This window comes from Gobio gobio (genome assembly GCF_949357685.1).
Source record: "Gobio gobio genome assembly, chromosome: 10".
In the NCBI taxonomy this organism is placed as follows: domain Eukaryota; kingdom Metazoa; phylum Chordata; class Actinopteri; order Cypriniformes; family Gobionidae; genus Gobio; species Gobio gobio.
Window position 1 is genome coordinate 41,145,780 of NC_137116.1, and position 72,089 is coordinate 41,217,868.

General features: G+C 39.5%; 2 protein-coding genes across 2 annotated transcripts; one reads left to right on the forward strand and one right to left on the reverse strand.

The window, feature by feature from the left end:
* Positions 1–9,153: 9,153 nt before the first annotated feature.
* LOC307132232 (matrix metalloproteinase-9-like) lies at positions 9,154–13,943 on the reverse strand. Its single transcript, XM_079826404.1, has 13 exons — positions 13,599–13,943; positions 13,227–13,465; positions 12,971–13,119; positions 12,753–12,881; positions 11,999–12,172; positions 11,663–11,836; positions 11,343–11,516; positions 11,109–11,264; positions 10,782–10,989; positions 10,543–10,676; positions 10,302–10,452; positions 10,072–10,175; positions 9,154–9,976 (listed from the first exon to the last, which is right to left on the reverse strand). Exons 1-13 carry the CDS (start codon positions 13,731–13,733, stop codon positions 9,876–9,878), a joined length of 2,028 nt encoding a protein of 675 aa, XP_079682530.1. The 5' UTR covers positions 13,734–13,943; the 3' UTR covers positions 9,154–9,875.
* Positions 13,944–33,239: 19,296 nt separating this feature from the next.
* On the forward strand, positions 33,240–39,686 carry LOC307132170 (arrestin domain-containing protein 3; the record flags this gene model as incomplete). The annotated part of the gene is made up of 6 exons (XM_079826337.1): positions 33,240–33,519; positions 36,790–36,850; positions 37,084–37,231; positions 38,467–38,563; positions 38,688–38,944; positions 39,555–39,686. The coding sequence occupies exons 1-6, from the start codon at positions 33,261–33,263 to the stop codon at positions 39,684–39,686; spliced, it is 954 nt and encodes a 317-aa protein (XP_079682463.1). The 5' UTR covers positions 33,240–33,260.
* Positions 39,687–72,089: the final 32,403 nt, after the last annotated feature.

A 72,089-nucleotide genomic window follows, 5' to 3' on the forward strand; every position in this document is an offset into this window, starting at 1 on the left:
ATGGCCATGTTCCCGCAGAGAGAACATGAGTCATCCACGAGCGCTGCCTGAGCGTGCTGAAAGCCCAAACACGTCACGCAGCGCTCGTGCCCGTCGAAAGGCAGAAGAGATCTACCACACCCAGAAGTGCACGGGCGAAACATCCTGAAATGGACGTGCCACGTGCAAGCTCTTTTATGAGAGGAAACTTTGCAGTCGATGCCGAAGCGCCCAGGGAAACACACACCAGCTGTCAAACGGACCACTGCGCAGATCAGCAGGCTGGAAGTCTGCGATCACTGGAACACGCCGTCACACCAACACCGACTGGAAAGCTGCTCTTCTCGAAGAAGCTGACAGAGTCTCAGAAGGCTGTAGGAGTGAAGAGGTAGGGTACTCTTGGCTCCGAAAGCAGAAACATAATGCGATATTGCCACGTACTTCCTTATATACTCACGCGGTGAGGCGGAGTTACGTATGCAAATTCAGCATGCCCCATGGCATTGGCACGCCATTGGGCATTTTCTCTAAGCTCGAAGATGATAGGCTTCTAAGCGAAACCCCCATTCGTTAGTCACTAACGTTACGTCGTAGTGACTGAACGAAAGGGAACCGAAGTGCAGAGCCTTCTGGAAAAAGGGGCCATTGAGGTGGTACCCCCAGCCCAGTGCGAGTCGGGCTTTTACAGCAGCTATTTCCTCGTTCCCAAAAAGGATGGAGGTCTCAGACCCATCCTAGATCTCAGACATCTGAACAAGGCCCTTGTCAAACGGCCTTTCAGAATGTTAACACTGAAACAAATCATCACGCAGATCCGCCCGATGTATTGGTTCTTCTCAGTGGATCTGAAAGATGCATACTTTCATATCCAAGTTATCCCGTGTCACAGGCCATTCTTGAGATTCGCCTTCGACGGGAAAATCTACCAGTGCACAGTTTCGGTCTGTCTCTGGCCCCCCGCACTTTTACGAAGTGCATGGACGCAGATATTTCCCCTTTAAGACAAACGGCAATGAGCATTTTGAACTGCCTCGTTCGAGCCGTTGCAGACAAATATCACAAATATCACATAAAAACTACTTATAGCCTACTGTGGTTAAAGCATGGTAAGTTAAGTGTTGTTTTTACTGTGCTTCAACTATAGTGTATTATAATAATGTTAATAATGTTCAGAGACAACATCTGCTTATCTCGCCACAACTCATTTGCTTAACAACAGCTCCTCTGTTAACCTCATGATTACTTTATTTGCACTATTAAATGTAAAGTAGCTGTTTCAGTAGAATAATTTACTCTGAAACCAACTGCATACAATGTAAACCAAACTTAAAGGTGAACTATGTAGGATTTTTGCAGTAAAACATCCAGAAATCACTAGGCCAGTGTTATATATTTTGTTCAGTTGAGTACTTAGAATATCCCAAATGTTTTCAACTATTTGTTAATCGTGAGAAAATTGCTATTTTAACCAAGGAGCCGGGACGTGTGAGCTATGCGTTTGAGGGAGTCGCCTGTCGATTGCGTCATATCTGCGTCACCCTCGGTCTCCGGTTTTATTCAGTGAAACACTTTACTCTCACTGCATTGTGAACAAGTGTCATAGCAGCCGCTGAGCGAACTTCATAACTTCCTTTTCAACACACTCAGATATATCTAATACGATAAACAGAGCTGCGTTACCTCACACTCAGCACTGGAGAAGAGGAAGTGCCGCCGGCAACTGTGTCATAATAAAAGTCCCGCCGGCGACTATAACATAATAACAGTCCCGCTCTTCAATCGCTCCAGCGGCCTTGCTCAGCTCCACAACACTCGCTCCTGCTCTGCTTCACTACAGTAATGTTAATAATCGCATCCATGAACATGATTTCTGCCCGAGTCCTATCCTGACTGTTTCCCACCGGCTGTGAGGTGAATACCACATGTCCCGAGATTCTGCGCTCAAACGTGGCGTCATCAAACTACGCCTTTGTTTTGAACAGGCGACCTCTAGTGGACGGAAAAGTTACATAGTGTAGCTTTAACTGTATTAATATAGGATGTCAGTTGTTCAGAAACTATCTCCTGCGCAACCTTTGAGATTACTGGCAGTATGCTTATGACTGTATAATTACTAACTGCATATTCTCCGGATTTAAAAATAGGAGTAACAGTGGCATGCAGTAGGAAAAACGCTTCAAATGACAAATGAATTAAATGAATAATAATGAGTTAAAATATCTTTGAGTTTTTACAAACAGAGTATCAAATTGATGAGTATCTCTACACTTAGAATTTTTTTAATGAGCTATAACTTTGTTGACTTGTATTTCATTAGTCATGGTGACCTATTCATTCAATCAGAAAAGTATTTATTTCCCTTCTTGCAAAATCTCCCCCTAATTCATTAACAGATTTAGTAAAAAATTAAAGCTGCAAGCAGTGATGGAAAGACCCTTGCACCTGCACTGTCACCTGGTGGCTTTAGGAAAAAAGAGCACGGTGGGCAACGTGCGTTTAAGTAGGAAAATATAAGAGAGGACGTCTCTTATAGTCAAAGTCATCTATACAGGCCACGGTTTCTGCCGTCAGCTGGTGGCGTTACAACCATGTCTGAATTGTGGCGTGTAGACGTCTTCATGCCAGGACTGCGCTTCATTGCTTATCAAACACGTGAAGTTTGTGAGTACTACCAGCCCTCAAAGTCTTTATGACTTATGGTTTGGTCTGCCAGATCAGTTTTAGATGGAGAATGCCACATCATGGGAAATTTAACAAATAGGGTTTCAGTACTACGTGCTTGAACCCCTAAAAAAAAGGGCCTTTGAACAAAAAACTATAGGGCACTTGACGACTAAGCTGCTGGTTACAAAATCTTTATCAAGCCTTTTAACATGTACATCAGAGAGGAAAAATGTAATTTATCATGAAAATGTGGTTTTGTGGTGACCCACAAGTTAAATAGAGAGACATTCACCTAGAGACTGTACCTTTAAGGGAGCGGGGTTTCGAGTTAAGCACTTCCGGGTTAACGTTGTGTGACTGTTGTTTTACATTACGCTGTAAAGTATTACATGTTTGAAGTGGATAGTAAAGTCGACTCGACGCATCTCTGTCTCCAGTCTCCTCACTTATACACTCCACATTGGTGACCCCGACGCGAGTTGAAATATGTCACACAACGGCGGTGGTGAAAATGATGCGGCCGCGGCGCCGGCCGCTGTTAGCGGTGCGGCTAATGTCGGCGCGATCTATGCGGCCACCATCAAGTTGCCGGACTTTTGGCAGAACAATCCACGGCCGTGGTTTCAGCACATCGAGGCTCAGTTTCAGTTGAGAGGGATAACACAGGACGTTACAAAATATTTCCATGTAGTAGCGGCTTTGGATGCCTCGACGACAGCCAGGGCTATGGCGCTATTAGAGGCTCCTCCGGCTGACGGCAAGTACAACGCGCTTAAAACATTCCTGCTGAACCTCTTTGAGCTGTCAGAGCTGGAGAAAGCAGACCGCCTGCTTTCCCTGAATGGCCTGGGCGATAGCAAGCCATCTGAGTTAATGGAGAGGATGCTGGCTGTGCTGGGTTCGGCGGATCCATCATTCCTTTTCGCCCACATTTTCCTGCGGCAGCTTCCAGCACCCGTGCGCACCGCACTGGCCAGTTCCCCCCTCCTTTCCTCCAGAGACTACCGGGCGATGGCTGTGGAGGCAGACAGGATTTTCCTCGCCAACCGGCAGCAGTTTGTTCATGCGCTGTTACCTCCCCAACACCAGTCTGCCCCATTTCCACCCCCGGTGGACGACCCGGACACCGCAGCTGCTGTGACGGCCCGCCGACAGCGCGAGGACGGGTGGTGTTTCTACCACTCCAGGTTTGGGGCCAAGGCCAAGCAATGTCGCCAGCCTTGCAGTTTTGGAGCCCAGGGAAAAGCCAGGGCCGGCGCTCATTAGCAGCTATGGGCGTTGGCCGCGACTGCAAGCTGTTATTTATCACTGACGCCTTGTCTGGCCGGCGGCTGCTGGTCGATTCGGGGGCTCAGCGCAGCATCCTGCCAGCGAAGCCTGTGGACACCATGGCTGGCGGCCATGGCCCCCCGATGGATGCCGCTAACGGCACACCCATTCGTACTTATGGCACGAGGTATGTGGAAGTGTGTTTCGGCGGGCGGCGTTTTGGCTGGGATTTCGTCATGGCCGCTGTGTCTACGTCTCTCCTGGGGGCGGATTTCCTCTGCGCTTACAGGCTGTTGGTGGATGTAACGAACTGCCGCCTGATCGACGCCCTTTCTTTTGCTTCATACCCCTGCACGCTTGGAGGGGCGGGGGCGCTTTGTCTGTCAAACACGCTGGCCACTGGAGACCGGTATCAACGCCTACTGGCTGAGTTCCCTGACATCACCACGCCCACGTTCTCATCGGCGGTGGCTAAGCATGGCGTGGAGCACTACATTACCACAGTGGGCCCCCCGGTTTATGCACGGGCCCGGCGCCTTGACTCCGGCAAGCTCGCGATCGCCAGGGAGGAGTTCACCACCATGGAGCACCTCGGCATCGTGCGACGCTCCAACAGCCCGTGGGCTTCTCCTCTGCACATGGTGACCAAAGCTGATGGCGGTTGGCGTCCCTGTGGTGATTTCCGTCGCCTGAACAATGCCACCACCCCCGATCGGTACCCAGTGCCGCATATACAGGATTTCTCTGCCCACCTAGCCGGCGCCACCATCTTTTCGAAGGTGGACCTGGTTCGCGGTTACCACCAGGTGCCTGTCCACCCGCAGGATGTCCCCAAGACAGCAGTCATCACACCCTTTGGCCTTTTTGAGTTTCTACAGATGCCTTTTGGCCTCAAGGGGGCAGCGCAGACGTTTCAGCGCCTCATGGACTCTGTGCTGCGGGACATGCCTTTCCTCTTTGTTTATTTGGACGACATTCTCGTGGCCAGCGCATCCGCCGACGACCACCTGGCGCATCTCCGGCAGTTGTTTGGCCGGCTTAGTGAGCATGGTCTCATCATTAACCCGGCCAAGTGCGAGTTTGGCCAGTCGTCCATCACCTTCCTCGGCCACCACGTCACCCCGCAAGGGGCTGTTCCCCTCCCGGCCAAGGTGGACGCCGTAGCCAGTTTTCCACGCCCACGCACCGTGAAGTCCCTGCAGGAGTTTCTGGGCATGGTGAACTTCTACAACCGTTTCCTCCCCCATGCGGCCCAACTTATGCGACCCTTGTACGACGCCTTGCGGGGTGGAAAACCGGCGGACGTGTTGGATTGGTCCCCGGAGATGAATGGGGCCCTGGAGGCTGCCAAAACCGCGCTGGCCAACGCTGCTCTGCTGGCGCACCCGTCTCCGACCGCCCCAGTTGCTCTTACCACGGACGCCTCTGATTATGCCGTGGGAGCTGTGTGTGAGCAGTGGGTAGGAGGAGCCTGGCAGCCGCTGGCCTTTTTCAGCAGGAAGCTCCGTGACAATGAGAGGAAATACAGCACCTTCGACAGGGAGCTCCTGGGTCTTTTCCTCGCTACCCGTCATTTCCGTTTCCTGTTGGAGGGCCGGCGGTTCACGGCTTTCGTTGACCACAAGCCGCTGACGTTCGCCATGGCTAAGTCTTCGGAGCCATGGTCTGGTCGACAACAGCGCCAGCTCTCTGCCATCTCAGAGTACACCACTGACATTCAGCATGTGGCCGGCAAAGATAATTTAGTCGCCGACTGCCTCTCCCGGGCAGTCACTGGATCCGTCCACTTGGGTCTCGACTACGCAGCCATGGCTGAGGATCAGTCTGCGGACTCAGAGGTACAAGCCTACAGGACGGCCCCCACGGCGCTGCTCATGAAAGATGTGGCGTTTGACACAGCCAACGCTACACTCCTCTGCGATGTCTCCACTGGCCAACCGCGCACCATGGTACCTGCTGGCTGGAGGCGAAAGGTTTTTGACGCCATCCACGGCCTTTCCCACCACGGGGTGAAGGCCTCTACCAAGCTGGTGGGGGCCAAGTTCGTCTGGCCAGGCCTGCGGAGGGACGTTAGGGCCTGGGCTGCTGCCTGTGTGGCGTGCCAGCGCGCAAAGGTGACTCGTCATACTAAGGCACCTTTGGCACCCTTCAAAGTGCCAGAGAGACGTTTTGATCACGTGAATGTGGACCTGGTGGGCCCACTGCCCCCCTACCGTGGTTATACTTACCTCCTCACTATGGTGGACAGGACAACTAGGTGGCCAGAAGTGGTTCCCCTGTCCTCCATTACATCAGCCGAAGTAGCCCGGGCATTCATTATGGTTTGGGTGGCCCGTTTCGGAACACCGTCCGACCTCTCTTCGGACCGGGGTTCACAGTTCACATCAGAGCTTTGGACGGCGGTCGCCGAGGTTCTGGGGGTGAAGCTCCACCGTACCACAGCCTACAACCCACAAAGCAACGAACTTTGCGAGCGGTTTCATCGGGACATGAAGGCTGCGCTCAGGGCTAGCCTTACGGACAACAACTGGGTTGACCGCCTCCCATGGGTTATGCTTGGCCTTCGCTCCGCCCCCAAGGAAGATCTTCAAGCCTCATCAGCCGAGCTGGTGTACGGCCAGCCCCTGCGCGTTCCGGGGGAGTTTCTTCCAGGTGCCACGGCCCCTTGGTCGGTTGCCGCCCATCGTGCTGTGTCCAGGAACATTGCCGACGCTTTTGTTCCCATTCCAACGTCTCACCATGGCCTCCCCCAGTCCTACGTGCCCAAGGATTTACCGTCAGCCAAGTACGTTTTTATCCGCCACGATGGCCATCGTACCCCGCTGCAGCCCCCCTACGATGGGCCCTTCCGTGTCCTGGCCGGAGGGTCTAAGAACTTTGTTGTGGATATGGGGGGCAGGCCTGAGCGGGTGGCTATAGACCGTCTCAAGCCTGCTCATGTGGACATTGGCGAACCGCTTCAGCTGGCCCAGCCCCCACGGAGAGGGCGACCTCCAGCAGCAGCCTCGGCCCCTGCCCTCTCCCCTGGCACGGTCCCTGCCCCGCCCCTTGCCCCTTGCCCTTTTCCTGTTAAGCGCAGCCGGTACGGTCGCCTGGTCCGCCCCCCTATGCGTTGACTCTTAGGGACTGTTATGAGCTGGATTGTTCTATTTTGAGTACCCGTTCGGTATGGGCCTGTTATTATGGGTGAATTCTGGGGGGGCCTGTGTGGTGACCCACAAGTTAAATAGAGAGACATTCACCTAGAGACTGTACCTTTAAGGGAGCGGGGTTTCGAGTTAAGCACTTCCGGGTTAACGTTGTGTGACTGTTGTTTTACATTACGCTGTAAAGTATTACATGTTTGAAGTGGATAGTAAAGTCGACTCGACGCATCTCTGTCTCCAGTCTCCTCACTTATACACTCCACAGTTTTAACTTTTAAACTGTAATACCTCTATACTGACGGCCTGATCTCCATAAAAGGTTGCACACTTGGTTACATACTAGAATAATATGGTGCACATGCTCAGCTAATTTGGTGAAGTTCTGCACAGAGCAGACCATTTTTCAGTCATTTAAATGTCACTTTGCATAGAATAATACAGAGCATTTTCACCATTATAACAGTTTGTGAAATTGTATGAACACAAGAAGACTTTATTTGGGAACTCAGGGCAGTGAAGAGTGAGATTGTGAGGAAAGTGAAAAAAAAAGAAAGAAAGTGAAGTTGCCTCTGGCTTGGCGTGCTCAGTTGGGTACACAAAATTTTCCAACTAAACATCGAAATAAATCTAAATTATAAACTAAATTAACCATTTAAGCTAATTACTGATCAAATTATTGATCTAAAGCCCACACTGTCACTGTATGATAATTGAAATGAACTGATGACATCAGCGCTTTTTCCAGAATGGCTATACAGCTGAATAAAATTATGCTGCATTATTTTCCTGTTTAACACTGTAAAGCTGCTTTGAAACAATCTACATTGTTAAAAGCGCTATATAAATAAAGTTGACTTGACTTGACTTGAAGTGACGTGTGGCCAAGTATGGTGACCCATACTTGGAATTTGTGCTCTGCATTTAACCCATCCAAGTGCACACACACAGTAGTGAACACACACACCGTGAACACACACCCGGAGCAGTGGGCAGCCATATTGCTGCGGCGCCCGGGGAGCAATTGGGGGTTTGGTGCCTTGCTCAAGGGTCACCTCAGTCGTGGTATTGAGGGTGGAGGAGAGCGCTGGTATTCACTCCCCCCACCGACAATTCCTGCCAGACCTGAGACTCGAACCCGCAACCTTTGGGTTGCAAGTCCGACTCTCTAACCATTAGGCCACGACTTCCCCCGGAGAGTGGGGAGTGGGGAGTGGAGAGTGGAATCAGTCTTACGGCCAAGGAAGGAGCTCAGGAGTACCAGGAGAGCCAGCGGCTGGAGTATCAGAAGCTTTCAAGGAAACCAACACGTTGGTAAGAGTCGTTGGGAGTCTGGAGATCACGCAGGAAGATTCGCGGAGAACAGGTAAGTGGGTCATTCCTAACTCGAGGCCAGACACTGACTGAAGGTGAGTGCTGGTGTTTTATGGTGAGTGGTGATGAGGTGATTGGATGCAAGTGCGGGTGATTGTGATCGTTGTGTGAAGGAGGTGAGAGAGTCTGGCTGATCTGTGACAGAGGGCCGCTTTCAGCCATTTCAATGAATTTGCCATAGAAATACATCATTTGAAAACTTATGAACCATTATAGCACCATCAAGTGGCCAGTTGCCGCGTCCTTTTGCACGCGACCACAGAATGAGCTCTTACGTAGGTGTGAAAATATCTTGTTCAGTTCACGAGCTATAGCCAATTTAGTAAAAGTGGCTTTTCGAACGTTTTGGCAGCCATTAGGGACCATGAACCGAAATCTCCACTTTTTTTTAACTATTGGCAATCAGACTCCAGAGAATCTTGCTGCACTGGTTTGGTTCCAGTTGGGCCAAAAACCTATAGGACTAGTTCGCAAAAGTAGGTTTTTGAAAATATACCCGAATATTTTCCCAGGGTGACGAGCAAATCTGCATGCATTTTATCCGTCTTGAGCCAAAGATATAAGACACTTGAGCCTAGGCCTAATGGTTTAGGAGTTATGAGCCTATTCTATTAATCAGCCCTTACGAGCTTGAACCCCTAATAATAATACAAATCCTAACAATAACAATGGGGTTTCATTCTCTTAGAGTAACAGTCCAAAAATTCACACAGGCCAAATAGTACACATCGCACATATTGAATGATCTTGTTTACAAATTTATTGAGTAAACGTAATGCAGCAAACAAATAAAAATACTATAAATAAGTGGAAAGTGGAACATTAAATTAATATTAATAATATTAATACTATCATTTACACCAGGCAAATGATTACATAATACACCAAAAATATGGGCTTAATAACATCTCAACATTAGCACTAAGGCTAAAAAATAAACCTTTGCTTTGAAAAAAATCTTGAGTGGGGTCAACACAGAGAATAGATACTTTGCATTTAGGCTACAATGTTCCTGTGATGACTCCACTCATACATTTACAAACAAAGTTAATTCCTAGAGTTAGACTGGCATTGCCTCATTGACGTTTTATAGAACAAGATTATAGTTTCTCTTAATGTGCGTTTAAGAAACTCATCATGACCAAAGCAGTTGTATAGTAAGCTGAAATAATAAATTATAAGACCATGTTAAAGCTGACAGACAATGAGACAAATATGCCTAACATCCCATTTCATGTGCCTATGATAATTTCAGTGTTAAAACTGTTCTTCTCCTATAACAGTTAAAGTCAAAATCCCCAAAACAGGATTTAAAATTTAATACATTCTGTCTGTGTCTTCCTCACTACATTTTACACAGAAGAGAAATGGTTTCCCTATTAAAAAAGGGCTCTGTCATCAGGTTAGGATGTTGGACGTCTTCACTGTGCCGAGTGACTGCACTTCTTAGCATTTCAGGATGTCGTACTTTACATAACCGACACGGTCAACCTGCCTTCTGGCATTCATTCTCCAGTAGAAACTCTCCCGGCAGAAGTAAAAGAATCCTGCAAAATATAAAAAAATAGAAAGAACAAATTTAATTTGCTTGATCAGATAAATTAGAGTAGTTATTTAGAATTTGAAAAACAATCTAACTTACCCTTGTAGAGGAACACATCATGTGCATCGATGGGCACTCCACCAAAAACTGAGTCAGTGTATCGAGGGTATCCTCTGTCGATCAGCTGAGCCTTCACATCGAGTCTGTGACAATAAATAAGAGACAAACTAGAATTATTATTATTGTCATTAAATTAGAATTTTTCTATAGCTCAATGCTTGACACTTTATGGTCAGTTACAGTTACAGCCTTGAAGCAAAGTTACTTACCTCCAGAAGTTCTCTCCATTAAACAGGAGCACCTTGCCTTTTCCTCTCTGCACAGATCCCTCCACTCTGTCCAAGTCACTTGGTAGGCCGAGCTTTTCGATTTTACGTGGTCCAAGAACATCTTTTCCAGTATAAACCCAGAACTGTTTATCTGTGCACATAAAATACAGCACTGTTATATATCTGAACTTCAACATATGCTGCAATAATGGTGAAATATCTCAATTTGATTAATAAGTACCTGCAAAGAAGTAGATCTTTTTGGTGAGCTGGTCCTCAAAGGCACTGTTAATGATGGCTGGCAGGGCAGGCCACTTCTCTGATACCAAGAAAGGGCCTTTGCGTTCTCCACTGCTTGAGATCTTCCAGTAGTGCCTTAGATGTTAAAAAAAGAACATTTAAAACATGTATTGGAGAATTGATGAAATGCTTTAGTTATGTTTGCAAGTTCATGTCAGTATATAGAATAACAGCTCATACCCATCCTTGAAGAAATGAAGCTCTTTCTGGATTTCACTGATGGCATCAAATTCCTTGATTTGGCAGGCATCCTGTGATGGGTCTACTACATGTGTTGTGGTGGAAACAGTGGTTGTTTTCTCACTTGGTGTGGGTTTAGTTGGCACAATTGGAGAGGAAGTGGTGGTCTTTGGTTTTGGAGGAGTGGGATTAGGGCCAGTTTTAGGTCCTATAAAACCAGAATTGTACAAGACCTTTACGTTTCAAGACCAAATTCTTGAATCTTAAATAAGAACATGCATAGTAAACTTAATCAGTGAATGATGGATCATTTAATTGTATAAATACCATAGAGATACTGAATGCCTTCAACATCATCCTGATTCAAGGAGAAATCCTCTATATATCTGTACATGGGATACATCAGAGCATCTTTGATGTTGGAGTGGTCCAAACCAAGTGCATGTCCAAACTCATGAGCAGCCACCAGAAACAGACTGTATCCTATGAGAGAAAAGTCATGTTAGCTAATGTCTCACTTTCATATTTTTAGAGTGTCTGAAGGAGATGAGTATCACTTACCCCTATCAGGGCAAAATCCCCATTTTTTATCTGTGTCATAGTTGCTGGTAGTTGCACACCAGAGTTTTCCATCACTACGACCTTCACTGGTGCAGGAACTGTATGTCTGTCCCAGGAAGGTGAAAGGAAACTGGCATGGCTCGCCTTCTGAATTTCCACCAATCACAGCTGTATCTGTGAGGGGAAAATATTATATTATAAAAGATGATAGATAGATATGTGCTTTGTTTGTGAAAAAACTAAAAATCTGATTGTGAGCTGCTGAAACTTTGAGAACATATTATTATTGCATATTTGCTAGTCTGAAAGCATGAGCTCACCTCTATTAGGGCAGAATCCATACTGGGTATCAGTGTCAAAGTTAGCTGTAGTGGCACACCAACGGTACCCATCAGTTCGTCCATCTATGGTGCACGAGTCATATTTTACTCCCTGGAACACGAAGGGGAAAACACATGGTGCTTCATTGCTGTTCCCACCAAACGTGAAGAGAACTGTGGGAAAACAGAGACGGAATGTTAGACATGCTCAAAAGAATAAACACTTGTGCTTGCTGAAATACTCTCACATTAATTCCATATATTAAGGGCAAAGGAGTCCGTTTAAATGTCTGTTTTGAAATGAAAGCCCCATGAAATTATTACTGGAACACTTACGCTCACTGGGACAGAAGCCAAATTTCTTGTCCTTGTCGTAGTCTGCAGTGGTTGCGCACCAGGGGAGACCATCTGTGCGGCCCTCGGTGGTGCAGGTGGAGTAGGATATTCCCTCAAACAGGAAGGGGAAGTGACACATTGCACCATCTGCATTGCCATAGCGGGTTTGAATGGCTGAAGGAGACACATAAAAATGTCATTGTCTACTCCAAAAATGTATATATAACTTAAATATATGATGATCCCCTTGTGAGGGACCTGAGCTTTAATTTTGTTGAATATATAAGGACACATTTATACTATATATGAAAAATATTAAGTGTGATAATATAAAGACAATATGTTTCCAAAATTAAGTAACTGGCTTTTTATTGGATAGAACTCAAAGAAAATATTTAAAATATACATAAGAACTCAAACTTTAAATATAAGAACTCATTTATACGATACAGTAGGCTATATTAAAAATATTAAGTGTGATATTATATTCAAATTTAAGTAATTGGCTTTTTATGGTTATTAGATGGAACCTAAAGCAAATATTTAAAATATTATGACACCCCGGTTTTAGGACACACTCTAACTGTTACTATACACTCAAAACTGTAGAGGGAGCTGTTGTCCCACTATGCCTCCTATGAAACTGTATGAAGCTACATGATATTTAAACTATTTATATTAAAGCCACTGCCGTTCATTCATACTGTGAAATTGGGGTGTATTGAAATATGAATCAAGTAAGAATCACTCTCACCAGGTCCAGATCCAAGGGTCCAGTATTCATCATCATCAAAATGGGCATCTCCTTGCACTCCCTCACCTGGAGGATAAGCGTGAGCCAGAAGTCCATCTTTCCCATCAAAAGGGTAAGGATCTCCGTGATCTGAAACAAAAACAGCAGCTCATTCAAACCTTCTCAAAAAGTTCAAGTGTTTAATCAATACTTTTATTCATTACAAAAACTCAACTCACCAGCTTTCCCAAAGGAGATCATGATATCAGCAGTGCCGTCATAGAGGCGTGTGAACGTCAGAGGGGTAACGTCACTCCAGACTTTGAAAGCTCTGGCAAAGGCGTCATCGATCAAAGAGGCTTCCATGTCTGGTGAATAGTTCAAAGTCCTGCCAAATCAAGTCAAAACAATGCAATAGATTTAGAACATGTTCATCACAAACCTATGAGATTTAAAAGTGTTGTAGTCAAAGGTTTGGTGCAGATAATATCTCACCTGTATGTAACATCAGTGTGATCCCACTTCAGGTCTCCTTCAAAAGTCTGATAGTTGCGGATGTCTGGGACCCCACAGCGAGGCTGCTTCATGGCATCAACGGTGGGTTGGTCAAGCGACCCCGTCTCCTCCAGCCCGAGCTGCCGCTGGAGCTTCTTCAGAGCTTTAGAAGTGGACACAACTGCCTGCAGTCCGCTCTTCTGGAGAACATCTATGTAGCCGAAACGCTTCAGGTACTCCTGGAGTCAAATATTTATACAGAAAGGTATTCTTTTAGAATAGTAAAACTGCATTTGTACCATTTTAAAAGTAGAGGACAGATAGTAGATATCCATATCATAAAAACCATGAACTAAAACTTAATATACTCACATCTGCCAGCTGTGTGTCCGTCATGTTCTTTATCACATCTCCAGGAAACGTCACATACACAGATTTGAGTGGCACGCACCAAGCTCTTAAAGAACAGGTTCCAAGAACCAGAAACACCACGACTCCAAGTCTCATGTTTAGAGTGTCAAGTCAAGAATCAAAACTTTGAAAAAAGTAAACTTTGAGAAAAAGAAAACAGACTCAAACCTAGAAAAACAAGTGGAGAGACAAAGTGCATGCAGTCTTGTTGTGTCTTCTCCTCCTGATTTGTGTCTTCTCTTGTGCCCTGAAGGCAGTATTTATGTGCACCTCGGAGATTAGTCACTGAGCACCCACCCACCTCCCGTCGGTCATTTTAGCACTCCCACTTACCAAACACTTGCCCACTGAAAGGAGTGAATTTTTTTTTGTCCATTCAAAAAATAAGGGGCTTTCCAGCAACCTCACAATGAGCTTGAAGACACAAAAGATGACAACAAACACTGTCTTGTCTTTTATCTAGTTACTTAAAATAAATGGCCACTATATATATATATATATATATATATATATATATATATATATATATATATATATATATATATATATATATATATATATATACACAAAATAGGCTTTATGAATATGACTGTATTTATGTAAATGTAAAGTGAATAAATAAATAGTATATATATTTAGCAGTTGCTACAAGACTATAAATATATTCATGGAAAATAAATACATAATAAATATCTTTAACAATTGGCTATACAAGTATAAATGTACTTATGTACAAGAAATATAAATAAATATTTTTTAGCAATTAGCTATAGAAGTATAAATGAATGAATGAATGAATGAATAGTATATGATTTTAGGAATTGGCTATATGAGTATAAATGTATTTATGCAAAATAAATAAATAAATACACATACATATTTTAGCAATTGATATATGTAATTGCACTTATATAGAGTAATTATTAATAAACCATTATAACATAAATGTACTAGATATAAGAAATTAAATATAAAATAGATTATATTTATATGTTGGTTTTCGATGTTTTCGTATTTTTTTGGATGTACCATGGATGGATGTAAAGTCACTCTTTGTAAGTACATATTTGGAAAACCCATAAACTGAAAAGGTGCCAGATTTATGGCACAACATTCATGAAGCTGAATGATCAACCTGATCTCACAGGAAAATGCAACAATGTTACAAGGTGGCAAAACGTACAATTATTAGAAGAAAATAAGCATGAAGGTCCACCCCTGAACGCCCCTTCACTGGGGCGTAAGCAGATCGTACAAAAACTTAAGAATGAGATTCCACGAATTAATACGAATTAGCCACTAATTCACCAAAACGTAGTAATAATTTGCCATGAGACTGTGTTGGAATGACATAGACCTACATACAGGTGTCTTAACGCAGCTCTATAAACTTACAAAACTCAATGTTGCACAAGTGTATTCATGTTAGTCTGTGTTGACATGAGTAGTTTAGGGCCCAGAGGCAAAGGAAATTCTAATAAATTGCTCTCATCAATTGCTCCATCAGCTGTTGATGTTCAGAAAAGTTGCCTAATTATGTTTTCAAAATGAGGATGTGGGTGTTCTAAAGTGATGCAAAAAATACAATCATATGCTAATTTCCTAATTTCAGTGGTGTGTTTTTAGGAACATGTCATGCACACACATCACATAATGTAAAACACTCACAATATATTTGATATAAACAAATGCATTAGTGCATTAATAAACTGTGACAAACTAAAACAGGAAACACTTCTGTCATAACTAAAAGTATCTTGTATAAAGCATGTCTCTATTTTGGACATGAAAATTCATTTCCTCTCTCTCAATACGCTTGATAATGAATCAGCGGCTACAGTGGGGTGGTGACTGCCTGTATAAGGACATAAATAAAATTAGGTTTATTTTATAAATACATTTAGAATACAGAATAACGTAGGGCAAAGTATAATATCGTTTTTTAATTGAACAAACTCAGACTGCATAGAGTGATAGTGGGGCAAATCTGAACATTTAGTACACAGAGATACACAGTAAAGCTTCATTGTGTAAAGACATTCTTGTGTCTGAGACACTTCCGACACAAATGCAACATCCTTTTTAATTATTTCATCAGGAGCGAAAGACGAAACCTGATCACAAGCAGGCATAATCACTTCCAACAACATAATAACGCAGATGCTTAATTGCACATAATTGGATAACAAGGCAAACCAGGAAATAACAGCATTTTAGAATTCAAATGTAAAAGCTTATTTACATCTGCCATCCATCAGTGAATCTGTATTAGTGTTTTCACATTAATGAACCACGTTTGCTTATGAGAATTCACATGTTGTTTACTTAAATTGTTTCAGATTTAGTGGATGCCAAGGGCAAGGAACGCTTGTTTGAGTTGTTTGTGTCATGATATAAACCTTCAGGACAAGTGCATCCCAGTTGAGGTTTAGTCTTGTCACTGCACTTGCATGTTTGTCGCTCAGAATTTTTGTCATAAACAACCATCAAGAGGTTTGGAACTCCAATCCATAATTACTATTTTTCTGTTTTACAGGTTTTTTTTCCGCCTTGGTACTATTTTCACAAGCAAGGTGTACATTTTCAAAACGCATAGTGCTAATATCACAACAGATCATCAAAAGTATACACTTTTTTTCAAACATTTCAGCATATTTTCAGTTGTGTTAGTACAATACACAAAACCACAAAGTATCCTTTTCACTACACAAAATAAGTGTTTCATCTTTATACATGTTTCATTCACAGTCTTTCATAAAGCTCTCAAACTTTTGATTTGCATCTCTTCTCGTTCAGTTTAATACATATGTCTGTTATTTAATCCAACTGATCTTAATGGGTAATCAATGAATCATTTGGTACACCAATAGATTTCTATAGATATTGATTATATAGGCATAGTTTCTACTTTATTTGCAATTTCCGATATGGATATGAAATGAAAACAGAAATGTAAACAGATTACCATGGTAAAGACTGTCAAATTGGAAATTGACATCCTCAATAAACCCGTCTCCGGCGTGATGACTAAAATGACTTCTGATTTGTAATGTTGCCAGAATCATAATCATACACTGTTATTATAATCATACACCTTATAAAGCTCAACTACAGTAGATTCCGTCATATGGTACAGTGAGAACATTTATTGGCAGCAAACTCTGTTGTAGCACAGAACCTCATGGCTGTGTCATAACTTTATCACACCTTTTGATAACACACTGAATACTATTACGAACATTATGGATCCAATTACATAAGTTAGGTAATGTAAGTGTATTTTCTATGAGGCAAATGTAGCCTGTGTTACTGTAGATAATTCAGCAACGAGGGAGATTTGAAACATGTCTTGCATTGTTTGCTGTTGGATGAACTGATTTTTAAAAGTACTAAACTGAAAGATCACACTGTTGTGTTTCAGTGATTAAACCAAATGTTCTCATTACATATTATAATAATCTCGAGTTTGAAACAATGATTATATGGACTGAAAATATGTGCAACTGAATGAAAGCATTAAATCAGGTTTTGAAAGAATGACTAGCTGTGTTACAAGTGTGATCAGTTTGGATTTTTGTACTAAGAGTTTTTGAAAATGTACACCTTAAAATAGTACCAAAGCCAATAAACAAAAAACCCTGATTTTAAAGTATATTGCTATAGAAAGCATGACCATATAGGGCAATATATCAAACATGTTGAGAGCATTTTATCAGAAATAGTTTTGACACTTTTATGGTGTACTGTAATGTCTGTATCCTGTGGGTGGAGTTGTGTTGGGAAATGCATTTGATTTGTTAAAACTATAATAAAGATTACAATATAATGTGGTCACTTTTTTAACATGTGTGTGTGTGTGTGTGCGTGCGTGCGTGTGTATTGACGTGCAAGTTTGTATTTGGTGAGTTTAACTAACATAATGGTGAACAATACATTATTAGGACATATGCTAAAAATTTGGAGATTCTGAGAATTTTCTTTAAGTTGTTCTTACACATCCTGACATATTCACAATGTTAGATCTTTATTACACAATTTATTTCAAATAGCAGCTTCTCTGTCATATTTACACACATCTTTACACTCATTTACTCACATTTATTTTGTTCTTTTTTTGATCATGCTGAAGTAGAGTAGGCTAAGTCCACATTACGACTTGTTTAATGCACAGAGTGTGCACAATTTTCTCATTAGACAACAAGGGAGGGACTCTTTAAACTTAAAAACAAAACAAGGGAAATATACTGGTGTTTATGTTCTTCTGACATTCGACTTTGTTGTGGAGAGTGCTGTTGTTCATTTAAAGTTTAGCCATGAAAACCCCCATGAAAGGACGAAGCTTCCTATGACGATGGTAAATGTCAAATGTACAAAAAATGTCAATACGGATTAGCATAACAACCACACACACATATGTTGGCTGTTGTGCTATACTTAGAAAGAAACCAAAATCCAAAAAGCATGACAAAACTTGCTGATGTGGTCAGGTTTGGTTTTTGCACTGTTGTTGTTATAATCCCGTCGGATGATTTCTCACTTCATGTATTTCTATTATAAACTTTCTATAATGACTTGCTGACACTCTGTTAATTTTTTTTATGGTAATCAAGCCCTGTTATAACTATTTATATAAGCTGGGACATCAATTTACAATAATTTATGCACAATCGTATGGGCGCTACTATTTGCATCTGTCATATATCCAGGTTTCACAAAACCTATCCAGAGTGCTTATGCGGAAACATCTGTATGTGTTTAAGTATGGCGTCAAGTGAGTAATGAAAACGTCTCCAGGGCTATAGAGAATGCCACATTGTTTTTGCTATTCTACATCCAAAAAACGCCTAGCACACCCCCCAGCATCCTCTGCTGGGAACAAAATATCAACTTGCCTTGTTTGGCAACAGTAAATTACCTTTATTTGAGGACACATTTCTCACTCCATAATGTGACAAGAGGAAACCGCAGCAAACAGACATAGGTTATTGCATCACAACAATGAGGATGTGAGTGTGACATCAGTGTGATGTGACTACACAAAAGCAGAAAAGATCCTGTGTGATAGAACCGATCTGCGTCTGCCTCTTCTTAAACTGTCAGGGTGATGCATGAAAATAATTATGTTTTAAATGTCGCAGGCAGAGATTGCTGGCTATAAAACAACCACAGCAACATAGTCTGCCCTGCCCTGGTCTTCCAGCCAAAGCCTACACAGACACTGAACCCTCACATTTGGCTTCGTCCCACTCCAGCAGGCAGCTTTTTAGGAAAACAATACTCTAATAATATTTTATGATATGTTTGGCCCATGAGATTTGTGTTACGAAATGGCTGAACAACCGAATAAACTGTTCATAAATCATTGAGAGTAATTCCTTATTGTGTTTATCACCTATGACCGCTTGTGAAATGGAGGGCTGCACCCCAGCCATGTATTCTATAAAAAGATGCTGATGGATATTTCAGCTTAATTTAATGGCAATACACAGTAGAGCAGAGCAAATATGAAACTGGATTTCTAAACAAGATTGTTCTCCATTGGGGGTAATTTTGTACATCAGCAAAATGATGTTTGCTGGAAATATCACTCCCAAGTCATATCGAAACTATCAGCTGCAGTTTATTTATTTATTTTGGTGTTGTTTTTACTAAATCATTGCATTCAAAGAAAATGTGTAAAACTGAAAGAAAATGCACAGACATTTTTTTTATTTATTTTGACCTCATAACGTTTAGTTAAAATGTCATAACTGGACCTTCCGGAGAACACGACATGGAAAAATTCATGGAAATTTATGCAGGAATTCTCCATTCCATTTAAACACTTTCTCTGCAAGCTCATGTTCATTGGCCTCAGGGTTGCCAGGTATGCGCAACAAATTTAACCCAATGGACAATCAAAAATTGGCATCTCGTAAAATACGTACAAATTGGTTGATAGCATTGCTATGTCCTGGGGAGGTGTTCCAAAGGGGTAGGAATGATGAAATCAACCTGCGGTAAAAAAGGTATCCCAACTCAGCAGCAAAAAGCTGCTGCCGATTTGAATTTGTCTCTAGACTACAAACAAAAAGCAATTAACAAAATTAGAGTTATATTCAATGATATTATTAGTAATATAATAGTTGTATTTTTTTTTGCTGCATGCCACAAAAATAAATACACTCTAAAAACAAAAGGTTTTTTTTTCACCAAAAATGGTTCTAGGCTAATAATAGGGGAACCTTTTTAAGTGCTATATAGCACCAATTTTGGTGCTTCAGTGGTTCTTCAGAGGTTCTTCAGCGGTTCTTTGACTAAGGTGCTATATAGCACCGCTACCATATACAGAATATGTCAAGATATGGTGCTATATAGCACCAAAAGTGGTTCCTCTATAGCCACGTTTCCACCGAAATTACCCGGAACAATCTGTACCAGGAACTTTTTTTACAGGAACTTTTTTCCCCCCAGATCTGCTACTGTCTGCGTTTCCACTGTGGTCTAAAGTACCGGGTAGATTAGGCAAATTAGCCCAGAGACGTGGGACTGAGACGGACAGGAATCATTTTTGCGCGACACTGTCTGCAACAATAACAAGTGGAGGAGATGCAAGCAGCGCTGCTTTTGGTAGTTATGTATTGTTTTAATAAAGAGGTAATTAACAAAATGGCGGAAAAGAGACGAGTACTGATACTAAAGCGTATTCTGAAAGCTCGTAAAGCTAGATTTAAAATAAGACAACGTTTGCTCAATCTGTGCACTTTTTTATTCTGTATTTTTTTTATTTTTTTTATTTATCTTTTTATTGTGTAAAGTGCCATGAGAAGCTGCTTTTAAGGCACTATATAAAATAAAGTTTATTATTAGTATTGCTATTATTATTATTCAATTACAGATGTGACTCTCAGACTCTCTCGTTCACAAATATAAAGTTCAGTCATGAAACTCTATTAATCGCTGATTGGTTCTTTCAGTTCTACGATACCAACCAATCAGAGGTACTTCCTCATTTACATGGCTTTATTTATACCGTATCCTAGCCATTAGCAGCACGCCGCACAATATGAGAACTCCTATAATCCCACCTCCTCCCCAGCGCCACCTGTAGAGATCTGCTACGGGGGTTATATCATTCTGCAGCAGCCTTTCCTTGTTGTTACCTTGACTAAGGTGAACATTATGTATTTTCTCAGCAGTAGCGTAGCAGATCTCGTCCGCCAAAATCAAGCCTATGTACATTCTATGCTCTATGCTAATAAAATGTTGGTTGAATCTATTCACTCCGAGAGTTGTCATGATTGAACAGCTTTTACATACAGAAAGTATATGTACGTGATATTCCTGCACTAACCAGAAATATATCACAATAACAAGCAATGAAAAATAAAGTAAATATCAAATATGGCAACATCTGAAATGTCTATCACAGTCAGTTGACACGATAAGAGATCAATAGCATTGGGATAATCAAATCCCAATTAACCAGCAGCTTTTATACAGAGAGTCACAATACTTGACCATCCAGCAATATTGACAACTGTATTGTGTTGCTGTGTGAACCTGGCCTCTGTGTGTATCAACTGAATCATTTTAGACACATCATTCACCACAATGCTGACATACATTTCCAGTTGCAGAAAATAAAACAGATGTTAAATCAAGCAGATCTGCCGGTAAGACAGCTCTTTATCTTTGAATGCAAGGTATACGGGAAGAAACAAAACAGAAGGCTGAAGCAAAAAAGTAGGAATTTTATGGTCTTAACATCAAAGGGACTTGCTCTTTGCTTTGCTACTAGCGCAGCAAATGCGGACTAGGTGTTTGCATAAGAGCTTGAATCATTTCCTGTGGCTACATACAGTATGTGATGACACTTATAGGAGTTTATGGGGATTTTTTTTTTGGTCCTAATCATTACCAGTGAGGATATGAGCCAATACACTTTTTTTGTTGCAAACATTGGTACTTCGTAGGAAGCTTATGTCAACAAATAGAGTTGATAAATATGGAACAACACAAATCCAAGAATTCTCCACTTCTCCGCCCTTGGGCAACTGTAACAGCCACCATCCTTCAAAGTCCCATGCAGTTTCAGAATGAGATGGATTGACACAAACTCTATCCCATCACCTGTCAGCTACAATACTTCCTCAAGAGAGCCGTCATCCTGCCAAATTCACTTCCATCATGTCACTGGATATACCCTGCAGTACTGTGCAAGTGCATATGTATTTGATGTGTTTTTGGAATTATGTATATATTGTGCTTTATTTGACTGGGAAAGTGCTGTTTAATCAACATAAACATGACTGTAAATGAGCCAAAGTGAGCCCTGTAGGCTAAATGTCACCAGTCATCTCCGGCCAGTACTTCAAAACTAGAATAAAACAAATGATCACATTATATCCAAACCCAATATGATACACCCACCAAATAATATTTATAATATCTTTTGGTGAAGATGAAGTTCACCTGTCCCACAAAACTGAAGAACGTGTAAGAGTAAATGCACTCAATCAAATGCACAGATTTATTATTTAGAGCCTAAGGTGTCATGTGAAACTATAGGCTGAAAAGAAAAAGCAACATCAAAATAAATTCATGCCTGTAATCCATGGGAACTGTGACTCAAAGGGCTGGTGTTGATAAATCCCAGATGACTCTTCCGTCTGGCTGGAGAAGTTCTGCAAATCTTTTCATAGAGCAGGCCTCACTGTAATGATTCATTTAAAGCCTAGAGGGTAATTGGGTGTTCAGTTGTCAGAATGATGTTGTTCCTGGATGAATTGTGTGCAAGAGAGATATTACATTAGTTGCAGATTCTACATTAGTTGTAAACAATAAAAAACAGATTAATGACTGAAACTGTTACAGCAGCAAAATCAATTGTAATATAATTATTATAAATAATAATATAAATATAAATAATAATACAAGTAATATAAATATAATAAGACAAAATTTCACAGGAAAAAACATTTTCCCCCTCAGGAGTGATTAATAACTTGCACAATATCCAGAATTTACTGTCACTCCAAAACAGCCACAAGCTGAACTCAGCAAGACCTGTGGTTTTACATTTCCATTTCCTCCCTTCCATTGAAAAAACACTGATGTTTTAAACCCAGCAGTGTCTATGCAGGGCAACACTGTAGAAATATAGAGACAGAAATGTAGAAATATACATATAAAGACACAGCCGCAGCAAAACCACACTTAAAATAGAGAATTATACGCAAACAGACTTGTTTAACGAAGTCAGTTTAAAAGGCAATTAGGTTACATTCAAGTGAGAATGAAAGACACAACGATAACAACAACAACAAAAAGTGGGGTGGGAGATAAAAAAGGATGTACAGTGGGGGAACAAGTATTTGATACACTGCCGATTTTGCAGGTTTGCCCACTTACAAAGCATGTAGAAGTCTGTAATCTTCAACTGTGAGTGATGGAATCTAAAACAAAAATCCACAAAATCACATTGTATGATTTTTAAGTAATTAATTTGCATTTTATTGCATAACATAAGTATTTGATACATCAGAAAAGCAGAACTTAATATTTGGTAAAGAATTGCAGCAGGGATTTTGGCCCACTCCTCCATACAGACCTTCTCCAGATCCTTCAGGTTTCGGGGCTGTCGCTGGGCAATACGGACTTTCAGCCCCCCCCCAAAGATTTTCTATTGGGTTCAGGTCTGGAGACTGGCTAGGCCACTCCAGGACCTTGAGATGCTTCTTATGGAGCCACTCCTTAGTTACCCTGGCTGTGTTTTTCGGGTCGTTGTCATGCTGGAAGACCCAGCCATGACCCATCTTCAATGCTCTTACTGAGGGAAGGAGGTTACTGGCCAAGATCTCGCGATACATGGCCCCAGCCATCCTCCCCTCAATACGGTGCAGTTGCCCTGTCCCCTTTGCAGAAAAGCATCCTCAAAGAATGATGTTTCCACCTCCATGCTTCACGGTTGGGATGGTGTTCTTGGGGTTGTACTCATCCTTCTTCCTCCAAACACGGCGAGTGGAGTTTAGACAACAAAAAAAAAGCTCTATTTTTGTCTCATCAGACCACATGACCTTCTCCCATTCCTCCTCTGGATCATCCAGATGGTCATTGGCAAATTGGAGTCTGTTTGATTGAGTGTGTGGACAGGTGTCTTTTATACAGGTAACGAGTTCAAACAGGTGCTGTTAATACAGGTAATGAGTGGAGAACATGAGGGCTCTTAAAGAAAAACTAACATGTCTGTGAGAGCCGGAATTCTTACTGGTTGGTAGGTGATCAAATACTTATGTAATGCAATAAAATGCATATTAATTATTTAAAAATCATACAATGTGATTTTCTGGATTTTTGTTTTAGATTCTGTCTCTCACAGTTGAAGTGTACCTATGAAAATTACAGACATCTACATACTTTGTAAGTAGGAAAACCTGCAAAATTTGCAGTGTATCAAATACTTGTTCTCCCCACTGTATTTGACCAAAGACAGTCAATGAGGAGTGAGAGAAGTGCGGTTTGAGCAGAAAGGATTCTTTAAGTTGGCAGAGGAAAGAAGTTGTAAAGCTGTGGTTGATCACTCACCGCAGTGAGAGGAATGTACCACAAAGCTTCATTAACCCACATGTAATTAGAGCTTATTTAAACATGCTGGAATACACAAGACTACGCCTCTATAACAGTTTAAATGTGTTTATTTATTTATTTTTCTCTGTGAGCAATGTCTGAGACACATATTAATTTATCAGAGATGTTCTTAGAGATAATATTGAGTATTTAGAACTTGTAAAATGTGTTTCACATATAGGTTTCAGGAGGCAAAACACCCACAACATTCACAATCTTATTGACCTGTATTTAGTATCCCTTATCTCAGCAATAAAATGCCCTCAGTATCAAACAATACCACCATCATCACATTTCAAATGTATGTATAAATCAAGAGTTCCTCTCAAGATGGCATTAAGGTTGGGGAATTTCCCCCTCGGCTTGAGTCAGGAGCAGCTGCTAGCACATCCAACCACATGCAGGCCCTGACATGACATGGTTGGGTTCATTTTTGCGTGTGTTTGTATGAGGTTGGATAATTGGTCACCGAAGGTGAGCATATTTTCTGGACCACTCATTTGCAACTCACTCATTCTGCAAGAATGTGGCTGTACAGTATACCAATAATGAACACATGTGTGTGCTGACATAACACAAACAATGCAATTTGGCCGGAGAAAAGCAGGAAGAGGTTGTATGAAGAAGAAAGAATTATAAACAACCTTAGGTACAGTTATACGCCAAGACAGGTTGATTTTAGCTAACTTTTAGATTTTGTATACTTTATATAGCTATTCCATTTACACTGATGATTGCATTTAAATGCAAATGGAGAGATTCATATAAAATTAATCATAAAAGCAATCTCTTAACATAAAAATATGAACTGTAATATTATAAATAATTGTATGAATAATAATTTAAAGAAATTATTTTGTTAACAATAATTTGAAGTAAATAAAATTTGGTGAAGAGTAGGGTAAGGTTGTTATAGGGTATGCTATCGACAGAATATATATAATAAAGGGCATTTTAGCATTTCAAAACAGACAAGTGTTGAATGACAGCAGGATAACAGTCATAATCCAGGTAAATTACTAGTTTTCCACATGCAACACGTTACAATGAACCTCCCACATCCGGGCAGGCACATATCCCGGAGTCTCTTCCTGTAAGTGTTAATCATCTTTAAAACTAGGGAACTCCAGGACCATGTAATCCATGAAGGGTGACGTTTACATAGTTGAAAACTGAACAATCAGTTTTCAGGCTGTAACAAATGAATTTCAACATGCACAAAAAGACAGTGGCACCTTAAAGGTTAAGAAATAATAAAGCAACCAGCCATAATCAAGGTCATTATGCAGTTTCTGATTTTAATCAGAATCAGAAAGAGTTTTATTGCCAAGTATGCTTACACATACAAGGAATTTGTCTTGGTGACAGAGGCTTCCAGTGCACAGACAAGACAGATAATAAAAATAAAATATGTGATTAATTAAATAAAGGTAACACTTTACAATAAGGTTGTATTAGTTAACATTAGTTAATGCATTCATTAATATGAACTAACCATAAACATCACCTCACCTCACCTAGTTAATATTTGTTAACGTTAGTTAATACAAATCCAGCTGTTCATGTTTGTTCATGTTAGTCATTTCATTTCATTTAGTCATTTAGCAGACGCTTTTATCCAAAGCGACTTACAAATGAGGGCAATAGAAGCAACTAGAGCAGTCAAGGGCAACAATATCAACAATATACAAGTGCTGTAACAAGTCTCAGTTAATCTAGCACAGAACAGAATTTTTTATTTATTTAAATAAATTAGACAGACAGACAATGAATAGAATGTCTGTAAAGGGCTCAGTGCATGTTAGTTCACAGTGCCTTAACTAATGTTAGCAAGATTTTAATAATGCATTAGTAAATGCTGAAATTAACATTAACAAAGATAAATAAATGGTTTATAAGAAAGTGTTACCAAAATAAATATAAAAAATACACAATATACAACCTATGTACTGTATACAGGTATGTTATAATGCAAGGGAATGTGAATGAGATATGGTATGCTAAACAAATATGATTATAAATGGTGCTCTGTATTGTTTATTGCCCAGTGGGGGCATTTAATTGTTCATGAGGTAGATGGCGAAATAAACTTTTCTTATGCCTGGCTGTTCTGGTGCTGGTGCTTTAGTGCCGACCAGATGGCAACATTTCAAAGAGGAAGTGGCCTGGGTGTGAGGAGTCCAGAGTGATTTTGCCAGCCCTTTTACTCACTTACTCACTCACTCATTTCTTAGAGAGTGGGAAGGGGGATGTACAGATGATTCTCTCAGCAGATCGGACTATCCTCTGTAGTCTTCTGAGGTCTGATTTGGTAGTTGAGCCGAACCAGACAGTTACAGAAGTGCAGAGGACCGACTGACTGCAGAGAACTGCAGAAGCAGCTCCTGTGGCAGGTTGAACTTCCATAGCTGGTGAAGGAATTACAACCTCTTTCAATGGAGCCTATATGTGAGTGTCACATTTCAGGTCTTGAGAGATGGTAGTGCCCAGGAACCTGAATGAATCCACTGTTGCCACAGTGCTGTTCATGATGGTGAGTAGGGGAGGGTTGGGGTGTTCCTCCTGAAGTCCACAATCATCTCCACTGTTTTGAGCGTGTTCAGCTCCAGGTTGTGATGAATGCACCAGACAGCCAGCTCTTTAACCTCCTTTCTGATTTTGCCATGTAAGACGTTCATGGATCAACATATTTTGTTGACCCTGGAACAACATTACTTTCCAAAAAATGTGTCTTAACCCTATCCTTCCCCCTAACCCTAACCATACCCATAAGTTATCCCTAACATCACAGGGAAATGATATGTAAATAATACCACCTAACCCTGGTTGTGAGCCTAAACTTGACAAAAACTGTAAACTTGGCCCCTTAAATCTGATTGGTTGATTGGAATGTTGTTCCAGGATCAACAAAGGTGTTGATCCTCCAATCAGTGTAGTCCACTCAAAGAATGTTTACACCTTTTGCATGTCCGGATGCAAAGGTGGTTTCCAGTAACTAAATTGCAGTCTAAAAGTCTGTTTACATTAATAGGCCTTTAGTTCAAATCTTGTATTTTATTTTATAAAGAGTAATGCCTGGATCTACCTGTAGAGGGCACTGTGTATCTCTGTAAAGTCAGTGGGGAAATCATTAACACACAAACTGTAATCAAGGAGACACAAACCAAAACACTTATCGAAACTATTTCTTAAGGTAAACTTCAAGAAAATGTACAACCATGCGTTTTGCTTGCTATCACAAAGTAAATCAATGCAGTGTAGCTATAGAGTAAAATAATCTGCATCTTAATACATTCAGATATATTTCATAATAAAGCATAACAGGAAAAACACATGCCTATATATTGCAAGAAATACAAAATATAAAAAGAATACAACACACTGAGTACACACACTAACTCAGCACATCTTTCAAATGTTAAATCGGTCAAAGCTGACATTATGGAGACACAGTCAGTCAGGATGACTTTAAAATGCATAACATCAATACATTTTTCTAAATACATCAGGATTTATACATCCTATACATGTGCATGTTTCTTTAAATGTGAGTATCAAATTGTAAGGGTGTTCGAAATCCCGATAGAGCGGCTTGATATAACCAACAGCTGTGACCTCAAATGTGTGGCACAGTGATCACAGAAACTGTATGTGTGTTTATAGTGTTTGTTATCATTCATAATGAAGGAGAAAAGAAATGCTTCTGAAGATTTCCTTCCAGTGAGATGGTTAATAGAAGTGTGCTAGATCCATTTTTCAAACTTGTGTGTGTGTGTGTGTGTGTGTGCTTACAAAAAAAATAATAAAATTTTCTCCTTTTATGCTTTATACCTCATAGCAATAATAGATTGGCTTGATTGCTGGTCTCCTGGTTCCGGTCTGACTGGGCCTTTTAAGCCTGATGTCTTCTCCATAAATATACTGCACTGTACTATTGATCTGCTCTGTGAACAGCTTAGCCCATAACATCTCTGTAAACTCATAATTTTACACGATGCTTGTTTGACAATCTCAGAGGCATAATGGCCAAAGGAAAACTGTAGGCCAGAATGTGTTCCAAACAACTCCTTTACCAATACTAGAGAGAGTTTGGACTTTAGAGTGTATTTTTTCTCCAGATCTGTAGTACAAAAACTAGTGATACCTCAAAAATATTTATATTTTTCCATTTTTGTTCATGTTGCACTGGTTAATATGGTATATACGCTTTTTGCTGTTAAAGTTACTGACTGCACCTTTAATTCACAGCAGGACTCACCTGAAATATATTTCTTTTTTGTATTTGTTTCCAAAGCCTCCAAAGCATTCAAAAGTATCTTTGCGGAACATTTAGCTTTCAGCATCATTGAATCGGCTCTGATGCAGTGATGTTTATTCAAGCTTAAGCCTGATTAAATTATTTGAGCTTCAACTACAGCCCATTTTTACCTCATCCATGCTTGCTGACCCAACTGAGTTAGTTAAGAGTGAAAAAATCCTTTCCTGGCACACATGTGGATCAATGCTTTTTCTCTTATGCCCTACTGGAGGCCATTGGAGATTAGACTGCAGTCCTCAATTAGAAAACCTGTAGATGAGAACAGTGAGCACTGCATCAGTCACATGAGAGTACAAGTAAATAAGTAAAAGCTTGCTGGAGAATTTTTTTTTTAAATAGGTTATAAGCAATGCTGGAGCAGTGCTTAGATAACTGTATTATATTAAAGCAATTAAAAACTTCTTGCATGATACACTATATTGTCAAAAGTTTTTGGACGCCTGCCTTTACACGCACATGAACTTTAATGACATCCTATTCTTAATCGGTAGGGTTTAATATGTGTCACATGTCTGTCTTAATTTAGCTTTTAGTTGTTTTCATCCTGTCACATCCTTTGTCTTAGTTTCCTGCCACTTGTTTGTTACCATGGTTACCCTCATTAGGTCATTTGTCCCAGCTGTGTCTTCTTAATCATCTCGCTTCTGTTCACTACTTAAGTTACACCCTCACCTTCAGTTTTTGTCTATTCACTGTTATGTTATGTTGGATTCATGTTACCTTGATTAAAGTTTATGTTATAAAGAGTCTTCAGCCTGTTCCTGTGCACACCCAACCGTTACAATATGCAGTTGGCCCACCCTTTGCAGATATGACAGTTCAACTCTTCTGGGAAGGCTTTCCACAAGGTTTAGAGTTTTCTTATGGGAATTTTTGACCATTCTTCTAGAAGCGCATTTGTGAGGTCAGGCACTGATGTTGGACGAGAAGGCCTGGCTGGCAGTCTCCGCTCTAATTCATCCCAAAAGTGTTCTATCGGGTTGAGGTCAGGACTCTGTGCAGGCCAGTCAAGTTCCTTCACACCAAACTCGCTCATCCATGACTTTATAGACCTTGTTTTGTGCACTGGTGCGCAGCCATGTTGGAACTGGAAGGGGCCATCCCCAAACTGTTCCCACAAAGTTGGGAGCATGAAATTGTCCAAAATGTCTTGGTATGCTGAAGCATTAAGAGTTCCTTTCACTGGAACTAAGGGGCCAAGCCCAACACCTGAAAAACAATGGCACACCATAATCCCCCCTCCACCAAACTACACTTGGCACAATGCAGTCAGGCAAGTACCGTTCTCCTGGCAACTGGCAAACCCGGACTCGTCCATCGGATTGCCAGACAGAGAAGCGCGATTCGTCACTACAGAGAACACGTCTCCACTGCTCTAGAGTCCAGTGGCGGAGTACTTTACACCACTGCATCCTACGCTTTGCATTGCACTTGGTGATGTAAGGCTTGGATGCAGCTGCTCGGCCATGGAAACCCATTCCATGAAGCTCTCCGCACTGTTCTTGAGCTAATCTGAAGGCCACACGAAGTTTGGAGGTCTGTAGCTATTGACTCTGCAGAAAGTTGCAGACTTCTGTGCACTGTGCACCTCAGCATGCGCTGACCCCACTCTGTGATTTTACTAGGGCTGGTCTGAATACCATTTTTTGAGCTTCGAAACTTCGATAGCTTCGAGAGCGACCCATTCTTTCACAAATGTTTGTAGAAGAGGTCTGCAATGCATGCCTAGGTGCTTGATTTTATACACCTGTGGCCATGGAAGTGATTGCAATACCTGAATTCAATGATTTGGAGGGGTGTCCCAATACTTTTGGCAAAATAGTGTACGTTGACATTATGACATGAATTCATTAAAGGTGAGGTAAGTGTTTTTTCAAAAATGCTTTATTAAAGTGTCTCGGGCCGTGGACCAAAACAAACTTGAAGCCAATCAGCAGTAAGGGGCGTGTCTACTAATGATGGGGTGAAGAGAGCGCTCACTGCTCAGTGCACGTCATTATTCAAAATACATGACACCGTAACATTGGTTTTGTTTTGTTTCACAGAACTAATGTATGCTGGCTTTTGCTTGAATATGCTTGTGTGTCATGTTTGCTTGTTTGTCCATTTGCAATCGTATCGTCGTTCACTTCAGCAATGACCCATTCATTTCCACATCCTATAACGTTAAACCACTGTCTGTTTCAAGCGTCAGCTCGCAGTGTGTCTGAAAAGTAAGACAATAAACTCCTAATATAAGTTTGTTTCCTTTGGTTGCTCTTTTTGTGATAGATATAACGTAACCCTCTGGTCTTATTTGTAATATGTTCGTTAGTTGGTCTGTCGTGCTCATGCTATTGAGTTGTTCATTAGAACTTTGTTTGTGTTTTTGGGATGTAAGGGATGACTTTTTCACTGAACATTCGACCTGTGTTACCATAGTAACACACATTGCTTTCACTTATTGATGGCATCAAAAGCCAAAATAATTACTTAATATTGCCTCGGCCGGCTGGCACAGCAGATTCCACTATAGTCGCTGCCTGGGTTACATATGTGTGGTGCGGAACGTGTTTGTTTTGGTGATTTGAAATATCAAGATCGGTTACCAGAAAGCACTTACCCCACCTTTAATGTTCTCTCATTAACTAAAACATCCTAAAAAACATGCTAAACAACAAATCATCATGCTTAAATAATATATAGAATTTAATAACAACTTGAACACAATTGGGAATCAGGTCAGCTACGAATTCGAATCTGTATTTAATGAAAAGCTGGATGTGAACAGTGTTGGGGAAAGTTACTTTGAAAAGTAATGCATTACAATATTGCGTTACTCCCTTAAAAAGTAACTAATTGAGTTACTTAGTTACTTTTTAAGAAAAGTAATGTGTTACGTTACTTTTGCGTAACTTTTTCTCACCTGGGCTGGGCTTGTTTTTATTTATTTTTTATAACAAAAAAGTTATATTTTTGTGCAACGGTAAAGACCTCTTCATACCAAAATTTAAATAATAAACCCCAGGCTGAGGTAAAAATGCAAATTCACGCATGATCAGTAGAGGGTGTAGCTCTGCTGTGCTGCCATTCTGGATAATGGTAGAATAGGATGCAGGAGAAAAAAGTTTAACCAATAAAAACAAAAAATCTAGTAATTTTCATCATCAAAGGTCAGCAGCAAGACATTGGTAAATTAAATTTAAATGTAGATTATGCATATAAATAGTTGTTTTATTTAACATTTAATTATTGGAGGTTTGCATAGTACTCTGATTTTGCATTTGACTGATTTTATTCATTTTGAGGAGTACAGAATCTTTATTGTGCAAGTGAGATAAATAAATGCTCACATTTAGTCTTGAACTACAATAACCAATTACCTTTTTTTGAAAAAGTAACTCAGATATTTTGTTGTAAATTTGAAAAGTAATGCGTTACTTTACTAGTTACTTGGAAAAAGTTATATTATTACGTAACTCAAGTTACTTGTAATGCGTTACCCCCAACACTGGATGTGAAACATATATTGGAACATGACTCTGCCCTTGAAAACCCATGACTATATCAGCTTAGAATCATGTTACAGACAGTGAGTGTGCTTGGCTATTTTCAGAAAATCTATAGAATCAAATATCGCCCTTCTTGCATACAGCTTCAGACACTGAAACACTGATATTATCAGTGTGGAACATAAGACAGGTTCCTTTCCATACATTAGACGGATGGCATGAGTCTTGTGACTGATTTGCACATATCCCTAGCGATTAAAAATGAAAGCTATTCAAAAACTATTTTGATTCAATGTTCTTTGATAGGATTGGCCTTCCTATGAAAATCATAATATTTGGTATGTCCAACAGGAATGCATAACAACAGAAAAAATACAGTATATATGTGTATGCTTTTCTAAGAGCAGACCTGCAGAACAAAAATGTGGCACGTCTTTTACAAAGCACAGAAAAATGACAGATTAAGAAAAAGTTTTATAACAGCAGGATGTAGTGACCAAGAAAAGCTTACTCAAAGTTACCCCATCATTATTAACTTCATTATTTCATTGCCATCATATATGTATTATATGCTGGAGAAGAGAAAATTAGTTACACCAAAAATAATACAGCAGTTACAAATCCTGTAGAAATCACATCCACTTCCATTCAACACTTAAACAAAATTCACTCCCTGTCATCACAATTGCTTCATCCATCATCACATTTTGTTAACGCAAAGAGTGCTCAGACACATAAGGCAATTATCAAACAATAGACAGTGATTGTGGTTAAAATTCTCTTAAACCACAAAACACACATTCATGATGAACTGCACTGATTAAAGCTCAGGTTTGTGGAGCAGGTGCAGCAAGAGCAAAGGGACTGTTGTTCACAAGCTCTTCCATATGTTTGCTCCCTCACAAGACCACTGTTTATGCTAGCATGCTCTAAAAACAGATTTTCCCAATAGACTCTTTGGTCTCTGACACCATAGAAATACATACAGCTCTTCCATTTTATCATGTGGTTGACTTTGGGTTTGCATGCTAGACCTGCTGAAGAGGTGTGTCTTCTCAAGGTGAAACCCGCTGAGCCAGTTTGGTGAGCGCTCTGTCAGAGAGATGCCCTACAAGTGTATTTTTAGAAAACAGATAAAGAAAACTGAGGGATTACAACTCCTACGAATACGCTTAGAATTTCAGACTTGACCTACTCTTTCTGGAGATGACAATCCGGAACTTCGCCATTGAGTATGATGCCTTAAATGATCACAACACCTTCAGCAATGGGGACACTTTGGCAGGCAGGGTTATTGTGGAGGTGACAAAGGAAACCAAGATCAAGGCTCTCACTGTCAAGGCAAAAGGCAAGGCTGATGTGGCATGGACTGAGACATACGGGGAAGAGAATGTGACGTACTGGGATAAAGAGAAGTATTTCTCTCAAACTGTCTTGTCTGTCTTACCAGAGGATAATGCAGATGGTAATATCTGATGAAAAACACACTCATCAGTGCAAAAACAATCTTTGCATTTTATGCATAGATGTATGCTGCACCACAAAGACAAAAGAAAATGGACTGGATTGTTATATTATATAATGCATATATCAATGTGTGTGTCTGAACCTTTTTTCTTGCTATACACTCTAAAAAAATGCTGGGTCAAAATAACCCAATTTGGGTTATTTTGGCAACCCAACGCTGGGTCAAATATGGACTAACCCAACGCTGGGTTATTTTAACCCAACTGGTTGGGTTAAATCTTTAACCCAACATGTTGGGTTGTTTAATTTAACTCAACTATTGATTAAAAATTACTACATTGCTGGTTAAATAAAACCCTGAAATAGGTTTGAAAATAATGAGTGCAGAGAATTACCAGAGGAAACAGTAATAATCAAAAGGAGAAGATTTATTAATAAGAGAGCAAATTTAAGATAAAAGAAATTCATAGAAAAAGGCAATATTTTCATGCTCAATGAACATTTAATTCCAATTTGTTTAGAAATATTTAAAAAATAAATAATATCAATAAATTACATTAGCTTTACTTTTAACATTTACATTAAATACATTAAATACCCTTAAACTCATAGCTTTTATCAAATTGGCACAAGAAAACAGTGGCACAATAAAATGCGTTAGAAACAGTATGCATTACTTTGACAATTTTCCATTTATGAACTCATAACATCTTAGAGAGGGTTGTGGTTCCAGTACTGCTTAACATGACAAGTATCCACGGAGCAGTCTTACTGATGGAGATTCTGTTCCTGGGAGTTTGTAGACAACAGTTTGCAAAAATTCCCACACTGGTGCGCACTGCTTTGGGAAATGAATGTCCAAAACATAAAAAACTTTAAAACATGTGTCCACAGCACCAAGGAGAGTGTTTGCCTGTAGTGCCTGTTTGCCAACTATTACAAAGGCCTGATGGCACTGACTGTCATCCCCAAGACCAAGTACAAAGGGGAAGGGTTTAGTGAGCTCAGCCTCCTTCAAAAATTCCACCATGTTGGTCCCAACCTGTTAAAAACAGAAGAATGTTAAAAACATACAACTCACAGCACAATGTAGCATTATATACAAAAATAGGGGTGGGACAAAATATTGATATGGCGATATATTGTTGTCCTTCACAGTGTGATGCGAGAATCGATACACTGGCGCGAGTGGCGCCTATACACTATTTTTATAAAATCTGAGAGCTTTCTTACCCTGCATAGACAGCAACGCAACTACTATTTTAACAATGTCCTTACTACCTTTCTGGGCCTTGAACATGGTAGTTGCGTTGCATGAGGGTGAGTAATTAATGACAGAACAGAATTTTCATTTTTGGGTGAACTAACCCTTTGAGATATAGACTGGCTAGTTTATTGCTGTATATTCAAATCTGTTTCACTGAATCCATTTTTCCAGGATCCATTTAATACCCAAGAGGCAAATATTATTATTATTATTACTATTATTATAATATATAAAATGTAATTTGTACAGATTTAATTGTGTTTTACACAGAGAGAAACGTTGGATTATGCAACAGACATATTCAGTGCCTTCTCGTAGTTCATTAATAAACTATCACTTTGTTATATCTGTGTAGATATGACCATATGACTATGGTTTTAAATTTCCACGCAAGTGCACCTTCTAACATTACAGATATGTCACACATGAACTCACTCATATGCTTTGTATAAAGCCATGTCTCAACATCTTGAGATATTAATGTGTGTGTGTGTGTGTGTGTGTGTGTGTGTGTGTGTGTGTGTGTGTGTGTGTGTGTGTGTGTGTGTGTGTGTGTGTGTGTGTGTGTGTGTGTGTGTGTGTGCGTGTGTGTTGTAGCTTGTTGGTCTAGAGCAGTGTTTCCCAACCTTTTTTCAGTCATGGCACCCTTTGAAAATGTTCTCCATTTTGTGGCCCCCCCTCGCATACGTTACACTAGGAGTGTAACGCTACAGATTGCTCACGGTTTGGTTTGTATCACGGTTTTAGGTTCGTTTTGGTACGGTTCAGTATTTGCTATGTTCAGGGAAAAAAGGACTACTGTCAAATAAAAATAAAGAAAATAATAAGAACAAATAATTTAAACACAAGCAGCAGCACATATAAATACTATTGAGCAAAGATACTAATAAAATAAACTATGCTTTTCAGGTACGTCTAACATTAGTTTTCAGGTACAGAAATTGATCAAATGTAAAATAACATTGCATATTTGACTGTATAAATCAAAGATTAATCCTATTAAACTTACAAAAGCTATTCAATCAAATATATATATATATGAAGGACTTTTACACGGCACCCCTGCTCTCGTCAGACGGCACCCACCCCGGTTGGGAAACACTGGTCTAACGGTTAATAAGTAAAACTGTATATTATTCTGTCTGAAGAACCTTCTCTCTGTTTATAGATACGAATATATGACATACGTTTAGCTGTAGGTAACTTAACGTTACTCTGCAGTAGAGAAAGTCAGACAATAAAGTCCTCTTGACTCTTATTCAAGACTCACTCTAGTGTTTCATGACTGGACAAAAACACGGTTTGGAAGATGGACTCATGATGTGCTCTCTAATATTGTTAATTTTAAACAAAAAATGCGATAAACCCCTGACGCGAGTGTCTTATCACAAAGCAAACGAGGCTCGCGTGTCTGTCGACTATCGACCTTAAAAAACCCATTATGAAGACACATAATGTTAGCGAACTAAATGACTCACATAAGTCACATATTTCTGGGGAAATGTTGGCCAAAAGAGACATGTGAATTATTCAAAAGGCAGGAAAAAGCTGTATAACAAAGTATAGGCTTAACAAACCAAAGAACGAAGCTAGGGGTTAACGTACTTTTTAAGACTGTTGTGTCGTGTGAATCGCCCTATTTTGCATACTTTTGCATTTTTCTGGGGTACAGTAATAGTTTTCTAGATTAAATACTCTAAAACATACCTTTTTTCTCAGAATAACAGCTGTCCTCGCTGAAAAACGATACCTCCTGAGTCCTGAGGTGATTCAAATGGCCGCGAATGTAGAGTTGTTGGTCTGAAGTCTTGTTTGAGGCGTTGATGGGGGAGGGGTGAGTTCACTGTTTCAACTGTCAGAATACTTGACCCAACCGGTAACCCAGCGGTTGGGTTACACAAAAAACATCCCAACACTGAGAAAATAACCCAATAAAATGACCCAACAGTCTCAACCCAGCGGTTGGGTTAAAAAAATAACCCAGCATTTTTTAGAGTGTAGGCTCTGTTGTTCTTGTGGCCGGTAGACATGTCTTTTCCTTTGCCTTTCAGCTTCCCTACCAGTAAGTCACAGAACATACGGTCCGGTAACAGTTGATAGATGTGACTTACAAATCGACAGTATATACATTATTGATTCCTGAGAGAAACTCAATCTTCCTTTGAAACATTCTCAATTACTTTTTGCAATCTAGTCAATACTTCAATGTGCTAAATCCTGTATTTGCTGAAATATTGATGATGCAAGTTTTTCTCTCTGAAGACAGTCATTCATGCAAAATTTCTCTACCCTCAGGGGGCTGCCATCATCTTTCAAAGGGGCTCATGGTAAAATCCACTACCGACTTCTGGCCAAGTTAAGCAGGTCTTTGCGTGCTGCGCGTAAAACTGAAACAAAGTTCACCTTTGTTGCCAGAGCTGATTATGAACAGTCAACACTGATGGTATGATCAAAATCATTAGTCAGGCCTGATATAATATTCAAAGCCTCATTTAATGCATGAAACATAATGCAGACAAACGTCAAACAATAATAATAGAATTCAATGTCAACCATTTTAACAGTAAAAAGCCTGAAATACAGAAACATGTTACTCCCTTTATTAACCCTCTGGTGCTCTTCGTTTAGGGGTTCCTTTGGTTATCTTCCCGGTCATAAGTGACCGGAGACCTAAAAATTAAACTTCCTCCACCCCAGTAAAACCAATGTAATTTCTTTTTCTTTTTTTAAAAACAGTATTTCAGATTAAAATAGAGTCTAGGCCTTCCAAATAATTTTTTTGAAGGAAGATTAGTGCCCTCTTTTGGAATTATTTAAGAATTCATGCAACCATGGGTGTAACCACTAGAGGCCTCTATGGAGAGGCTTGGGAATTCACTAGGTCTCTTTTGAACACATTTAATGATTTTTTTTAGATGGATTTGAATATATATAAAAAAATCTCAAAGACTATTCATTATAAAGTTTTAGATAAAACATTTTTTTGTTATAAATAGTGATTTAAAGTGTTGGTTTATGCATTATGATAATAAGAATTATTATTATTATTATTATGTATACAGTGTCTGTGTGTGGATGTGTCAATGTCACACTCTTGATGACCTTTTTTCAGCATTGTGGCCGATTTGTAGATTGTACACACAAAAATTCTGTGAATTTTTATGTTTTTGCAGATTTCAAATTCATTTGGTGGTAATTTTTGACCGAAGAGCACAAGTGGGAGTATTTTTTTATGACCACTTAGCATGCTCGAATCATGCCCTCAATTTTGTGTGTTCACAGTCCTAATACAATACAATTCACCAAGTTTCATATCATTCTGAAGAAGCTGTGATTTTTTAAAATTCAAAAAGATGTTTTAGAGTGTCACCCCTTTACTGCTGCATACTTTTTTTCAGCATTGTGGCCGATTTGTAGATTGTACACACAAATATTCAGTGAATTTGTGTTTCTTTGCCGATTTCCCATGAATTTCCTATGGTCGGTCATTTGTTTTTTTTTACGACCAATTAGCATGCTCGAATACTGCAATACAATTCACCAAGTTTCATATCATTCCGATGAAGCTGTGATTTTTAGAATTTCAAAACAGAAAATGTTTCTACTGATTAACAGAAGTAACTGTTACTTTATGGATAGTAATTACCTAACAAGCTCTAAAACGTTCATCCTCTGCAGGCACCTCAACATGGCAGTAAAGACAAAAATGTCATATTTTTTGCATCTGGAAATATTTCAATGGACATTTTCTTGCCAAAGACAGGCTACCTGCAAGGTAACCCGAGCAATATAACCCGCATTTTGGTAAATTAATGGAACTTTCAACTTCAAAACTTTGAAAAAATCAAACTTTGATTCATTTGACAAGTTATAATGCAGAATATTTATTTCTCAAACAGGTGAAGGGCTAGTTGTTAATGGTGAGATTCTCAACAGCTCAACTCGAAAAGTTGTGCCAAAGTACATTATCTACCAAAAGCAGAGCTTCTTTGCTGGAGGCCAGAGAGCCGTTCATACCACGCAGATACTGAAGGAGAAGGGAGAGCCTTTAGTGTCCTCCACCAGACAGAATCTGATGAAAGTATTAGCCCTTCCCTCAGAAATCAGCACCAGCATCCAGAACTGCAGAATCCTCAAAGTAGAGTATAGACTGAAGGTAGGTACTCGAAAACAAGACCTCTAGAAGGTTTCCAAAAAGGTTTCTCCTGCAGAAAAAAAATATTTATGTTATCTTTGGGCAGGTATTTGGATGATATTTTATAGACTTTTGTGTTTTCATGGAACTAAAAAGACATTGCCACTAAAAATCAAGTGCTCACGACCAATTCGCACATAGCCTATTTGTACAAGGTGGCTAATTCCTCACTCGTATCAATTCGTATGATTTGTCTATACTGCATTGATGGGTAGGTTTTAGGGGTGAGGTAAAGGGGAGTTCATTCGTACGAAATCATACGAATTGACCAACTCATCAAAAACGTACGATTTAGCGAAATCGTTATTATTCACTATTAACTACGATTTTTACCTCAATAAATTCTGCTTATTACTTAATTTGCTGCTTATTAATAGTTATTAAGGTAGTTTTTGTAGTGTTTGGGTTTCGGTAGGATTAAGGGATGTAGAATAAGGTCATGCAGAACAAGGCATCATGTGCTTTTTTAAGTACTAATAAACAGCCAATGTCATAGTAATATGCATGTGAGTGAGAATTGAACCCTAAAAATAAAGTGTTACCAAGTTTCTCTCTTGTTCTTATGTTGCAGGTTATTTTGGATGTATCATTCACTAAAAACCCTGTGATTAAACTCCCATTGATCGTACTGCCTCACGGGATCTCATCCAAAGTGTTGGAGGCAGGATACCCGGACCTGGCCAAAATGAATATTTTAAATTAATATAAGCAATAAGCACTACTTTTGTTTTACACTTATATCAGATGATTGTGTCATATAGTAATCTATTTTAAAAAATACGAATGCATGAAAAAAGGGACCCACTTTATGTTAGGTGGCCTTAACTACTATGTACTAACATTTTAATTAATAATTTGATACAATGCACTTATTGTGTACATACATGTATTTACATTGTACTTACATTTTAAAAAAATACCTGCATGTAATTGCGTCTGTAATTAATTTCTGTATTGTAATTACACAGTTGACACTTCCCTTACACCTAACCCTACCCTTAAACTTACCCACACCACCACACCTGTCCCTAACTCCACCCGTATCCCACCTCAATATCAGCAAAGGTGTTTTGCAATACAATTTGAACACAGTAAGTACATTTTACTTATTTTTTTAATGTAAGTACATAGTACTTAAGGCCACCTAATATAAAGTGGGGCCATTATTCATGTTGTTCCAAACCTGTATGACATACTTTCTTCTGTGTAACACAAAAACAAGATTTTGAAGAATGTTGGTATTGTTTGGACAAAAAAAAATTCTTAAAATATTTACTTTCATGTTCCATAGAAGAAAGAATGACGTGAGGGTGAGCAAATAATCACAACATTTTCATTTTTGAGTGAACTATCCCTTTAAAAAAAAAAGAAAAATTCTGTTTTTTTTTATGATCTAAAAGAATAAAATGTATCTTAACTTAAAATTCTATTAACAAATATCCAATCATCCTGTCTTCATTCTTAATAAGTAATATGAATGTATGTACACATGACAATGTCAACCTTTAAAGTGCTTTTCGGAACAAAGTGTACAATAATGCAAATATAAATAAATAAAACATAAATGCATGTGTCCCTGAGAGTGTAATGGGCTCTAATTGCTGGATATGTTCTCTCTGTAACCTCATTTGTTATTAGATCAGCTCAGTTAATCCAACTAAAGGGACGAGTGTGTCATATTCCTTTTAGAAAGCGGACATGTGAAGAGAAATAGAACATCAGAATGGCATTTACCGTGACACTCGGGCCCTCTGCGGTGACATAAATACAGAGGAAGACTGCCTGTCAACCTGCAGGCCACCGAGCACCATTATCCTATACTGCTCTTTTGCTGTGTGTACTAACTCACTGCTCCTCATTTCAGTGCTCAACAGACACTTCAGTGAAGAGTGAAGGATGTGGAAGCAATATTACAGCTAATCTGTGACCTTTGACTCTACAGCAAAAGATGAAATAACGTCTGAGGAAATCATTGAAAATGGAGGACAGTGAATTTATCTGTTCCGTCTGAAGCAGGGGCTTGAATTCGTTCTAATCCTAAACAGAGAACTTGTTCGTATATGCATTCCTCTCAAAAATGATGATCGTGTTGGTAGTACTCCGTGTATCCTTAAATTCTTTTTTACAACACCGTCAAAGATCGTTTACCCTTATCTTCTTCTTCACTGTAAGAAAGGATTCTGTGGTCATGTAGATTTGAATTAATGTTTTTGGTTAAAATGTATTCAATATAATAGTGTTTATGATTTTGAGGCAAATATTTAATTACATTTCAAATAAAAATGGTTGGAATAAAATCTACCCATTGTAGTTAAATAAAACTTAAGCATTATATTTACCTAATCCCAAATGGAGAGAATATTGAGTGAATTCAAATTAATGTAATCGGGCAAATTTAAATTGAAAAGCACTTCCTGTGAAAGTGCGCCTTTTTTTTTTTTAAAGTCAGCTGGCCTATCAGACATTTCAAGAGAGTAACGTTAGGCTACAGACAGTGAATGTTCGTTTTCTTCTACATTGCTCATCTTGCTAAATTTAACTGGTTGACTTAGGTAAGAAAACTTATTTTGTTATCACTGGGCTAGTAAGAAGAACGCATGTACCCACTGAGCAAAGGCGTACGTTGAAAAGACGTCCACTGAGGAGCCAGAATGAAAGTTTTTATGACGTCTGTTTTTGACGTGTTCTGCACGTCTGATATAGACGTTCATGGAACCTCAAGGTTAAAAACTAGTTCAAATTATGGACATATTTTTCATTTGTAATTGCAAAGCAACTCACAGACAGTGTGTGTTTGTCCAGAAATCATGAAATAAAAGAAACTTAGCTCACACCTTTAGACACTTTAGACAACTTATCATCTGTAATTCACACATCTTTGGATCGTGAGAGAATCGTGGGATTCAATCCAGGATCTTCTTGCTGTGAGGAGACAGTGTTTCCCACTGAGACACTGGTGCTGCCCTTAATCACAGACATAAGACACACTTTGACTATTTCTGTCAGACGTCTACAGAAGCTCTTACTGAGAATTAACAGAGCTTTAGATGTTGATGTTTATGTTTCATTTGAAGTCACCATTGTGGTGGGAAGCGTTTGCTTTAGTTGGGCTCTTGGTCCCCGTATTTGTGATCGCTTTTCTTTGGCTGCTGTAACTGTGTGTGTGAAACACAATAGTTATGGCTGAGAAAGCAAAGATAAAGTGACTTCAGGTGTTGTCAGCTCCTTGATGATGACTAAATCATCAGAAATCTAGAATCTGATGTTGTGCTTTTGAGCTTTATGTTCTTGTTTGGCAAACAATAATTTGTTTATATACAATAACCTTGAGAATCTACTATATCGGGACTATTAGCAATAAAATAATCACTTATCCAGATGATAAAACAGCAGTTGCACATTGTTTTGAGAAAATATTTTACATAGTCACACACAGAGATCAAGATTTTGCATATGATTCACAACAACGGTGACAATCATAACAAAAAAAAACTTAATGCTGCAATGCATTATGGGTAGCTTCAAAGTACAAAACTCATGCTTGATTGTCACCGTCACCGTTGTTGTGAATCATATGCAAAATCTTGATGTCTGTGTGTGACTATGAGAGTATTTTCTCAAAACAATGTGCAACTGCTTTTTTTTTCATCTTTGTGATTTTTTTATTGCTATTGGTGTCAATACAGCAGATTCACAAGGTCATAGTATATAAACAAATTCTTATTTGCCAAACAAGAACATAAAACTCAAAAGCACAACATCAGATTCTAGACTTCTGATTTAGTCATCAACAAGGAACTAACAACACCTGAAGTCACTTTATCTTTGCTTTCTAAAATTCTTGAGTATTTAAATTCTGTATTTTCTGGGCCATTTTTATAAGAAAGGAATATTTAGATTTAATTAATTGCATTGATTAAATTCAAATCAGTGTGCAGATTAATGTAGATGATGATTACTCAATTATGATATGTAGAATCTAATTAATTTTTATTAGTACTATTTACACATTAGGGAGTTTATCTTTTTCAAATCAACTCAATATTTTTGTTTAGGTTATAATTAATTCTGTACCGTTTTCTATTCAAATCTACAAATATTAAATGTATAACTATTAAGGGTCTCATTTAATTAATATTTACTCAATACCAAACCTTGTGAAATTTAATTAATAATATTGCTTGTAATCTGTTGCCTCATTTTTATTGAGTAGATATGGTGTATTTTTTCTTACAGTGTAAGTTTATTCAATAAATTCACAATATGCACATTCATTACTAATCTTATGCCCAATACATGCTGAAAAAAACTTAGCTTTTTTAATTTACTGCAGGCTACAATTGGAATTTTATTAATTTACAATATGTACACATTCATCAGTAATCTTATGCCTAATATGAAGAAAACGGCTTTGTTAATAGCCTATTTCTTATTCGTTTATAGTCTACATTATGAATCACATTAGCCTACATAGGCCTTTTTTCAATTCAAAATGGCAAAATTAGAGTTTATTAATTTGCCTGAATATTTTTGTCATTTGTCATTTCTGACTCAAAGAAGCAGCTTCTGTGTGAACATAAAGCCCGCCTACTCTAATTCGATTGGTTTTAACATTTTACCTCATTTAATAAAGAACACACGATTTTAGGAGGATGAAAACATTTATCACAGTTTACACCACACTGCTTAAATCAACATTTAAAGAAAATCTGTTTCACTTATCTACCGCGTTAATTGGAAAAAGATTTTTACTGTGAATGATCAGCAGACAGTGATTGAAAGAGTTTGGTATTTCACCTCCCCCTGCTGGAAATCAAACGTTGTTACTTCTCACTTATCTGACTTGACAGTTTAATAGTAGCAGTTCTCTCTGCTGCTCGCCATGCAATTGTAGTAATTCACTTATTGAGTAGAAATCCTTAACTGCTGTGTGTGTAGCCTTGTGCCATCAGTACATAATGTCACAACATCAGACAAAGCTCGCAGGAGGCTGAACATTTATCGGATGTTTATTAAAAACAATTGCTTGAATCTAATTACAGGATGGCACATATGAATAGGCTAATTGGGGCAGCATAACTGAATCACTGCATTTGTTTATAGCAGATGACCTTTAATCTTTAACAGAGTGGTGACATTTACTCTACAATCTCCTGTGTAAAGTATTCTCGAGTTAAAAGTTATTCAATGGCTAATCTAGTTACAATTCCTCAGGGAAATAGCTTTATTTTACTAATCCAAATTAACTGACATACTGACTGCTAAATAAATAACAACTGATTAGCTGGAACATTACAAAGTTGAGAGTAAAAGTGATACAATGATGAATGTTTCTCATTAGATAACATGAGGCGATGCCATAGCTGTGGGGCTAGTGCCATATTGAAATACATGCATACTGTGATTGGTCGCTTTGTGTGCCTGTCAGATCATCACTTCTTGTCTGTCGATTCTTGGCTAGAATAAGCTGCAATGTGCAGCAGATTTTATGCGTCTGGCTGTGCGAGATTAGTGCAATAATACAATAATAATTGTGCACCAGCCATTGTTTTAGCACCAGATGAAGGCTATCAGTTGTCTACAGAATGGGTTAACCGTATGCCACATGCACATGCTGTACATCAGTTTCTCCAGGCTTGATTCTACTATCATTGAGATTCAGAATACGTGTATTCTTTACAGATGAGAGACTGATAGAGGAAGATAGAGGTCTGTCAGTGTGTCTGAGCTAGAGTGTTTATGGCACCTCATTAGGTCCAGCACTTAGCCGTGTTTGAGCAAACTATGAGCAGACAGCTGTCACGGTTTGCCATTCCTAATGAGACTGGTGCAGCTGATTTAAAGTCAGTGAACAGACTCGGACTGATGGAAACTCATCAGAGACCCCTGTTATAGCAGCGGAAATTCGAATTGATTGGCCCATTGGCCCGTATGCCAAAGAATGATGATTATTATACATTATTATGTTGATAATATCCTTTTTACATAATATATATAGATATAGATATAGCCTAGATATATAACACAGTGCCCTCCGCTAACATTGGCACCCTTAGTAAATATGAACAAATGCGGCTGTGAAAATAAATCTGCATTGTTTATCCTTTTGATCTTTTCATTAAAATTCTAACCTTTCATTGAAGTAAAACAATGGAAAGTGTGTGGGGGGTGGCAATCACGTTGGCCACAATTATTGGCAACGTCCTTTCCCAAGATAACAGCTCTTGAGTCTTCTTCTATAATGCATGATGAGTTTCGAGAACCTGACAAGAAATCAGAGACCATTCCTTAAAGGGTTAGTTCACCCAAAAATGAAAATTCTGTCATTAATTACTCACCCTCATGTTGTTCGACACCCGTAAGACCTCCGTTCATCTTCGGAACACAAATGAAGATATTTTTGTTGAAAGCTGATGGCTGAGAAAGGCTTCAGATAGGCCTCCATTGGCATTCAGTACATTTACACTCACAAGACCCATAAAAGGCACTAAAAATGTCGTTACAAAGTCCATCTCACCACAGTGGCTCTAAAATAATTTTACGATGCGGCGACAATAGTTTTTGTGCGCAAAAAAAAATTAAAGTAATGACTTTATTCAACCTCTTCTTGTCTTCCGTGTAGACCTTCACGACGCATGCGCGAGAATATGACGTAGCGCCGGCGTTCGGGAATCCATGAAATGCACACTTCAAAGGCCAATAGCCCCATTTTGAACACTTCGCCGAGACCTAAAGCACGATCAATGTAGAATTCAACAGCTTAGAAATGCGCGTCTTTCTCTGCTTGTAAACAAATCGCTTCTGGGTCATGTGTCCGAATGCCAGATCTGCGTCATATTCTCACGCATGCGTCGTGGAGGCACACACGGAAGACAAGAAGAAGTTGGATAAAGGCATTATTTAGATTTTTTTTTTCGCACAAAAACTATTGTCGTCGCATCGTAAAATTATTTTAGAGCCACTGTGGTGAGATGGACTTTGTAACGATGTTTTTAGTGCCTTTTATGGGTCTTGTGAGTGTAAATGTACTGAATGCCAATGGAGGCCTATCTGAAGCCTTTCTCAGCCATCAGCTATCAACAAAAATATCTTCATTTGTGTTCCGAAGATGAACGGAGGTTTTTACGGGTGTCGAACGACATGAGGGTGAGTAATTAATGACAGAATTTTCATTTTTTAGTGAACTAACCCTTTAATACAGAATTTCTCCAGATCCTTCAGATTCCCAGCTCCGTGTTTATATATATATATATATACACTGTAAACATTTTTTTTTAATTTTCTAGTGACTGATCACATCTAAATTTTTTAGTTGGCCAAATTGAATTTCTGTGAATTAAATTGCATCAATTCACAGAAATTCAATTTGGCCAACTGAAAAATTTAGATGTGATTGGTCACCATAGAAAATTTTCAATTGGAGACCTGATTTTTTTTTTTTTTTACAGTGTATATACTATTATTATTATTTATATTTATCTCACAGAGTAAGGCTGATTATTATTATCATCATTATTTTACAATATCCATTTTATGGTCTTTTCATAATCGCCACAGAAAGTTAATAATAATTATTATTATTATTATTATTCAGCATAAAGGTTAAGCATAAAGGTCACAGATTTTTTAAATAATTATAATAAATAAATACTAAATTACATTTTCAACTCAACTTTACTTTACTTACGTTTATCTAATTTAGTGGAAAGACTGGAAAATAAATGATCCAAAAATACTGGTTAAGAAAATCATGCATTGCAGGGAATGTTATTGTAAAATTAGCTGTAAAGGAAGATTGTTTTTCTCTCTGATTGGTATCATGAGCAGGGAATTGTATGATGAACTCCAGATGCCGCTTATTACTATATAAGTCAATAAATTTAAATCTTTTACATGTGAGACCTGAACAAGCTGCTCTTAAAATGAGTTGAATGACACTAATCAGAAAGGCAGATCGGAATCAATGTGATGAAAAAGATATGGATGGATGATAGTGTGAATTGGGAAAACCTAACACAGCAATTGAACACCTTATTGTTCTTCTAAATGAAAATGGAAAACAAACGACAACCACTAGAGATACTATATAGGCAGTCCCTGTTTATTTCTCCCATTTCACTTCGACAATAATTAATTGCATGCAGTTTGGTGTCACGCACAAGACAGGCTGGGAATAAAATATTCCCTATAGAAAGGATGCTTCCATACTTGCTTTGCTACAGGGCTAGAATTTATATTTTGCAGCTTTGTGTTAAAATAAGGGTGCTTTGCATTTTAAGGATTTTAACAGATTCTGTAACACGGTTCGGTCATTGGACCCCATCAAATATGATTGCATGCTCTCATCAGCAGAATAATTTTGCACATATAGTAGCTTAGGAAGTCAGGCATGAACATCTGTTTGTCTGGTGAGAGGGGAAAGGACATTTGAAGAAAAAGAGAGTGAGAAAGTATGGACCATCTGTTGTCTTTGTGCTGAAAGAATAACATTTCAGCTGTGCCTATAATACATTACTTCAATTTGTTGTGTGCAATGATGCAAATCACAAGTCCTTGAGAATTTTTGGATTTTAAACAAAATTGAATTCTCAAATGAATAGCTAAAAATGTTCTTGCACCCAGTCACGTGAAGATAAATCTAAAATGGGACAAAATCAGAATATGCATTAAAAAAAATAAAGGTTCTTTATTGGCAACAATGGTTCCATGAAGAACCTTTTACATCCATGGAACCTTTCCATTGCATAAAATGGAAATGGTTACATATTTGTAGTGCTTATGAGAATTTGTTGCTGACAGATGAAAGCTAAGCAGTCGTATTCATCATTTGTTTGGTCTTACCTGAACAGAATCTATCCAGAATCTGTCTAGTTGTAACAAGATTAATAGACCATTATGTTATATGTAATATAACTCTTCTCTTTTTGCCTTTGGGACCTAAAAAGTGGCTGACAGATATTCCCTCATGGCTTTGGGCAAGTTTTTGCAGAAAATCCTTGGAAAATATGTGATGTGTGAGTAATACTGATGCCAGTTTTACAGGCTGAGCTGTGTCCAATTCTCCTCCTTTTTCTGTTCCAGTATTTTTCTCAGTTGATATTGAATGTTTGGAATGTTTTGCAGTGGTCCTCATAAGTGCTGTTGGCATTCCACATTCTGCATCTGGAGACAGCTGAAGTTCACAAGCGCAGACATTTGCAAAAAGATTTATGAAAAAAGTGCAATTATATCTTACTTTGTAGTGTTGCTAGTTGTCTTTGTGTGTGTTTACTTATGTCATGATTTTTCACCAATTTTCTAAAATAAATTAACTAAACAATTAAAAAAATTATATATTAAAAAAGGATTTAAATACATCTTAAATAAACAAATTGTAAATCATTTAAAGCTGCAGTCCGTAAGTTTTGCTTCTTTGTCGCCATCTCTGTTTGAAACCTGCAATTGCAGTTATTTATGGAATTATCGTCTGCACGTGGGTTGCGCATCGGCACTGCTCCTCAGCACGGTTGGAGTTGGTGTGGCTGTCATTCATTCACCGCAACGATGTGGATACTGTACTTCAGAATCACAGATTCTACGGAAGGATGACCAAAATAAGAATTTTCCCCGCAAAATGTCATCTGAACAAGTAACATGTCTGCCACTTTTGTTCTGACCAATTGAGAAAGAAAGCATTACAATAAATCATGCTACTAACGGTGATTAAATCTAACGATCGCTTAGCTCATATCACATCAAACCATGCAAATTATTCTTATTGTTATAACAACATCAACATTGCGTGACTATGTGTGTTTAGTGTGTATTAGCGTTACCTGTAGATTTACATTTCGGTACAGTCTAATCTTTTGCTTTTGACTACGGGTGAATCTCCAGTTGTCACAGATGATTGTTGTTTGGTAGCCTAGAAATCTAGACACACCCTAGCAGCAGTAAATCTAATTTTCAGCCAGGGTCGGCTAGCAACTCTCCGTTGGCTTGCGAGCTGGAAAAACCAAACTCTGGTCAGGCCAATAACATCGTGTATAGAGTCGGTGGGCGGGCTTAACATAATGACGGCAGAGTTGACACGGTTCCGAGTGCTACTTGTAAACAAAGAAGCTGGCGAACAGCGTTCTTTCGAAACGGCTTTGGCCGCGACTCTGGCGGACTTGGAGTTAAGCTTTTCTTTGAGAAAAGAACAAAGAACGGCACTGAAGTCATTCTTAAGAAAGGAAGATGTGTTTGGAGTTTTGCCGACCGGATACGGCGAAAGTTTAATTTATCAACTAGCTCCGCTTCACCTTCTTTGTTGGTTGTAGCGCTATCCTATTGCGTGCAGAGGGAACTTGAAAGACAACCGTTTGTCCCGCCCCTCGGATTGAGCCCTGCCAATGGTGAGTTCCCAGACCCAACATCTTGATGTGGGTCTGGCTTGTCAGGCTAGACGTTTGGACCTTTCTGGATTACAATCCGCCATCAAAATGACAAAACGTTTAATTATTCCAGCTGCTGTGAGAAAGGCTATAAATGATCCGCCACCTGCAGCATCCTCACATGCGATATAGCCTAGCCGGACTCCTTTATGTATACAGACGTGATGTAATGACTCAAATTTCCCACAGAAATCCACCAGTAGGCTACCACTCAAATTATAACACATTATTACAAGTTTACCGTTGTGAATCGGGCTAAGGTAAAATAAATGCAACAAATTAATTTGAATAAATTTTAAATAAAATAATTAATAAATTTTTATCATAACAAAAGCCATTCCTTTTGCCATTTCCTTGCACACAATATTTATGACAAGATCAGCACAGATCATTGTGTCACTCTCAGCATTACATGAGATGAAACTGAACACTGGACACATCATGAGTTTGCTATTTTTAGATGCATATTTTCAGCACTGCTGCTTTTATTGTGTCTCTCTTGTTCATTCTGTGAACTGATGAAAGGGACTGAATTTAAACCACAGTAAGAGAAATATGACGCCTCCCACACAAAGCTGCAAACTCTTTTAGTAACCACCCTCATATGGACTAGGTGTGATATATGTTTTGAGCTGCATGTGTCAACCAACAGCACGGTGACTGTACACCCACAGTGTTGTTTGGTTCCACTTTAACCTCCAAGGCCTTGTTTAGCTTGGAGTCTGTATGCAGCTTGACATCCGTGCTCAGTAGAAGCTTAACCAGATGAGAACACAATGAAATGCTTCACTCACCAGTGCTGACAGGGGCTATTTAAACCTGTTTCTTTTTAATAGAAGTGCACTCAAAAAGCTACATTTGATTAACTCTGTGAACTCTACTCAAAGATATGTTAATACAAAGTTCTGTCACGAAACTCTAAATGATGGTGCCCCATCCAGTCCAGCAAGACAATCTACAACAATGTGGGATCAGCATTTTGGGCATTATTCAGGTTACCATGGCAATGGTTCTCCCAAGTGTGTTCTTGGACTCGCCTCAAAAAATGTATTAAATATGTACTGAAGTTGAGTGTCGCTCCAGTGAGACAGGTCGCCAGAGGATTATGTCAGGCTATTAATGGATTCAATGGACCCCTAAATCCTTTGGCCTGGGCTGTATCTTGGTAGGGTTCCTCTTCTCTGATACAAGCCTGCAGATGAGTGTGATCTCACTTAATGTGATTATTTGGCAACATGCTGGTTTTTGTCTCCATTAACAGTCAGATGGAGCATAAACACACAAGAGCTGTGACCAAATGGACAATCCTTATACTAAAAGCATAGCAAGAACAGCATCTGACACCTGCTCTCTTTCTGCCCTACTGTAGCTGAGATAGAACAATAATAGGCGGTCAAGTTTTATATCGATTTTTCTACCGGTTAGTATTTGATAGAATCCATTACATGTTTGCTCTGTTTTGTGTTTTTTTGGTTAAGTTTCTGTGACCCAGTTTACCCCAGTTTGTCTAATTAGTTATATTATTATATATAATGTTATATGGATGACGTCGTGTCCTGCCCCACTTCACCGCCAGAGACCAGCCAAACACCACCAGCGAGTGACTCAACGGAGATGTTGCACGAGACCGTGGAGACCGGCCACCTGCGAGAGACGATTCCTTCCAAGGATAAGGACAGTGTTTTATCACCTCTGAGCCCGAACCACCTACAGAGTCTGACCAGATGTGTGAGCCAGCAACACCATACCTCACTGAGGGAGTGATCGTGGAGCTCGAGGGCTGGGAGGAAAGCCCCGCCCAAAACCCCACTGCTGTGGTAGAGTTGCAGTTATATTGAGGAACTGAAGAGTGTGTTTGAGGTAAACTTAATAGACTTTTTTGGAGAGGTTTCTCCAGCGACCCCTGTTTCTCCAGTGACCCTTGTTTCTCCAGCATCTCCTTCATCTTCAGAATTCCTGCCCAGCCTCCCTCTCCCGCCTACTCATTCAGCAAGTTCCTCAGCCTCACCATCGCTGTTGACCTTCAGCCACTCTGCATCTCCCACATGCCATCCGTAAATGCCTAGTGTCTTCAGACCACCAGCTCCATCTCGCACGGAGGATTCCCTGTCTTCGCCTCTAGCCTCTGTGCCTCCTGCTCCACCTCGGTCTGTCGACACTTCGGCGCCACCTTGGCGCCTCCCTCCCTCAGCTCCACCGGAAACCATCTGCCATACAGCTTCTCTGGGCCACCTCGTTCCTCCGGCTCTGCTTGGTCAGTCGTCGACCTGCCTGCACCTTCGGCTTCGCCTGGCTCTGCCTTCCCCTCAACTCTGCCTTTGTCCTCAGTCCCACCGGTTCAGCCTCTGCCCTCTGGTTTCCCGGTTCCACCTTGGTCTCCAGAACCTTCAGCATAGTGTGGGCTCATCGGCTCAATCTGGGTCTCCATCATTGGCTGCATCTCTGTTAGTCGTCCTCGTCCTGGCTGGTCTCTGGTGTACCATCTGGCTCCTGCTCCTGGCTTTCCTCTGGCTCCTCCCTCTCTACGCTCCCCCTTGGACTATATTAGATCCCCCAGATGTTTTTTTTCCCTCCTCCAGACCCCCGCCCTTCCTCCTCAGTTGTTCTAGTTATATGGCGCGAGGATGCGCCTTCCCGGGAGGGGGCAATCTGTTACATGTTCGCCCTGTTTTGTGTTTTTTGGTTAAGTCTCTGTGACCTAGTTTACCCCAGTTTGTCTAATTGGGTATATCATTCACCTGTGCCTTGTTTATCACCTTGTTAATCTCATTTGCTTTGTGTACTTAAGCCCTCAGTTCTCCCTCAGTGTTTGTCGGTTGTTGTCTATGTTCCTACGTGTGTGTAAGAGTTTCCTGAGTTTTGTGGTTAAAGTTCCTGTCTACTGTATATCCTCGTCTTTGTGAGCTTCTATCCTACAGGTGACGTGACAGAATCCATAATGCAATGTATCAGAACAAGATGTCCAGGACCTCCAGGCCCACAACATTAAAGATCCAGAAGTATATTTAATCGTACACATGGGTACTTTTTGCTCTCTGTGCACCAAACCCATCTTTTTTTTAGGTATTATCGGACTGTAGAAGCTAGTCTGGTTTGAAGTTCAGAAGTGTCTGACAACTGAATATGCTGGATTTTTTTTTTAAACCCTCCCAAACAACTTGTGGTGATGTAGGTGCTGTTAGATTTTTTTCTTTTTTTTCCCCAAGACTCCGCTAATCTCTGCGATTCTCCAGCTGTGCTACCTTATATTCCAGTCATGGATCATTTCATGTTCACCCTGTAAATATATAGGGGAATATACTTCAGATATATTTTACTTGTAAGAATTTGTAATTGTTACATGCACGCCAGGCTCCACCCCCTCACTACCACAACGATCCCTGTCACCTGAGTAGCCTACTGAGCACACACACCTGCACGTCATCATCACTGCAATCACCACCTGCACTTAAGCACCACGCTCACACTCAGTCACTGTCCGGTATCGTTTGCCATACAATAGAGGTATATATACGTTAGCAAAACTGTTAAAGATAGCATCCAGACCTGAAGCCCAGTTGTGTAATAGCACTGCTTTTTTTATCTTCACTGTATTCTGCACACCCTCCATTCCAACCCTACTGAAAAAAGAGCAGCACTGCATGACTTCAACCAGCTTCTTCAGAAAAAAAAAAAAAAAAAAAAACATGCTTGCTGACCAACTTCACCATATTTTATGTGCTATAAACAATCAAGATTTGTATGGCTACACTCTAAAAAAAAAAGGTTCTATATTGCACCAAAAATGGTTCTTGGCTCGTAATCATAGGGGAACCTTTTTTAGTGCTATATAGCACCAATTTTGAAGAACCTCTGAAGAACCGCTGAAGAACCACTGAAGCACCAAAATTGGTGCTATATAGCACTAAAAAAGGTTCCCCTATGATTACGAGCCTTTTTTTTTTGAGTGTATGCTAGATCACTATACAAGCACCAAACCAGCCAGACTGCAGTTAATAAAAGATGGGGACACTTTGCATACGTCCATATGTGTGAGCTGTGATGCTCGATTTGTGAACAAATACTCCTATGAACAGGTTCACGAGTTTACACTTGCATATAATTTATGGAGAGTAGATTTAAATGCGTATAACATAGTACGACAGTACGAACCTACCCCGTGTATGTAAGTGGTTTAGAATTAAAAGTGTGGAGAAGGGTTGGTGGAGGGATGCTGACAACCTGTCAATGAACGGAGGTAACATATATATAATAGATTAAATTGATCAAAATTCAATAAAGACAATAATTAATAAAGACTATTGATTTCAAATAAATGCGGTTCTTTTGAACTTTCTATAATTTATAAATAACTTACCATTTTCTTGGGGTTGCATTTAAAAACATGTTTTGTGTTTCTCATTCTGGCTCCTGCAGGGCCTCCAAATAAATTCACATTTTGGATGTCTCCCTTACCTGACCCGCATATTTGTAGAGAGCTCCACAACCTGAATTGGGTGTCAGATTAATGAGACACCAAAAATGTGCAGTGCTGGGATGTCGCTAGGAGCAAGACTGAAAAACACATTATCACACCGCTCAGATCTTTATGCTATCTCAGTAAACACAACCCCACTGTGAAAAATGAGTAAAAACAAACCTATGTGACCCTGTCCCTCGAATGAAAGAACATGGTTATGACTACCGGGGAATGCACAAAAGCTTGAGTGCACCATGACTGAACATACCTGCCATGTGCAATAAATCCTGTTTATCTGGCTCTCTACACATTGTCAATATTCCTGCACGTAATTTCAATTCTCAATAACAAAAACTAATTGAAAAACAACCTAGATGAGAGATTGGTCAGGTCTCATACTTCCCCAAAGACCCCTACATACTTTTGTCCTCTAGGATTTTTCCAAACCCTTTCCTCTAAAGTGTCATCTCACCCAGTAAAAAAATAGCTTTCAGGACACACCATAATACTCGTTGTTCTGGTGTTTTGTGAGTTATAAATAACTTCCTTTCCTCCAGAGGTGGCTGAGGCTAGAAACTGCTTTCCTACTCTCCTCCTTGAAGTGTGAAAGCATACAGTACTACACCCAAGATTTCACTGCAGGGGTGGAGGAACAACCCCACTGAATACTGAACATCTACCTAGTCTAATATACAGTAAATGTAAGAATCCTTACACCATTATGAAAATTAGTCTTTTTGATGCAGTGTTAGGCAGCCTTCAGAGGAGAATTATTCTGATTGAGTAGGTCAGGCGTAAACCTACGAGAGGTGCTAGACCAGTCATTCGTGCTTTAGAGTGAGTCCCCCTGCAGCACAACATTGAGAATGACAGTTAATTTAATCAAATCTCACACTCAGTTTTCACATCTCACACTATTTTGAAGAAACTGACTGTGCAGATGTTTTTCTCTTGCAGTGTTTTTATGGAGTGCAGTGTGCTGCGGTCTCCACCCATCAGCAGACAAAGCGGTGTTCTCATTACCATTTTATGAGGCCCAGGGCCAGGGCACTATAAAGGCTGATTTATACTTCTGCGTCAGACCTACACCGTATCCTCTATGCCGCAAGTTACGCATCGCTTTTCATTTATACTTCTGCGTTGTTGTCCGCGTCAATGTGCAATTACACATGCAGAATAGTAGGCTAGTAGGCAGTGTCCACGGGCATGTTGATGGTGTAACCCAGTATCAAGGTAAAAGCCGAAGAAGAAGCAGCTTGTTGTGTACATTGTTGGAGTAGCAGCAGCAGCAGCAGCAGCAGCAGTGATGGTGGTTGTATCTAATACAAATTAAGCATCTCTAGTTGATTAGTTGAGTTTAATAAGAGGCAATCTGGCACTGGAATGCATTTTTGAAATCATGCAGAGTGCTCGTGGCTGTTGTCTTTTAGTATCGGTGGCTCGTGCACAGACAAGCGCTTCAGTCGATTGCTGTTGCGGAGACTTTATTCGTTCCGTTGAAATCACAAAACGGAATGCACCCAAATGTGACCCTGTTCATATACAATCACTGAACATCTTTGGTTTTAATGAGAAAATAAATAAACTATACATTGGTGGATTAGAACCTGGCATACTTAACAAAAATTCTACCACTGGACCATCAAGAGCTCATTCACACTCACAGCAGATCTATGTATTTATTCACTAACACAAAAAAATCTCTGGACTACAAAATATTGTGTTATATAGTAGATGTAAGGATGAAACTATCTTCCCATTTCTGGACACACACACACACTCCTATCGCAGATTTTGTTTATTTATTTATTGACCGGATGGAGGGGTTCTGGCAGTTACAGACGTAGCGTAGCTACGGCGTACATTCAACGCAGAAGTATAAATTGGCCTTAAGTCTGCAAGGCTAATGTCAGAACCAAGCTGCCATCTAAAGATCTTCATTTCACACAGTCTCATGCAATAAAAATGACATAAAAATTAAAGAAAGAAAGCGTAAAGAGAGGTGTAACTTGAGCCAGTGTTCATTGAAGTTGTGCCAGTATTGCTTGAGCCAGATTCAACTGACTATTTGCAAGCTATTCAGAGAATTGAATTGTAAAGTTAATTTCGGGTAATTTCCTTGATTTACACAATTCACCTGGACTGTGTTGTCCGAAGTAATCCAGTCATAAACTAGGGTGGAGGTTTAGCAGATTAGAAAGGCTCCATTAGCCTCTTCTGTAACTACATCTGGTTCTAAAAAAAAGCATTTTTCTGCCACTGACAGTCAATCATTCAAACCGAATGCATATTCAACCGAACAGATATTTTACCAGCAACCTCCAAGTTCATTATTTAGGTTTTTCCTTGTGACAATTTGGCTGATGTGTAGATAGTAGGGGTGTAACGATTCATCTACAACATCGATGTATCGATTTATATTCCTATGATCTAACTACATCGATCTGTGCTCGGCAAGTTGGCCTTCCGGACGACATATATCGATCTAACATCGTTTTAAAAGGTAATCAATCGATTGTATCGATAATAGGAAATAACGCATTGGATTTTAACACGTCAGACTTTAAATGGATGTTTTTTCTTAGCACTTTTAATAATAAAGGCGTTAAACGTTACTCGATTCAGTCTGCCTATCTGTGACATCATCGCAACGCACCAGCAGCAGCGAGCGCTAAGAAAACAAAACATAGCATGGCGGATGGCAGAGGACAAGCCAACGAGTGAGAAATTATCAAGCCACCAGGAGAAAGAGCTACCTGTGCATTCCTGGCACCAGTGTGCCAGCAGAGCGAGTTTTTAGTACTGCTGGCGATATAGTGAACGTACAGAGAAGTGTTCTGCGGTCAGATCATGTTGATATTTTTGAAAAAGAAATCTGTAGAGTCATTGAAGAGTATTGGTTACATTTTATCTTTTGTTAAATATTGTTTGTTTATTAAACTGAGAGTAGTAGCAGGTTCAGCCAGTTTATTCAACCTGAAGAAATGTTGGTTGCACTTTATTTTTGATATTAATATTGTATTTGTATTATTTTAATGTTGAAAAACAACAGCAAAAGTAGCAGGTAAACCTACTATTAATTAAACCTGAAGAGAAGTTAGTTGCACTTTATTTTTGATATTAATATTGTAATATTTTTATGTTGGAAAACAAAAGCATAAGTAGCAGGTTAACCTACTGTTGAAATGTTGGTTGCACTTACTGTGCTTTTATTGAAAAGGTATTGAATATTGAAAATGAGAGCAGAAAAGGTTAACTTCCTGTTAATTCAACCTAAACTGTTGGTTGCACTTTATTCAAATAAAATGTGAATGCATTTTCCATTAATTGTTTACTTGTTTGTTTATATCCATAATTATTTGATACCTGATTCCCTTACAAGAAACAACAGGAATCTAGGAAACTTCACCTGCACTGACCAGTATCCAGATATTTATTTCAGGCACACAATTTTTGGCTAAAAAGTTACTGAATCGATTTCAAGTCACTGAATCGTTTCGGATCGCATCGTTCTAAATGAACCAATATCGTCCTTGAATCGTATCGACAACCTCAAATCGTGATACGAATCGAATCGTTGTTAAAACGAATTGTTACACCCCTAGTAGATAGGGATTTGAATATATGTTTACAATGTATTTTAGCATATTTACATCAGGCATATAAGGGGTCAGCATGGGCACCCTGACTGGTCTGTGGCTAGGCAGCCCCATACGCAACAAACTGCGATGCACTATGTATTCTGACACCTTTCTATCAGAACCAGCATTAACTTCTTGAGCAATTTGAGCTACACTCGTCTGCTTGATCGGACCACATGGGCCAGCCTTCACTCCCAACATGCATCAATGAGCCTTGGCCCATGACCCAGTCATCTAGTCATCGCTATTTGGCCCTTGTCAAACTCGCTCAAATCCTCACGCTTGCCCAGTTTTCCTGCTTCTAAAACATCAACTTTGAGGACTAAATGTTGATTTGCTGCCTAATATATCCCACGCATTAACAGGTGCCGTTATGAAGAGATAATTGCTGTTATTCACTTCACCTGTCAGTGATCATAATGTCATGCCTGATCGGTGTATATCTTTGAATATATTTTTTACTATTTAACATGCTTTTGTCAAAGCCATATGAATTCAAATGACTGAATTCAAATGAATTATAATTAATATCTTCTAAAATAATTGATCTTATTTACTGTCAAAAGTTTGTAAAATGTTGTGATTAATCTGTTTTGTTTCACATCTGGGAAGTCTTTACTCAAGAGCTTTCTGAAATGTCAGTGGAGGAATATTGGAAAAACATCTTACAAATAACCCCAGCCACTAAAAAAACAGGGCGCTGTATTCTAAAAAGAAAACCTTGATTTGCTCATGGTTGATAGGTACAAGATACCTGCACATCACACAAAAAAGAAGAAAAAAATAAAAACTCTAACCCTTGATACCCTGCTGGGAAGTCATGCGTTACTGCCATCATGAAAAAGAACAGGAATGTTAACAGGTTTCTTTCTCAATGTATTATAGTGCTCCTTGTCAGATACATTTAACAGTGATATGACTCTCTTTCTTAGAAGAGCCATCACAATTGATGTTCTGCTACAGTGCATTTGACTTTTCTATTGCTGCAGAGAGCAGTGTTAACACGACAGCTGTTGAGATGAGAAATACTATGCAAAGCCTGGGAACAGAGATGAGCGCTTGTCTTATCACACCCAGTGAGAAATTCAAGCGTCACACAACTGTGTGTACTCAAGAGGGGGTACTTGACAAACACTGGCTGGGAACCCATGACATCACCAAGGGTTATCACTAAGGAATGCACACTCTCTACCACTCACTCTCTCTCTGTGGCTTTCGCACATCAAATCCGACCTGAGGCAGAGGTGCTGAGTCGTTGCTGACTGAGTGCTGGAACGAATGGTGTGGAACATGTTTTCATTTCATTTCATATAAATTGCTATGTACTCATAGCCTCCAGACAGAACCATTAGCATTGCAAAATCACAAATCAGCTGGAACCATGGAGCCTGTTCCATTAAAGAAAAACACCAAGCACAGCTCTGACCTTTATGCTTGTTATGTTAAAAACAAACAGATTTTTATTCTGTTAGACAGGTGTAGGGGGGTCATCTTCAGCAAAACAACATAACGTAACCCCAGCGTGTAAACACTATGTTAAAAAGGCATCAAGGTCACATATTACCAAAGTGAAGCAATGGGCATCTTTCAGCAAAACAGTTAAAGATAGCATCCGTGTAATAGCACTGCTTTTTTTTATCTTCACTGTATTCTGCATACCCTTAATAGTCCAACCCTACTGAAAAAGAGCTGCACTGCATGACTTCAACCAGCTTCTTCAGAAAAAAAAACAAAAAAAAAACATCCTTGCTGACCAACTTCACCATATTTTATGTGCTATAAACAATCAAGATTTGTATGCTATGCTGGATCACTAAGCACCAAACCAGCCAGACTGCAGTTAATGTAATACACCTGTGCAAAAGATGGGGACACTTTGCATACGTCCATATGTGTGAGCTGTGATGCTCGATTTGTGAACACATACTCCTATGAACAGGTTCACGAGTACACACTTACATATAATTTATGGAGAGTAGATTTAAATGCGTATAACAGAGTACGACAGTAGGAACCCAGAGTACTCCCCGTGTATGTGAGTGGTTTAGAATTAAAAGTGTAGAGGGTTAAAGGAGAAGGGTTGGTGGAGGGATGCTGACAACCTGTCAATGAACGGAGGTAACGTATATATACCTCTTATTGTTGATTAGCTGAGTGCTCTCCACTTGCGTCAATTATCTGAACGTGCTTCTCCCGAAACTTGTTAATAAAACATAATTTCTTCTTAATGAAAAGATTCAAGTACACCCTGGAACTTGCTCATTAGTAAGCCATTTGAATAAAACTCAGAAAAATCATTCAGAATTCACAGTTCACACCCTCACTGAACTGTGAGATATAAGGAAGCACAACTGTTTGATATTTACATTTACATTTACATTTATGCATTTAGCAGACGCTTTTATCCAAAGCGACTTACAACTTGGGGGTACAATAAGCGATTGGTCGTGAAGAGTCGTGTGAGCGCAACAAGTGCCTGAAATACTTGGTCCGTGTACATTTCTCAGTGTAGCACAGGCTAGAGTAGGGCGGGAAAGAGGAGGAAAAGAGGAAAGGAAAGTTTTTTTTTTTTTTTTTTTTAGGATATTGATAATAATCATTGATAATAATATGAAATGTCTCATCAGCATTCAGCTTTACCACATGAATAAATTACATTTTAAAAGATATATTAAAATGGCATATTGCACTCATAATAAAGTGTTAATATATTCTAAAACAACACATTTTCACACAAAAAAAATCTGAATTAAGAAAGTTTCAAATCCTATGCTTAATTTAAAAACCAATTTGCCTCAATGAGATGGGGCATGATTCTTCTTGCCCCTTCATCAGATCCCTTGAATAAAACAGGAGATAATGCATCTGAGCGTGCATGCCAGTTATTGACTGCACTGCCGGGAGATGAAATCTGATATTGAATTTGTACTGAATCACAGTGAATTATTGACTACTTTATTTTTAGGCAGTGGCGCATTTATAATTAATCAAATAATGACTGCCCGTGTTTTTATGCACGGGGCTCAGATGCAATTTCTGGAGGTCTAATTTCAGAGGTGTTGAACTTGAATGAATGAAAGCGACAGGCATTGTCGCTGCTGCATTAGCAGTCTTGTTCGCACAGTGAGTCGTGCATGGGAAGAGGGTGTCCGACGCTTGGGTGAGGAAAACACTTCACATATGGATGCACAATTGTGTCAAATGCAGGTTTCAACAGACTCTCAAACACACTCACACAACGCACAAATGTCATGTACTAAATGCAAAAGGACTGTTCCAGAGAGGGCTTCATCCTTTTGCAACACTCTGTTTAGCCAGGCAGACTGAAATGCCCCTTAAAGAGCAAGTCAATCAATTCTGATGTTGATAGATGGCAGACTGAAAGAAGCATCTTGGTCTCTCAGGCATGTCTGACTGACATTCTTCAAATGTGCGAATTGCAAAGCTTATAGTCTCTTGGTGTACATTAAAGGAACTGTATGTAAGAAATGTATTTCAATTAATCATAAAATGGCCCTGATTTGTCACTAGACATTAAGAAATCATGTTAATTTCAAATACTTATATCACTGACAACAGTTGTCAGGCCAAGATATTATCATTTTAAAAGTGAAGTTGCAGCCCTCAACTGATGTTGATGTTGACATGTTGTGTCATGCCTGAAGCGCCACCCTCCACCTATCTACCAATCACGAAGTCAGTAGTGTTTCTGCATTCGGGTTGCCAGCTCTGCTCTAGTTACCACAGCTGCAGCTACAAACTTTTTGGATAAACAATGTCTAACTTTACGAAACCTAAACGGCCTCGTTATGAATCAGAAAAACGTTGTGACAGTGTCCGAGAAAAAACAAGGATTTGTATAAGAGATGCCTTTGAAAGATGGAGACGGCTGAAAACGGAGAATAATTTGAAGACTGATGCCAACGTTGCTAATTTTCTCCTGGACAGGTAAGGTTCATCTATGTTTGGCTAACTTGTACTTAATGTAAATGGACATTTCAAATATTCATGACAGTCGAACAAAGTTATGCATGTTCGTGCAAAGTAACGTTAGGTTAGCGCAGATGGAGGAGGTGGGTCATTGAATTGAAAAGGTAACGTTAAGGAATTGTTTGGTAAATAAAAACGGCGAGTCGTCATTGCTAACATTAGTAATGCATTATCAGAGCCCTTTTCTCTGTCATTATGCTGGGACGCTGAGGAAAACAACATTAGCACGCCTATTATGGCAATGTGAAAACGTATTTGAGACTGTAGCCTAACGTTACCTCAGTAAAAATTATTCCTCATTCGTTCTTCGCATATATAGTGGACAAAACATGCTGCAAGTGGACCTGTATGACCATTGCTAATGTTATTTAGCTTTGCTGTAATTTTACTACACTCTAAAAAAAAAGGCTCGTAATCATAGGGGAACCTTTTTTAGTGCTATATAGCACCAATTTTGGTGCTTCAGTGGTTCTTCAGAGGTGCTATATAGCACCTTAGTCAAAGAACCGGTGAAGAACCTCTGAAGAACCGCTGAAGAACCTCTGAAGAACCACTGAAGCACCAAAATTGGTGCTATATAGCACTAAAAAAAGGTTCCCCTATGATTACGAGCCAAGAACCATTTTTGGTGCAATATAGAACCTTTTTTTTTTTAGAGTGTATAGTATTTTTTCATGTGGGAATGTACTGTCACATACGAGCGTTCATATTTACGATTATATTTGGCTAATCGCCATTAGTAAATTTTTGCGATTCATAATTACTTCACAAAACATCGCTCTTGAAGCATAAACATAATTAACAGAAAGAAAAAAAACTTACTGTGTACGACACGTCACTTGCCATTGAAAGCTTCTTGTAGCAGCCTACGTTCCTGCTGGATCCTGCAGCCTAGCTGGCAACCTCGAGTCAGGGGAGGGGGAGAGGGGATACACCGGTCTACAGTAATTTGAAAGTGATTGCAGTACCAGTTTTGGCCACAGTCCTACATACAGCTCCTTTAACTGAAGCCTGATGCATATTGCTCTCAAAAAAACAATAGAATTCACCAGTTTCATTCAAATTGACATGTCTACAATTTTTTATCTTTAAAAGATATTCACAGTTTTGGCGGATGCACATAGCAACAAGTAAGCTAATGAATGAAATAATCCATTCTTATTTCTGATTCTGATATACGTACATTTCTGCATTTTTGCATTTGCTGGCTTGTTTTAAAAATAAACTTTTAAACTGTAACGTATGTAGTTCTTATTCACATGGCGACATGTAATGAAAGGTACTTATTGCACAAACAATAAAGTATTAATATATTCCAAAACAACAAAGGTTTTCTAAACAAAACAAAAAGAAAGAAAATGGCATAACAAATATGTGTAACTAGTCTCAACCCATTCCGAGCGGGATTCAAACCGGGATCTCTGGTGTGGGAGACGGGCACACTAACAAGAACACTAAAAACTGCAGCTAGCATTAGCGCGCATCTTGAGACCAGGGGAGTTGGGTTTACACACACAGCTCTTACTGGCCTATGTCCATTACACTCACGCTACTAAACCTCACTCCCAACCGAGTCACAGCACTAAATATAACCGGTCCTACTCAACCTGCTCTGAGCGGGATTCGAACCGTAGTCTCCAGTGTGGGAGGCGGGCATGCTAACAAGAGCACTAAAAACCGCAACCGCTAGTATCAGTCGTTAGCGAGCCTCTTGAGACCAGGGGAGGGAGGTTTACACTCACAGCTCTTACTGGCCTATGTCTGTTACACTCACCCCCCTAACTTCACTCCTATCCGGGTCACGATTAGCCTGGCTCCGCCCTCCTACGCACTTCCGCTCAATTTTCATTTTCCTTCAGTACTCCGTTTGGGACTGCGGTATGTTCTTAGGTTTTCTCCGAACAAATCTTTACCAGTCCAATCAGCGAACAGAGGGAGTGGCTGAGAGCGATGACGTTGATGTTGTGCGCTAGTTTGAGTTGTAGTTCAGTAATGGCGGCGGAGAAATATGCGAGCAAAGCCATTCATTCCGTTGTGGCACCGCTGCCGAATATCCAGAAGTTAAAGCCGGAGCAAGAACAATATTTGCTGAGTTTTGTTGGTGGCCATGATGTTGTGTCCCGGGAAAAGGTTGATTTTCCAGTTCGCTCTGTTAGTGGTGAAGGAGTTGGCTGAAGACCCGGTAATTGTTTCTCGTGCGGTCGGAGGGTATTGTCATCATTTACAGCCAGGGGCTAGTCAGTGTTTTTATTGCTGTCCGTCTCCCACCACCCGCGTAAAAATCCCCGGCCGAATTACCTACTGTTTTAGACAAACACCAAGGTCGTGTGGTAATTGAATTGGTGTCCGAATCCACATCTCTGAGTTTTCAAGAATATATCACTTCAAAATTCACTGTTTATATCCTTTTTGACCACTGCAGAGCACCGTGCGGTTGCGCTTCGCTGTAATTTGGATGCATTTCATTTGTATTTCATTTGTACAGACTTGCATTTCTTTAGTCCTGGCAAGTATTTTCAAGAGCAATATACTTAATCACCACAAAATAAAAGGAAGAAAAGCTCGTAAACATTTGAATTGGGCCGTTATTTACGGCAGCATTTATTCTTATCATACCAAGCATATGATATTTTATTTACAGCATACAATCATGTTATGGACCACGTGAGCAGCGTGTTCCCGATCACAAAACTCTCCCCTCCACCGTGAATAAATCACAATCCGAATGCACAAGGTTTTAGCGCTGAGGTGGCTGCACATTTAGTTTTACGGACTTCCATGTGAGAAATAAAGGCGAACGGCGCACGACAAACATTAGCGATTGGTTATGGCAGATCCAGAGTGGCTCTTGGCAGATCCAATAGTTTTAAACTTCAACAGAGTACCCGCCTTCAAGGAAGTAAACACTTGTCAATGGAGAGTGGCCAGACTCTCTGTACAAATGAAATGTACGAGAGTAGGGTCTGGTAGGACCAGGCTAAGTCACGATACCAAATACAACCGGTTCAGCCATCCGAGTGTGATTCGAACCGTGGCCTCTGGGTGTGGGAGACGCGCATGCTAACATGCTAAAGAACGCAACTGCTAGCATCAGTCGCCTCTTGAGGCCAGTGAGGTTAAGCGCACAGCTCTTACTGGCCTACATCCATTACATATGAAAGATTCAAATCATTGAATTTAATTTAATTTAAAGGTCCTGTTCTTCGTGATCCCATTTTTCAAACTTTAGTTAGTGTGTAATGTTGCTGTTAGAGCATAAATAATACCTGTAAAATTATAAAGCTCAAAGTTCAATGCCAAGCGAGATATTTTATTTAACAGAAGTTCCCTTTCAAAGCCTACAGCGAACGGCCAGTTTGGACTACATCCCTGTACATCCTGCTTTAATTACGTCAGTAGAACAGTTTGTTGACTAACCTCCGCCCACAAGAATACACGAAAAAGGGGGCGTGGTCTTGTTGCTCCCTCGTGGAGAAGAGGAAGTGTTGCGTTCGGTTCGGTTGCGTTTGTCGCCATCAGACGCTGTTATTTTCATCCCGGAGTCAAATCACCTTTGTTTGGCCTTCAGGGGCAGTAGTTTGAGCACGTTCATCTCCCCGTTATAGTAAGAGGCGTGACCTTCCCGGGCAACGTGCCCTAAGCTGATGTCGAATCACAACACGGGAACCGCTGGCACAATCAGAACTCGTTACGTATTTCTGAAGGAGGGACTTCATAGAACGAGGAAATTCTCAGGCCGTTTTGAGGACAGTGAAAACAGCAGTATACAGATAAGTAAATTGTGTGAAAAATACTGTTTTTTTACACATGAAACATGAACACATGTTATATTGCACACTGTAAACACAATCAAAGCTTCAAAAAAACACGAAAAACGGGACCGTTAAAATCCACTTGCCTCAATTTGAATGGGCATGATAATTCTTGCCACTTCATACAATTCCTTGAATAAAACTGATGTTTTCTCTACATTTTCATTTAAATCTTTTCACACTGACTTATTATGGTAATATATTTTAGATCCATCTAAACAGAATGTCAAAACAAAGCAAACTGTGACTGGTTGCTTTACATCACAGTCAGTCAGTCAGTCTCGTCCTGTCTAAGCGTCTGGTTCTTGGCCAGAATACTAATCAGTATCAGGGTTTGTGCTGTCAAACGTGTGGTCACGCAAGATGACGAATGTAAAGGGAAATAGTGCCGAGTCAGATGGTTAAAGTGGCAGTGAATGAGTGTTCATGGGTCCTTAGAATGCTGCAGTGTTCCTGATTACTGGAGGTCAAGAGTGTGATCATGACCCGATTGACCATTTCATTAAATGCTCTTACCCACTTAAAACATCTAAAACCGACTAGCCCACAGCAGGTGGAAAGCTGTGAAATATGTCATGTTGAATAATATAGAACCCCTCATGGACTGTTTTCTCCCGCACTTTTCTAGGACATGCACAGATGGCTGTTAAATTTTTTAACATGAAAGAAATGCTTCAGTCCTGTATCTTACATAATCTCAGCTTCTCACTTCTTTCATCGTGTTTATGACTATAGTCAAGTTTAGACTGTTCTTGGATGTAAACAACACATCATGAAACATCTGTTAATATTTATAATTTTTGTCACATCTAATTGTGAGTCTGTGCAACATAAAAAATAATATAATGTAATATAATAACCTTGGATTCCCTTAGATATTTGCAGAATCATCTTCGCCCTACTAAATACATTAGCTCTCAGTACGTAATTCGGTATAGTGATTCCATCATCTGAAACAAGATCTTCCTATGCTTTCATTCTTTCTTGCACTGATTGCATATTTACTCCTATCCTTCAATCAAGAGGCTCCTCTGTGTGCTGTCTGACCCCTAATTGGACCCAGAGGGGAATTATGGTGGACACAACAGAGTATAAGCAGCCAACAAGCTTCACAGAGAAAGGACAAATTCATCAAATTGACTCTGATTAAACATTCACAACACACAGCATCATCAGCTCACAACTTTTGCTAAATGTTTGTAGACCTCTGGTAAAGGAGAAAGTTATCTGGGATTCACATCAGCCTGACACCCACAGCATTTCATACGTCAGATTTGTGTGGAGATAAGCTTTTGGCATTGTTGGTGCTGCACACAGTTCCCCTCTCAAGACCAGGCTGGATTCTAAGACCGAAACCTGAATACTGATTTATAATTTTCAGATAACCAAGAGCACGGAAAGGTCAGTGGGCAAGGAAACAGAATTCCAGAGTTCCAGCTGCTGAAGGAGAAGGAGAATCTACTTATTTGGCCAAAATGAGGCAAATGAATAACATTTCTTACATTAATATTGTTGTTAAAAATTGTGTAAATAAAGAAATAAATAAATTCATAATCTGCATTATTTTTAAATTAATCTGCATTATATTATGTACCTTAAAACGCATACTGTATGTGAAAAAGGACTCCTTGTACTCCTTGAGGACAATATGACAAAAAATGCTTTGAATATACTTGGTATTCATGAAGGCAAGTGTGCGGTTTTCTTGCTTTGCAATATTGCACAACCCTGAGTAAGTCATTATTCCACAGGATTGAATGAAGACCTTGACCTTGGCGTTTACCTTCCCTTTGCCGTGTTACATTCCTTTACAATTAATCTCCTGGGCAAGACACTTTACCATTCTATAATGCATAAAAAAACACAATGTCATTTTGACACTTGTGTCTATCAAACATTTTTGCACGGGCCATCTTATAGCTCTCCAGTGGTATTTTACCAATTTTAAAACCCAATTCCTTCACCCTGGGTTTCCTGAGGCTGCCAGTGAATCTAGCATTGATTTTGAAGTGCTGGGATCACTCTTCTGCGTCTTTGCTGAAACGTAATTGGACAGACATGCAGGTAGTAACCCTGCAGTGTAGTCCTGTCAAAGTAGGGTGAGGGGCTGTGCTGTCAAGTCCTTGACATGCGCTGCTTTGGGTCCATCATGGATTTCAATAATGCTTCAAATCCCAAGAGACCTTCTTTTCTCCCCACAGCAACATGGCATAAATTTGTATTAATCATCGGTCGTTATTGTACACGGTGTCCCAGATGAATATTTCAGTCGCAGGATTTTTTTTCCTCTTAATGTATTTACATTTACATAATATTTATGCATTTAGCAGATGCTTTCGTTTAAAAGCGGTACACCAATGAGGAACATTGCAAGCAATTTATCATAAGGGGCAATAATAGAGGCATACATTGCCAAGTAAGCTAGAGTACACAAGCTAGAGTGGAAGTGAAATGCAGAAAAGCAGAGAAAGAAAAGGACATGTTTTAGGTCCACATGGAATTTATACATTAGTTGTGCTAATTGTAAGTGCAGAATGGACTTATGATCTTACAGGCAATTTACACGCATTCATAAAAAAGGAAGATGTTACTTACAGTGTAAATAGTGGTGGATATTGTTTTCACCTAGTATAGCAAACACATAGCATGTTGGTTACACAAAATGCAGTAGCAATAGATGCCATTTACACAAAGTGTAAACAGAAGTAATATGCTATTTGAACTAAAGTTGAAAAAGAGTATTGCAGGTGGTGTTACTGAAAATAGCCTCTGCCAACAACGTTGGCTACTGGCGTTCATTGTAAACAGACACTGTTTAATTAGAAGAATTAGTTCAATTTAGCTACATTGAACTAATTCTGCTAATTAAACAGTGTCTGTTTACAATGAATGCCAATCCCGTAACTGAAAGCTTTTTCACAATATTAATTAACATTTCATCAGCAAATGCAGTTTTTTTTTAATAGAATCATGAGGGCACAAATTACATGCAGGCTTGCTCAAATGGATCCTATGTAATTTGAATATGTGATTGAAAATCAGTGGGGGTTAAAAGGTGCTGTAGCAGTTTTTCTAAACTCTGTCTTTTAGAAGTTTTCTAGCTGTTTACAGAGACAGGTGTGATTTCTCAGTAGATCTATGTCAGTGAAATCTGTTATGTTGCATTTCAGGGCCTTTCATAGTCTGAAGATTTTAAAGAAATATTGAGGGGGGAAAAGTCAGATGCCTCACTGCAGGCAGCAGGATTAAAGTGTGATTATGCAAACTCTGCGGGCCATCTGGATGAGTCTAAATCCGGCACAAAGTCATCAGATAATTATTGTTCGGATACTGCTGAATAATAGCCAAAAATAAGAAGAAAGGGGAATTATTAATAATAATTATTATTATTTATTTACACATTCTTGTTCAAATGTGCATTAAAATATAGATTTATATATAATCGGATAGAGTAAAAATTATGCATATTTGCCATGCTTGAGGGATGCTGGAAAACTGTCGTGGGATAGAGGTAGGTCGGCTATATATAACCAATTCGGCTTAACATTATGACCTTGGTGAAGTGAATAATTGTCTCTTCATGATGGCATATGTTAGTGGGTGGGAAATATTAGGTAGCAAGTGAACATTTTGTCTTTAAAGTTGATGTGTTAGAAGGAAGAAAAATGGGCGAATGTAAGGTTTTGAGCGAGTTTGACAAGGGCCAAATTGTGATGGCTAGACGACTTGGTCAGAGCATCTCCAAAACTGCAACTCTTGTGGGGTGTTCCCAGTCTGCAGTGGTCAGTATCTATCAAAAGTGCTCCAAGGAACAGTGGTGAACCGGCGACAGGGTCATGGGCGGCCAAGGCTCATTGATGCATGAGGGGAGTGAAGGCCGACCCATGAGGTCCGATCAAGCAGACGAGTGTAGCTCAAATTGCTCAAGAAGTTAATGCTGGTTCTGATAGAAAGGTGTCAGAATACACACAGTGCATCGAAGTGTGTTGTGTATGGGGCTGCATAGACGCAGACCAGTCAGGGTGCCCATGCTGACCCCTGTCCACCGCCTAAAGCGGCAACAGTGGGACTTAAAGGATCGGAACTTACAGGACTTAAAGGATCTGCTGCTAACATATTGGTGACAGATACCACAGCTCACCTTCTGGGGTCTAGTGGAGTCCATGCCTCGATGGGTCAGGGCTGTTTTGGAAGCAAAAGGGGGACCAACACAATATTAGGAAGGTGGTCATTGATGTTATGCCTGATCGGTATACCTCCTCTCGTGCTAATTAGGTTGATTATCTAAAAGTTCTCCTCCCAAACTTTGTAAATAAAATATCATTATGTAAATCACTAATTATGACAAAAAGAGAAAAAGATGAATACAACAATATAGTAGATTCATCAATCACACTAATTGTGACAAAATAAGAGAAAACTATAAATTGAAGTGAAAGAAATCCAATCTTAGATGTGTTATAAAAAGATAAAGGACCACAAATTCATTAAAATATATGAAATATTCATGGAAATACTGATGAAAGGGTATAAGTGAGAAGGCAAATAGAGCAAGAGGCAGAAGAGAATCAGAAAATATATCAAAATGAGCCTTTTATGTTTGAGCTGATTGAGTTAGCAAATCTCTCCTGCTGAGTCAACCTATTTGTGGCTAAATCTATTCCAAATGAGAACACACTGTGAAATTATATGTTTCTGTTCACTATACCTGAATTACCAGCTGTGCCTCCTGATAATAGAGGATTACACTCACTCCCACAATGCAACGGGGCAACTCGAGATAAGCACCATGTAGTAGCCACTGGACTTGAGTGAGCAAGACTAAATTAAGGAGAAAACTAAAAATAGATCTGTGGAGGAAACAAACCAGTCAAGTAACCCTATAGCCTTGTTTAATCCTTGATGATTGCTGTGAATGCATTAAAAAAAAAACGAATTTTAATGCACGTCTCCGTATAAAATGCCCATGGAGGATGATAGAATCTTTACATTATGTTCAAGACAACATGCCAGAAGTAGCTTCCCTTGAAATTAAACATACAGAAGACTTAAGGCTGTTACAAATACCCTAAGATCCTGCTGAAGTTCATATATTCCAGCTTTAGTTTGCTGGAATATGGTTTAAAACAAATTCAATGGGAAGGTTCTATATTTGTTCAATTGGATGTTACATTAACAAACAGTCAAACGTTGGGGGTATGTATTTTTAATGCATAAGTGCTTACCAAGCTTGCATTTAGGCCTATTTAATCAAAAATACAGCAAAAACAGTCATATTGTGAAATATTATTACAATTTAAAATACGTGATGGCAAAGCAGTCATTTCTCCAGTCTTCAGTGTCACATGATCCTTCAGAAATCATTCTAACTATGATCATTTTTTCCCCCAGGATTTTTGGATCAATAGAAAGTTCAAAAGAACAGAATTTATTTGAGATATAATGTTTTCGAACATTATAAAAGTCTCTATGACCACTTTAGGTATATTTAATGCGCCCTTGATGATAAACATGTCAATTTCTTTCAAAGAAAAAAATATTCCTGAAATCAAATTTTAAAAGGTAATGTACATAATATCTCTCAGCTTTTGCCAGTTGAACACCACAGGGTAAAATCTTCATAAAGTCAGCTTACTTGCCTGTTTATTTCTTAAACTTAAAATAGGTCGAATTCTATGCTCTTTATTCACATCTTTGCCAAACAATCATATGCACAAAAAGAGCAGAGTAGAGCAATTCAAGTAATGCTCGAGCTGGCACTGCATCTCCCTGCAGGCTTACTCAAAGCCCTTGCCCAATCTGGCAGAGTATGAACCAAAAAGAGTTTTAGAATCTGATGTTAGAAAAGAACACTTTGCTCCACAGACTCAGTCTTTGAAGAGGCACTTTAAAGAACCCAGAAACCATTAGGCCGATTGATCTGAAGAATCAACAGTATAATGTAACATCAAGATTTTTTGTTCCCCATTTACACTTACAGCAAAAATGGATAACATTTACATCTAAATCTTTAATCTACAAAAAAGGAACCCCACTCCAAACTTTAGGTATAAACTGCTTAAACAACCAATATGAAGTCAGATGTACTGTATAGAGGGCTTTTGTGTGTCTGTCACCATAGTGGATCTTGTGTCAAGCCCGGTAGACGTCTTAATCTTTTCAAACAATAGGTGAGTAGTTAGCTGCAATATTTAATGTTTCTTCATAAAAGCCTGTATTGCAAATAGTGCAATATAATAGTGTTATAGCTGTAGAGAGAAGATGCATTATAGCCAGATAATTAAAATGGAGGAAGAGCTACTTTGAATCAACCAAATGAATAGGTATTAAATGGATAAACGACATCAGCTCTAAGTAAAACCTTGATCGCTAAACTAGGATTTGATTAGCCTGGTCCTACCAGACTACATTTCATTTGTACAGAGAGTCTGGCCACTCTCCATTCACAAGCGTTAACATCCTTGAAGGCGGGTACTCTGTTGAAGTTTAAAACTACTGGACCTGTCCAGAGCCACTCTGGATCTGCCATAACCAATCGCTAATGTTTGGTCGTGACGTAAGTCATCTCAAACTATAGCACACGACATCAACGTCATCGTTCTCAGCCACTCCCTCTGTTCGCTGATTGGACCGGTTAAAATTTGACCGGAGAAAACGTCTCGGTTACGTATGTAACCCTCGTTCCCTGAAGGAGGGAACGGAGACGTACGTCGGAACTGACCGACGAATTGGGATCTGTTTCCAGAGACCGACCTACTTCGAGTGAACACACACACACACATACACTAC

What these genes read in the sequence shown, in the direction of transcription:
- LOC307132232 (XM_079826404.1), bottom strand. Translation starts at nt 13,733, where the DNA reads ATGAGACTTGGAGTCGTGGTGTTTCTGGTTCTTGGAACCTGTTCTTTA. An exon ending in TGGCTTCTGTCCCAGTGAGC is followed by an intron (nt 11,837 to 11,998) that starts GTAAGTGTTCCA and finishes GTTTTCCCACAG; the next exon opens with TTCTCTTCACGTTTGGTGGG. An exon ending in AATGGAGAGAACTTCTGGAG is followed by an intron (nt 10,176 to 10,301) that starts GTAAGTAACTTT and finishes TTATTGTCACAG; the next exon opens with ACTCGATGTGAAGGCTCAGC.